Genomic DNA, 52631 nt, shown 5'->3' with positions numbered 1-52631 from the left:
TCCTTAAAACTCCTTCCTTTCTATCTGAAATAGGTGGTGCATATCCTTGTTTTCTGTTAATAAAATTTCAAACGAGAAACCAAAATTTATTTAATATTTTACCAGGAATACTGCGAGATCATTCTTGTGAACCTGAATCATCAAGTATATCTGACCTTTTGGTCAATAATATTTTACTAGGAATACTGCGACCCTTAAGCAACCTTAAAAATGGCATAAAAGAAAATTATTATTTGTTGATGAAGCAATAAATATGAGTAAGCAAGTGCATGAAGCAAAGATTTTATTAATATGTAATCCTAGCATTTGCTTTTACACTTAATATAATAAAAACCACCATAAATTTCCAAATCCACATAGGTAAGGTAATAAAGGTTATATAACATGACAAGGAAACTTTATTGCAGAGGAAATTTTTTCAATTTGACTTCTTAATAGTGAAAGAGAGATTTGCATAAAGAAAAACAACATTGCAACCCATGTTAGCATTGATCTTCAGCCAATTTACATTAAGAAAAACAACTCCGCAACCCATGTTAGCATTTAAGCTAATTTACATTAAGAAATCCAAGCTCAGCAATATTATTATTAATAAGCATGGGCAAACAAATTGTAACATTTTTGTTCCATAACCTTTATGAACTCCCTATGTTTAGTAACTGTCGTTTTTATTATTAGGAAAACCAAGCTAAAAGACAAGGAGTAACCCTTTTTGAAACCCTGTGATGCATATGATTCCTTAACAAGAATGCCATGATCAAATTACAACATAAACCAAAATATCATACATTTTTAGGGAAAAATAGATAAATACTATGATCTAAGCACAAAGATGAAAGGGTTATCTTCCAAAAGAAAGAGAAGCCAGGTTATGCCATTAAGTAGAACTTGTCAGATCTGGCTTTAATTCCCAAAAGATGTTTTCAATCTAAGTGCAAACCGTAACAAATTAAACCCAAAAAACCTAATTGAAATTTTTTGCGAAATTAAAATTTCCCCCTAAAGAGGAAAAAATTCTTCCACGGGAATTCAAAATCAAAACTGAAATTTGAAATATCAAAAGGTATTTCTCTAACTCCAATGAAAAAAGAACAATCCAAAATCAACATTGAGAAACGAGAAAGAAAGTAGAGGAAAAAAAAGCAATGGGAAATTGGAACGATTAGAAAGAGGTACCCTTGGACATTTTTAAGGGTTTGATTAAACCTGGAATCAATGCTTTCTTTGTTACGCGGATCTTCTTCGCCATGGCTGCTGCTGTTGTTCTTTCAAACCTCTCTTCATCTTGCTCACTCCAAACGTTCTATATAGGTATATTGGTTTAGGGTTTAACTTAAAGAGAATCATGAGGGTAAAGAGAAAGGAAGAAGAGAAAGTTTAAATAAAACAGAAAAATTTCATACTCACACGATAATCTTTGAGATTTGTTGAAAAAAAATCTCAGATGAGAGTTTAAAGAGGATGTGAGAAGAGTAAAAAAGGAAAGAAAAATAATTTTGTATATTACTAGAAGTGTTGAATAGCCATTCATTAGAGATGGTATTGAATTGCTATTCAGTGATTTGAGGAATCAGGCTGTAATGACTATTCAATTGAATAAGTTTTACAGCCAACCAAACCTCTAAATAGTTTTATTGTATTGAATAAGGGAGGAATGACTAAGCCATTCATGTGAACCAAATAAGGCCTAAGGGAAATTTATTTCGTTCTTTCTTCTTAAACGGTTGAGAATGGATGAAGATGACAACTATGTATAAGCCTATTCTCTTACCCTAACATATATATACACTTAAGTCCTTGGCTTATAATCAAACATATATATACACTTAAGTCCTTGGCTTATAATCATTTAAGGGGTTGCTAAAATTCTATTCTAACTTCTCTGGTTTAGATCATTTGCAAATTAGACATTATATTATAATTAATAACTTATCTAATTAATAATTTAATTTTTTTAAAAATCTCATTATAATTTTAATCATATTTACTTTTTGTAGACAATAATGAAAATACCTATCGACTTAAAAGATGTCTCGGCAATAATTTTATTTTCTAATTTCATATTCATTTTATAAACTCATTGATTTAAAATTTTTGAACTACCTCGAATTTTGAAAATTTGGAAATCGAATTTTTCCAGGAATCGAATCGTCACACCTTGTATCAAGTTCCCCCTCTCCCTGTTACAAATGTCATTCCTCTTTAACATAGCTTTTACAAATTGGTTCCTCAGAACTCAGAACTCTGAGTTCCCCAAATCCTACATCTCATTGTGTGTGTGTCTCTTTTCCCAGTTGTTTTCCCTCTCTTTTCTTTTATTTTTCCCAATCCATACACGCCCTCATTGTTATTCAATTAAGCCTGGGTTCTCATTCTTAATTCTGCCATATTAGACCTACATTAAAAAAAAAAAAAATTCGTACGATTTTGCTAGCTTTTCTCCTCTCTTTACTAGATAATTTCTATCTGGGTTCTTAGTTGTCTCCATATTTCTGATCTTTTTCTTGATCCAAACAAAAAGCATAAAAACTCAAATTCTCATGCTTTAATTCTGATAGAGCATACAAGTTTCTTTTTTTTTTTACATGGGTGTTTCGTTTAAGGTTTCAAAAACCGGTACTAGGTTCAAGCCGAAGCCTTGTCTTCAATTGGAGGCTTCGGTTGATGTTGTCCCTGATAATTCTGAAGAGAGCTCATGGCCAAGAAAGCTCCAGGTAAATTCTATAATAAACCATTTTCACAGGTAAATTGATGATAAAAAATACTGCTGTTAAATTAAAAAAATAAAGAGAAATTTTGGTTTTTGTTTCATTTAAGATATCCTGCCAGTTTCCTTTTTTAAATATCTATAATTTTATCTTAATTCTATTTAACTGGAATTTTAATTATTGGTTGCTGTTAGATGTTAGGGGAGATTGAAGTGTTGGATTTTTTAATGTTTTGTTTATTTTAAACATTTCCCAGTTAAGTCTTAAGCTAAAAATATAGGCTTTGATTTCATAAAACATTATCTTGCCCTTGTGTTAGCCTTTATGGTTTTGGTGTAATAGATACTGTAGTTATGGGGTTTTGTTTTAGTTTTGAGTTTGCAACCTTCATAAGAACTTGTAGAATTCTGTTTCTAGTACGAGTTTTCTCTCTATGATTCATAGTCCGTGGCTGAGAGAAGAAGGGATATCGAATAGAAATTAATATGTATTTATTTTCCTTTCTGTGATTTTGTCTGATTATTTGAATTGTTTGTTGATCTAGGGTAATGTCATTGAAGGCGTTGAGCATGTTCCTGAGGTGTCTCGACCACTTGTTTCTGATGAAGTGCTTTGTGTTCCTAAAGGTTAGAGTCAAGACTAGTATTGTGTTTTGTTTTTATTTTTCCCTCTCTAGATAATTGATAATGTTCGATTTGTGATTGCGTTGGTTATTTCTTGTTTTTGCAGATCATGAAATTTCCTTCACCTTGAATCTTTATCCAGATGGATATTGTATTGGAAAACCACCGGAGGTTTGTTTAACACAATATTAATGTTACATTATTCATTGTAAAAGGTTCACTAAAAAGACAGATTCTTTTGCTTCAATCAACTTACTTTAAAGTTAAAAGCAATTTTTGAATTTTCAGGATGCTTTGAATCAGGCTACTCTTCAGGGTGCTCCAAAGTTGCAACCATATGATAGGTCATCTGAAACTCTCTTCTTAGTAAGGATTTGATCAAGTATTTCTCTGATTGCTTTTTCTGACTATTCCTAATTATTCTTACCTTCTTTGTTATTCCTACAATGTTGTTATATAGGGTCTCTCATAATATCAAATATATCTTGGTTTTGGGTGCACATTTGGAAGTTCATTATTGAATGATAGAAAATAAAATCTCCAAATTAAATAGTTTAATTAGCAAAGGTTTGTCTCACTTTCATTGATCCTTGGTGAATTGTACAGTGGAGGGATAGCATGGTTTCTTGTATAGTCCATATTTTGCATCAATTGTCAACAAGCACTAGGTTGGCAAAGTGGTATTTTCTAGGTTCATATTTAGTGATAAAAGAAAGCAACATTCATAATATTTGACCATAGTTATAGTAAAGCACAATGTTGATATTATTATGTTATTTTATATATTAATTACTAGACACATGATAGACAATAAGAGCTTGATATTATTAGTATTATGTTTATTTATTAATTATTAGACATATGATAAATGGCTAGGACTAAAATTATTAGTCATCTTTAAGGTTTAAATCAAGGGCTAGGGTTAAAACTTTATTTGTAACCCTAGTATAAATAAGTTAGTAAAATATTTATGTGAAGTTGAGAGAGAAAGAAGAGGATAAAAGAGAAGAAATAAGGCTGCTGTTTCTGTTTCTGTTTCTGTTATGGTTGTTCAATCGTAAGGAAAAATAGAGAAAAGAGAGGAAAAATAGAGAAGAGGGAAATATTCTGAATTTATTTCTATATCAATATACACCCTAATACATATCCTATTTACACTAGCATCCGATTTGAGGTTTCCTGAGAGTCTAAGCAAAAACATCTGCTAACTAGTCGTTTGAATTAACAAAGCTAATAGCAGTGCATCCTTACTTAATCCTTTGTCTCACAAGATGACAAATAATCTTTATATGTTTAGTTGTCTCATGAAACACTGGATATGAAGCGATATTCAGTGCTGCTTGATTATCCCATTAACTTCATTGTGTTGATAGTTTCTTGTTTCAATTCTTGAAGCAATTGTTTTAATCAAATTAGCTCATAAGTAATTAGGGTCGTTACTCGATATTTTGTTTCTAGACTTGATATTGCTACAACACCCTGTTTCTTACTTTTCCATGATATTAAATTACACTCAAAGAGAACACAATATCCTGAAGTGGATCATCTATCTGAAGGAGATCCAGACCAATCGGTGTTTAAGTATCCTACAGTTTGTGTATTCCCATGATCTTCATATAATAGACTTTGTCTAGGAGCACTTTTGATGTAGCGAAAAATACGTATTACTGTATTCTAGTGACTTGCATGGATTTTGAAGGAATTGACTAACCACACTCATTGCGGAGGAGATGTCTAGTTGAGTGATGGTAAGGTAATTTAGGTTTTTGACCAACTTTCAATATTGGCTAGGACCTTTTAAAAGCTCTCCTTGGTCTGGAACAAGTTTGACATTAAGACTTATAAGTGTTTCCATAGGTTTACAGTCTAACATCCTTGTTTCCTCCAAAATAACCAAAGCATATTGTTTTGGGGAGATAGTGATACCTATTTTTGGTTGTGCCATTGAAGATTAGTCATTTGGAACATACTCTTATTTTGTACCTACAGGAAGATTGTTAGAAGGATGTATAGATGATTGTCACGGGGTTAGAATTTTAGTTTCGCAATCCATGTGGTCTTAAGCGATTTTTTTACTCCAAATTAGTCTAAGTCAGCCTAGCTCTTGAAAATGAGAATTCTCAAAGGAAAGGCACCGAAAAGAAAACGGAAAAACTAAAAGACAAAAGAGCTCGAATCGAATAGAAAAGTCATAAGAAAGCAGTAGTACACCAAGTTTGAGTAAATGCTCTCAAAAGTATTCTTTTACTTTGAATGAAATACAATGAGATTATTATAAATGAAGGGGAAGAACTTTATTTATAGTTGAGCTTTTTCAAATCCAATGGTACAGATCGAATTACATTAATGATTGAGATTATTGCTTATTTACAAAATGAAAGTCCTAAAAATTTTGAATTCTAGACATCTTTATTTTTTAAGTTTTACAATAACTATCTTGATAACTTTAGTTTTATTGGAATGTTTCACTGGGCCATCAAAGCTTTAGGTAGATGGATTTTTCTATATGTTCCATGAATCGGGCTTGTTTTAATGAGTTAAATGAGTCCCTTTTAGTTAGTTGACCTCCATGGGACGCTTTGTGTGCATTTGTCATAGGCTTTGATCCCCTACTCATGACAGGATCACCTGGAGTAAACTTGAAGGGGTTTTGAAAGAGGTGTTATATTAGGAACGAGAAAAATGGGAATTAGAAGGGTTTCTTCATCTTATTTTTTATCAAGAATTTGAGAGGATATAAGAAGAGGTTTCAAAGGATCTGACATTAGTAGAAACAATTTTTTTCTAACCTCAATGGTAAACTAGCTCAAAGTCTTTGGTTGTTTATGAAATGATAACCACAACATTAGAACAAAGGGAGGGTCAAAGGTGATTCAGAAATCTCTTGGATATATCAAAGGGCGCAATGTTCGATGATGATTTAGGAGTAAAAAAATTGGTCTAGTTTCTATAGTCAAATTTGATTTTGCTAAGACTAAACTCATCATTGAACTTAAGTAGGAAAACTTGAAGGTTCTAATGGTTTCAAGTGAAAGAGGTGGTTTTGGAATACTCTTTGGAAAAAGAGAGTCTTCATGAAAGAGGTACGAATGACAACTTTTTGTTAATAATTTGGCATGATTGTTTCCTTGGCATTCTTAGAACAATTACTTGTTTGAAGCTCTTGATGTGTTTGTTTATTCCTTAGGACATTTGTATGGTGAGTTTCCCACACTGAAATATTCTTTACGAAAGAACAAGAGAGAATTGTTGTGAAAACATGCTTTAGTGTTTGTTATGGAGTTACTCAAATTGTAACATCCATTACCTATTTCAGGCAATCACTACAAGTGGGAGGTGCCACTGAAGCATATATATGTAAGAAATTTTAGATTTATTTAAGAATTATAAGTTTAAAACACTTCTACAAAATAATTAAAACATGCTTCAGGCAAATTGAAAAATTTAAAAACAATTTAAAATCATTTAGAATTTATTCAAAGTTTGACCGGAACATAAGATAGACCCCGAAAGGTAAAAACAACTTGAAAAAATGCAAGGCTGTTACAGGGGCGCGACATCACGACATTACTCACTGAAACGAGGTTGTGATGAGGTGAAGTGCGAAGTTGTGATGTTGGCCTCTGTAGTCGTGATGTTGCAACTTCGTAGTCGCGACGTCACTCACTAAGTGTTCTCGAAGCACTTCAAAAATACTCTTAAAACATTCTTAAATACCATCAAACCATTTAATGATTCCAAAGTATTTAAAAACATTTCTAAATCATATTTAAATATAATTTCAAGTCATAAACATGTGCAAACCAATTTATAATTCAAAAACTTGTATTAACTTTTCAAAGAGGTTACAAACAATACTTGATTTTATAAATCCAAATGATTATAAACACTTATGATAGTTTAAGCCTTTATGTACATGCCAGTAACCCATACAAATAATCTTTAATAATTAAAGAATAACTTCAAAAACTTGATGAGTGATGCAATGCTCCCAAACAAAGCTTCAAGCTTCTTGTGTCACGGGTTGCGAATCAAAGCTCGTGATGAATACACAATGAGCATCCCATAGAGGGTAAGTGATTAAATGGGGCTCATTCGACCCACTTAAATTAGCCTATTTCGTGGAATATTTGAAGAAACCCATCTACTTTAAGTTTTGGTGACCTAGTGAAGCACTTAAAAGAAAATTAGAGTTGCCATGATAAATATGAAAATTAATTTTAGAAGATTTGATATTTTAGAAGATTTGATTTTGTAATTTCAAAAGATTGTAAATCCCTTAAGAATCTCAATTATAGATAGATTCTAATATTGATCGTCGATATAACTCAATCTGTACTGTTGGATTTGGAGAAGTTCAACTATAAATAGAAGTTTCCCCCCTTATTTGTAATCACTCAATTATAATTTTTTAAAGTAATAGATATACTTTAAGAGCATTTATTCAAACACTTTGTGTGTGTTGCTTTCTTATATTTTCTATTCTTTTGTTGATTTTATTTTTGAGTTGTTTCTACTTTTTTTTAGTGTCTTAGAAAACTTATATCGAGAATTCTTAATTTGCAAGAGTAAGGCTGATTTAGGTGGATTTGAACCCAAAAAATCGTCTAAAGCTGCACGAATTGCGAGACTAAAGTTTTAGTCATGTAATAGTTGGTATCTAAGTTTACAAGAATGATGTCCATAAGGAATGTGAACAATTTTTTGTAGGAAATGGAGCAATACTTTTATGTCAAAATTATTATAGATGATGCTACTAAGGCAAATGCTATTGCTATGTATTTCATTAATGTTGCACTTTTATATTGCTGTTGTAGGTCTGCAAATGAGAAATATGGTGAAATTGTAATTGGGACTTGAGAGGAGTTTTAAAAGGAATTTAAGGCGCAATTTTAGTCAAAATATGCCGAGGATGAGGCTCAAGCTAAGTTGTGTTGACTTATGTAACAAGGCACAATTAGGCGAGTCAAACTAAATTTGCGATTTAGTCCTTTCAGCATATTATCACCTCTAAAATTTTTTTTAATCAAATCTTATATGCAAAATCATTTTATCTTCATGAAAAAATTCTTTTATTTGACAAATTTTCAAAATTTCTCAACAATTCACTATATTTGCTACTAGAATAGTGTCGTGTCAATTTGGAAATTTGAGATGTTACACAAATGCTATGAAACTTGAAAGAGAAATATTTACTCAAATGTAGTGGGATATGGAGTTACTTTTGAAATAATATTTGTAGATGAAATTGAAATTAAAAAAAAAAACAAACTAGATGAAAAGGCACATGTTGAGTTAGTAAAGTTACTAATCATGCCTGCAAAGAGCTGGTCTGAAAATATTTGCTGAAGTGGTGAAACTTTTCATGTTGAAGTCAAATTTTCCAAGCCAAGGAGAATGATGTAGAAGGCTTATATTGTTATTATGTTATTTTATTTATTAATCATTAAACATGCGATAGATGGCTAGGGCTAGAATTATTAGTTATATTTAAGGTTTAACTCTAAGCCTATGATTAAAACTTTATTTGTAATGCTAGTATAAATAAGTTACAAAATGTTTATAGCCACAACTTTCTTATTATCGTCTTTGAATTAGTAGAGACAAACTAGAGGTTTTCTATAACCCTAACTTTTCTGGAGTACCAATTCCTTTCTACACGTTTTTCACTCCTACTTTTGCTAATTTACAACTATTTTCCCCCTAAACCACACCGTGTATGTTGCCTAGTAATATGAGTTAAAACCTCCTTTATTTGGGCTTGGAATTAGCTTATTCATAATTTTTCTTCAGAAAATAAGAGAACATTGACATTTGAAAAATGATTCTTGCTTGGTTGTTAATTTTGCTAGTTTTAGATGCTCATTGTTTATATAAAAGAAAAAAATGTTTTGAGAGATAAAAAAATAAAAAAAGGATTTTCATTGATATTTAACAACTTATTTCTTTGTTTAGAAGTAGTATGTTGGAATTTGATTTAAATTTTAGCTATTTCTTCTTTGTAAGGTGGTGTTGTCTTATATATGTTAAGTATTGGATATTCTATGGTTATATATTAAAGTTAGGCCCTTCCACCTATTACTAGTTGGTACATGCCTTCAAAATCTAGGTTCTATCATTGCGTTCTTCTTGGATAGCCCCATGTGTGGTTGACAACCCTTGGTCAGGTCGTCCATGTATATGCCCTGTGAGCTATAGGTGAAGGGAGTGTTAAATGGTGTTATTTAAGTATTAGGTTGGTCTTATATTAAAATCAGGCCCCTCCAACTATTGTTTATTGGTTTTAGGTTGGATGCTTATTATTGTATCAACCCGTAGGTTTTGTTATCTTGTTCTTCTTACCTAATACCATGTGAGGTTGCCCATGTGTAAGCCTTACAAGCTAGACATGAGAGGGAGTGTTAAATAGTGTTATTCCACATTAGTTAAGTGTTGTTTTCCTTTGCTCTTATATTAAAGTTGAGCCCCTCTGCATATTACAAATTGATTTTAGGTTGGGTGCTTGAATTAAATATTTAATTGACTATGGTTTTGCGTTTTACTATTTAAATTTTAGTATTATATAAAAATTGAGAGACAAAAAGAAAAGCAAGTAGCAAAAGTAAAACCAATTGAGCATTTTTTTATTTTGATTGGTTTGTTGGAGTTAATCCACTTGTGTCTTGAAACTTGTTTTGAGTAAAGAAATCATTTGGGTTTCAAGAAGAATTTGTCTCAATTTACTGGTTCTATTACTTCATATTACTTTGAAACAGCAGCTTAATTACTCTTGATATAACCTTTTTGTCTTAGCATAAGCTCTACTTCTAATTTTCTCCTCAATGTATGAATGTGCTTGAAGGCAATTGAAGTTGGCCGATTGCCAGGAGATATTTTAGATGATATACCATGCAAATATGTTGATGGGACACTCATATGTGAGGTGCGTTATAAAATTATCATACTTTATATCTTTTTATCCATTTATGTAATAATCGTGTGTAATTACAAGAACACCAAAATTCCATCCTTTCATTTTGCTACAAGTAACCTTTTGATATTTTTGTTGGTGTGTTTCAAAAAGAGCTTCGAAGGTAGAAATTTATACTTATTTTAGTGCTTGCTCCATAACTATTAAGATTATAAGAATGTGCTTTTAATGAACTCATATTTAGGACTTAAAATTCATGTTTTCCTTTTGAAGGTGCAAGATTATCGAAATGTTGCATCTCAACAGGGATCTATCACCCCCTCTTTGGATGGATCCCCTATCATCAATAAAGTGCGTCTTAAGATGTCTTTGGAGAATGTTGTAAAAGATATTCCCATGAGCTCAGATAATTCATGGACATATGGTGATTTAATGGTACATACAGACAACTACTTAACCTTTGCCAACTATTTTTTTGCATGTTGCTTAGCTGTTAAACATTTAATCCCTTTTGACTTCAGGAAGCAGAGTCTAGAATATTAAAAGCCTTGCAACCACAACTTTGTTTAGATCCTACTCCCAAACTGGACAGGCTCTATACAAATCCTGTTTCAACTAAGGTAATGAGTTCAGAATGTAAAAGTTTCTGCACTTCCGATTGTATTTATCTTAACCATGACCAATTTGCAGCTTGACCTTCCTTCTTCTAGCTTGCGGAAAAAGAGGTTGAGGCAGGCTCCAGAAGTTACAGTAACCTTTACTGGTAAGATCCATGGTAAGAAGGTTTGCATAGATGGAGTGCCTGAAAGCTCTAGTGGTAGGTTGGGAGAGGCAGGAATTATGTCAGGAAGTTCGATTTTTCAACAAGTTCAGGAAAATCTGACAACTCAAAATATTGGTCCAAGCAATGTATTAACACTAAAACCTAAAACTTTTGTGCAAGATTCCTCTGTTTCAGCACTACCGATGACATACCAGTCACCGAAGTATCAAATTGGGGCTGTGAATGCAAGAAGCATGCAGGACCAGGGGTCTAGCTCTATTTTCAATGCATCAGTTGCATCCCCTGCTGGCCAGGACATGACATTTACATATGCAGACAACATAAACTCCAGTGCTTCTCTTCTTGTGAAGAGGGAGAATCCTGGCGGTCCAGTGTCACCCTTAACTGGCCTTAATAAAAGAACTAGGCTCAATGCTGCTGGACCTGACAGTATTCTTCAGCAACAAATCAGTTCACATATGGATGGCCTCCATGGATCAGATATGAGCTGGAAGAATATGTTACTACCCCAGCAAGCAATGGCAAGAGGAATTCAATATGCAAATGCCAGCATGCAGAAGTATCCTCTGCAGGCTTTTGAAGGGGTTTTGAATCAGGAGGTTGGTACAATGCCATTTGCTGCTGGACAGTCAGCAGTGAGATATGGTGCCAAAGAAGAGCCATTTGATCCAGACAAGTTGGATGGTGCTGAACTCAATAGGGAAACTGATACAAACCATTTAGATCCACAGCAGAGACGGCTTCAACCAGGATTACCCCATGGATTTGTGAGGCCTGGTTTCCTTCAAACACCTTGGAACAGTATTAACCAGCTTGTTGAGAAAGATGTGAGAAATGAGGAACAATTCCTAAAAAAGAAACTAGTGCAAAGCCCACGTGTATCAGTTGGGGCTTTGCCACAATCTCCATTATCATCCAAATCTGGGGAATTTTCAAGTGGTTCCATAGGACAGCACTTTGGGGCCGTTGCAACAAGCACTGCACTTGGAGCATCTCTAAAGGAGAAGGCGGCCGTTAACTCAATTCCTGCTGTTGGTGGTACCCCGTCTTTGGCTTCAAGTGCAAATGACTCCATGCAGAGACAACACCAGACTCAAGTTTCTGGCAAGCGAAAATCAAATTCCCTCCCCAAGACCCCAGCAACAAATGTTGTTGGATCTCCTGCAAGTGTTAGCAATATTAGTGCTCCACTAAATGCAAGCAGTCCTTCTGTTGGAACCCCACCTGTGGGTGATCAAACAATGCTCGAAAGGTTCTCAAAGATTGAAATTGTGACTATGAGGTAGGATGTATTATGTGAATTGAATTACTACTACACAGGAGTTTTGTGGTTGACTTCTAGCCATTAGATAGATAATTTCATGTTTCAGTGCTGTATATAGTGTTAGTAACATCTTGGTTGAACTTTATAGAATGTAGTGCCACTTCCTTTTATGAAGCATAGTCTAGATGCTTGTTTGTCATTGTGAGATGCCAAAACATGATGTTAGTTAGGAGGATTTTTATATCTAGACTCCTGCTTGGTTATATTAGAAAAAAACTTCAGTTTCATATCAAGATGACTTTCTAGGATGCTAGTGCCCCTTCTTCTTGTGAATTATACCCTAGATGTTTGTTTCTGTCATCGTGAGATTCCAAAACATGATGTTATTTAGGAGGATTGTTATATAAAAGACACCTGCTTGGTTATATTAGAAAAAAATCATAGTGCTCAGGCAATAGCATTCATGTCTCACTTTTTCCTGTTAATAAGTTCAAATAGATGGCAATATTCATGTTATAGTTTTGATCCCAGGCATAAACTCAACATCAAAAACAAGGTTGATGAGTATCATGCCGGAAAACCCCGCACACATTCTCCTCAACTAGTATCAAGCTGTCTAGTCAGTCTTTCCAGTAATGAGGATTTTAAAGATGACTTGAATTCACTATCAAAGTCACTTGTTGGTGGAAGCATGAATACTTGCAAGACAAGAATCTTAAATTTTGTGCAGGGTGAACGTGTTGTTCACGGTCTGTTTTCTGTCATTTTTCAGTCTTTTCCCTTCAAATATTTAGTGTATCTCCCTTGCATTAACTTTCCTCTACTTTATCAGGGAATGTTGTTTCTTTAGTTCCTAGGGTACGAACTAGAATGGTAATGTCTGAGAAACAAACTGATGGGACTGTAGCAATGTTTTGTGGTGACATTGATGATGGTGACATTCTTGCTGCAGAGGATCGCATTCATTATCTTCCTACTCTTCCGAATACTGTAAGTTTGTTTACTTGTTAGATTTTCCGAGCTCTGAAAGAAAAATATGATAACTGCCTGGCTCCAGTGTTTTGGGTGGTAAAAGCAGATAGCCGCCATTACTTCATTTTAGATTTTTATTTCTCTTTATACATTTTTCTTGGGGAGAGTCCATGTGTCGAACAAAAAATGGCTCGTCAAAGAATAAAAATAACATTGGACACAATAAAAAAATAGTCAATAAACTGCAGGACGCAGAAATAAAGGATATCTTTTTGTTCTCTTATTGTAAAAAAATATCCTTTTATCGTCATGTCTTGCTGTATCCTTGTCCTATTTTTTTCAGAAACTCTCATATCGCTATGTGTCTGTTGTGTCACACCTATGTTACATGTTCATGCCTGTGCTTTCTAGCACTCATCTCTTAAATTTCATTGGTGAGCTTCCTAGGTAACTTACTAGTGTATCAGAATCATACTATATTTGGTGCTCGTTCAAATAATCTTACTTCACTTCTTTGTTTCCTTGCCATATTCTTTCCAAAACTTTTTTTTCTTTTGGACCCTACATTGTGCTGCCTAAGTTTTAGATCTCCGACATATAGAAGAGATTATAAAGATCGAGTCATTTGTATTTATTAACCTAGTTTCTCTTAGGCTGGTATTTTATGCCATCCTACCTAGGTTTCCTAATTAGGTTAAAAGAATATAGCGAACATCAAAATTTGTGCTTCACTGCAGTTTCAAGTTTCAATGATTGAACCTTGTATTTTCCGCTTTTCTTATCCATGCATGAATTACTCTGTTCTGACATCTTCACCTGATTAAATCCTATGACAGCACTTGGCGGATTTGCTTGCTGCACAGTTCTGTTCACTGGTAAGTCTGCTGAAAGTCTAGATATTCAGTATTAAAGACGTTAGATTAAAATTATTATTTCACATCAATTTTATTTTACCTTACTTTATACAGATGCTGCATGAAGGGCATCATCTTGTTGAAGATAATGTCCAGCCAAAACCTATTCGAATGCTTGTGGCCTCAAGCAGTCAACCAAGTTCTTCTGGAATCTTTCACAATAATCCTGCAGTCGAGATGCAGCAATGTGCTGAAGCTGTACCTATTCAGGCGACCAATGAAGTGGCGAAGCCGAATTGCAGTAATAGTATTTCTGTAAATCCGTCCCAGAGTATGCTAGGGAACACTAGGATGCTGCCTCCAGGAAACCCTCAGGCCTTACAGATGTCTCAAGGACTCATATCTGGGATATCAATTCCTGCAAGGCCACCGCAGCTAGATCCACAACAAGCTCAGCAGCAGCAAAGTCAGCAACATGTCTTGCTTCAACAACAGCATCAGCAGTTCCAGAGATCAACGATGATGCTTGCATCAAATCCTCTCTCACACTTGAATGCAACGGGGCAGAATTCAAACATGCAGTTGGGTAATCAAATGGTCAATAAACCTTCCCCTCTCCAACTTCAGATGATACAGCAGCAGCAGCAGCAGCAGCAACAACAACAACAGCATCCACAGCAGCAGCAACGGCAACAACAACAGCAGCAGGTACAAATGCAGAGGAAAATTATGATGGGACTAGGAACAGCTGTAGGTGTGGGAAACATGGGCAATAACATGGCCAGGCTTGGGGCTCTTGGCAATGCCTTGGGAATTGGAGGTGCAAGGAGAATTGCTGGAACAGGAATCTCAGCTCCAATGGCCCCTATTTCAGGCACGGGTAATATGAGCCAGAACCCAATTAATATTAACCCAGCTTCAAATATTACCAATGCAATAAGCCAGCAGCTTCAATCTGGACCACTAACATCCGCTCAGCAGGCTGCTTTCATTTCAAAATTAAGGCTGGGCCGAGCTAGCATGTTAGGTGGTCCTCAATCAAGCATAACTGGGATATCTGGAGCCAGGCAGATGCATCCAGGTTCTGCTAATCTTTCTATGCTAGGCCAAAGTATGAACCAGGCTAACATGAACCTGAAGCAGCCCGGTGCTGTGGGGCCAATGGGTCCTCCAAAGATGATGTCTGGAATGACCCAGCAACAGCAACATTTGCAACTGCAGCAGCAATTGCAATTGCAGCCGCAGCAGTTGCAGAATCAGCAACAGTTACAGCAGCTGCAGCTGCAGCAATTACAGGAACAGCAAGAAACTACCTTGCCACTACAGGCTGTTGTTTCACCCTCACAAGCAGTCTCTCCATCAACAGTCGGAATTTCACAATTGAACCAGCAACAGCAGCTGGTCCAGCAGCAGACTGCCATGACTCCTCAACAAATGAATCAAAGGACTCCTATGAGTCCACAACTGAGCTCAGGTGCTATCCATGCTCTGAGTGCTGCTAATCCGGATGCTTGTCCAGCTAGCCCTCAGTTGAGCTCCCAGACCCTTGGCTCAGTTAACAGCATCACAAATTCTCCTACGGAGCTAGGCGTGAACAAAAGCAACTCTGTTGGCAATACGTAGCATGTTTGGACCACTCTTTTCTTAAACTATAGTCGCGCAATATGTATATGGTGTAGAGTGTCTTTGAAGAATTAACTGTTCAATAAAAAATATAGTATCTAGTAACAGTTCAGTCATGTAAATGATTGCCCGTTATGTAACAATTTGTTTAATATCACTGTAAGCAATGGAAATGGTTTTCATAGATGAAACATTAAATTTCATGGGTAATTTAAATTTACTAATATTCTTCAGAATGCTTGAATAATACAGGGTCGCAGTTTCCTCTATTGCCTCAAATGAAAAGTAGTACAACCATTAATAGGAGCTGATTTATGAGTTTGTTTAATTAAATTATGACAGATTCAGGAATGATCTGAATACATTTATGAATACGATTCAACAATATTGAAGTAGTATTTTAAAGCATGGAGCGGGGTCTCTCATGCTTAGTTCTGACATGTTTTCTGGAAATATGGTTGAGAGTAGGGCATCCAGAGAGGGCCATGGTGAGCTCAAGTTCATCCCTTAGCATTTCAATAACGCTTTTCACCCCGTATTCTCCCTTTGCTGCAAGTCCGTAAACTGCTGGCCTTCCAATCTGCAACTCTTACATATCACTCTCCACATAAGTGTTTATTCAAGTTCCACACTTGCCAAGGACACAAAAACTCATTTTAATCATGTGTGTGTGTGTGTGTATACATATATATGAACTTTAAAGCGGTAAAGCTCATGAGATCTAGAAAGAACTTACAAGGACAGCTTGCGCACCAAGGGCTAACGCCTTGAAAACATCTGTTCCTCGTCTTATTCCTCCATCAAATAAAACAGGAACCTTTCCCTTAACTGCATCAACCACCTGCACAAGCCACGCTTAAAAACAACTCACATGCCTAACGCTAATGTTCTTTTAATGCATGTGCTACACAAGACATTTCTGGTTTAACACCATAACTGGTTTTCACTGTGATGCCTCTCCTCAACATTTGCATTTTAACAAGTTGCTTACTCCAACTTAGAATTAGTATCGGCTATGGGTAAAGTAGTATATTTGATATTTTTTTCAGTTTTTCTATATATTTAGAGGATTATACTCGTATACACATGTACAAATATGTGTTGGATAAAGTATTTCAGGGAAAATGACGATTCCGATACCATGCACCCTACTTTCTCGATCAGCTAGTCCTTGTAAAACTAATTTTATTCAAAACATTTCTTGTCTTCATTCCTACAGGTTGAGCATGGACTGCAATGCAACAGTCAACCATGATGCAGACCAACATAGCAGACCAGCATTCGAGCAGGACCAGAAGCAGCTCTTTTATTTTGTTTATTTTTGATTTTTTGTAAAGCTATCCAAGCTGATATGTAACTAGACTTTTAGAGTTAGTAGGATTTGAATGAGATGGATGTAATAGCTGATTTATTTCAGCTTTCTCTTGTATTATTTTTAATTTGCAACTTGCCAAAACTGATGGGAGCAGTTACAAGTTTAGGTAACTGTCATACTATTTTTGTAACATCTTATATTTGAAAGATTTCAATGAAAAATTTGAATGTCTTCATCGGTTACTTCCTGTTCTAAGTCTTTCATTTTTGTTTTCTTTGTTTGTACTTCGCTGTTTTATGAGCTTATGCTCTTGGCTGTTCTGTTTTGCTAAGTTGCTGCAGTCTTTGTTTTAACACTACATTCCAAAGGAAGTTCATTACGCATCTTTTGTACAAAGAATCAGCTAAAACACAAGCAGAGAAGTACAAGGACATCACAACTATGAAAAGCCAGAAAAACAAATTGAATAGAATAACAAAGAAGAGAAAAGGGGAGAGAAACAAAACAATTTTTTCATGGTCAGTCTGAGTGGTCATCAAAGGTGATCCGAAACCTATATCAGGTTCAGAAGCAACTGCTTTAGTTTTGGCAACATATGATCTGATTTTTGGTCACCATCAAACTACTAAATACTTTATAAAAGTTTATTTCTTTTACAAAAATTGGTAGACTAAAAGAGTTTTAATCCTATACATTTGAGTGTTTAGTAGAAAAATCTTTATAACTAACAAAATTATGATGAGCAGAAATAAAAGAAAAAAGATTAATTACCTAAATTAAAATTAAGGGCTTTGATGTGTAAATATCATAGATTAAAGGTTTATTTAACGAAGGGCTTGCTTAGACATAACATGGTAGCTTGAGGGGTTCTTCGATATATTAGCACGAATGTTTTAAGTAAATAACAAATATTAGGATAAATATCAAATTAATAATTAGTATTCCATATCACTTTTTGTTGAGAATCTTTTGATTATTTGATAGCATTAATTAGTATTTTAAGAGATTCCAACTAATTTTTAGAGATTCTAATTAAGACATTATTTTCTTAGGTTGGTTCAATCTTCATGTATATATAATTGTACATATTTCTAAGAGATACATACTTTTGAGTGAGTTTTTCCTTAATATATTAGAGTATTCATTTCTAATTTCATCATGATATCAATTTTTTTAATCGATATTTGGGATTTTTTTTTCTAATTTCTTTTTTTTTTCCAAAAACCCTAGAAACACAAAATTGGTACTTTCCACCCTAGCCTTATTTTTTTCTCCCATTCCTCCTACCATTGGAGTCAACATCCACTCGTCGACGAAACCCTAAGCTTCAATGACCAGAAGACCTGCACAAGGGCTTCACACGTTGTCGCAAGCTACTGCAGCTTTGTTTCATGCGCTGTGCGTGGGCTTCACCTCCTATTGTTGTGTTTTTCCGACGCCGACGCCGCCGCTGTGCTCTTTGCTCTTTTCTAGTTATTCTCCTCTCGGTGGTGGTGTTTTTTGGCTAGGTTTTTTTGTGGGATCTCTTTTGTGTTCTTTTATTAGGTGTTTCTTTCTCTAATTTTCCAAGTGGTTTTTTTTTTTGGGATTTTAGGTGTATTTTTCCAACATTATGTCTAAGGACAAGAAACTCATGATTCCAATCGATAATCTCTCGTTGCAAATTAGCCTTATGAAGTTTGATGGACATAATTACCTTGCTTGGTTAAGGTCTTGCTTGTTGTTTATTAAGGCTCGTTGCTCACAGGGATACATCAGCGATAAAACGATGAAACCTGAACTCACTGATTCAACTTTTAGTCAGTAAGATTCAACGAACTCTCTTTTTATGGCATGACTTATCAACTCTATGCAACACAATATTTCCAAAACTTATTTGATGTTTGGTACTGTGGACAAGATTTGGAAAGTTGCTGCTCTCACCTACTCTTATGTTGGGAATGATGCATAAATTTTTGAGATTCATAATAAGGTCTATGGTACAAAACAGAGAGAGCTAACGATTTTTCAATATTTTGTTGAATTAAATGGGTTGTGGGAGGAACTTAATTATTATCAAGATTTTCAGGCAACTTGTACCAATGATGCCGATAAATTTTAGAAGATGGTGGAAAATGACCGCATTTTTGATTTCTTGGCTGGGTTGAATGCTGAGTATGATCAGATTTAGGTTCAAGTTCTTGGCAAGACTCCGTTCCCTTCTCTCCATGAGACATACTTCTATGTACAACAAGAGTAGAGTCATCGTGTTGTTATGCTCTATAATCCTTCTCTTGAGAAAACTGGCCTCATTGGTAACTAGGATGGTCCATCAGGTTGTAAGTCTGATAAGGATCACTTGACGTGTGGCTACTGTGGTAAGCCTTGGCACACTAAAGATTCGTATTGCAAGTTGCATGGTCGCCCCACTCAAGGTTGTGGTGGAAAACGAAGGGGTAATTCTCAGTCTCAGACAAATTTGTCAGCCTCTGTGACAATAGATGTAACAGCCCGATTCTGGGTCTAGTCGGAACAGTGGTTTCGGGACCACAAATCCGACGAGGGAACATATTATTATCATTATATTTTTAAGGTCGATAATTTCATGAAAAAATTTCCTAAAAATTGCGTTTGAAAATTTTGACGTTTGGGCACTTAATTTAGTCAAAAGGACTAAATTGTAAAAAGTGCAAAAGTTGAGTTCTACATCTTAGAGGTGTCTAATTGTTATGAAATTTTAAACTGGAGGTCCTTATGTGGTAATTATACAATTAGTAAATTGATGGATAAATATAGACATAAGAAATGGGTGAAATAGATTTTTTTTAAATGGGTGCATTTTAGTCATTTGGTAATAAAAAGAATAAAAAGGGAAAAAGATGGCAAAAATCATCATCTTCTCCATAAGTTGCTACCAAAACTTGGAAGACACCATAGCTAGGGTTTCTTTGATTTTTCAAGCTCATAGTAAGTGCATCTTAGCCCCGTTTTTAATGTTCTTTGCATTTTTGAAATCCCCGTAGCTCAGTTTAGCTTATTCTATCAATAATTCATGTTAGGGTTAATATTTGGAAAAATACCCATAGGTGAAATGTGTTTATTTTTCTATTTTATGGTGGAATATGAAGCTAGAAATCATGTTAAACAACTTTTGCTAAGTGATTTTAAGTAAAAACAAGTAAATCGACAAAATCGGTAAAAATATTTATTGTTCATAAGTGTATGTTAGAGTGAGAATTTGATGTTGCCATAGAAGGGAAAAGTGTTCAGCATGTTATAAAACATAAGAATAAGGTGTGAAATTTAATTTTCGAGCTTGGGGATAAAGATGTAATTATGCAAAAGTTTAGGGACAAAATTGTAATTTTATAAAAGTTGAGTCGAAGCTTGTTTTAATAAATGTGAATATTAAACAAGCTCAATTTTCTATTATAGATCAAGAAAGACGAGAAATCAACCTTAATTAGGGAAAAGAGAAGATTGAAGATTAAATTGCAAAATCTTTACATTTTGTATCGAGGTAAGTTGTATGTAATTATTACATTGTTATAATTATTTTTGTTATGTTTCGTAACAATATACGTGAAAGGGTTAATATTATAATGTGTTTTGGACAAATTATAAATTTATTTGAGTAAAGATTTGAATAAGGTGTCGATGAACACGTGAGTAGTACTGTGTGGAGGCTACTACGTGTATCGATAAATAATGGTCACATGTGTAGTACTAAGTGAAGGCTACTATGTGTACCGATAAGCTTTGAGCACGTGTGTAGTACTGTGTGAATGCTACTATGTGTATCGGTAATCTACGGTTACATGTGTAGTACTAAGTGAAGGCTACAATGGGTACCGAAAAGCTTTGGTCACGTATGTAGTACTATGTGAAGGCTACTACGTGAGCCGTAAAGCTTTGGTCACGTGTGTAGTACTATGTGAAGGCTACTACATGAATTGTAAAACTGATCACGTGTGTAGTACTATGTGAAGGCTACTACGTGTATCGAATGATAAAAATAATATGAGTAGTACTGCGTGAAAACCTCCGAATATTTTTTTATACCATCATGATGATGAAATATGAGTATGTGATTGGAATGTAATAAGTTGTGAAAAGTGATTGAAGTGATGAAGTTTGTGTTGTGTTATAAAATAAATGGTTATAGTGCTATGTGAATATGGAATATTGGAATAGAACAGATTTGGACAGTGACGGTGATGTTAGTTTGAAAAATCACCAAAAACTATAGAAATTGAGTTAGAGGTTAAATAATATATGAAATTGAAGCTGAATGAGTCTATTTTCATAAGGAAGAAACAAAGTAAGCAAAGGAGTTGTATATTTGGGGATATTTAAACTTTATTGGGACAGGGTTGGATTGATTTCGAAATCCTCTGTTCGAAATTTGGAAAATCACCAAAATTTTTACAAAAATAGTTATGGCTTGAAATTTACATTATTGAATTCCTTAATGAGTCTATTTTTAAGAGAAAGAAACGAGAAAATTTTTTGAATTTTGTACAAAGAGTTAAATAAATTTTAGTGAAGAGAGGTAAGAAGTGCCAAACAATGAAATAGGGGAATATTTAGAGAATAAAATGTAATAATTGGCTGAACAAAAAATTCTGAAAATTTTATGGTAAGAAGGTAAATGAGTCTAGTTTCAGGGAAAATTTACGGATCTTAATTTGGAGTTCCATAGATCTGGATAAAAATAATTTAGCGACTGTAACGCAGAAAAATAGTTTGCTGGAAGTTGACTAAATGATAGATTTATGTGTGATGTAAATTATATAATATATGATATTATTCTAGAAATTTATTTATCAATTACATACATACTTACTAAGCTATGAGCTTACTCCTCTTTATTTTTCCTTTGTTTTATAGTGATATTAATCAGCTCGGGAATTGGACGGAGTCAGAACATCATCCTCACTATCATCATCAACTCTTGGGTATTTTGCAACCAATCCTTTTGAAAAATGACATGTATAGATGACTTAATGCAATGTAGTATAAACTTATATATAAATGTATAAAATGTGGTTTGGTTTAAAATGTTAGTATCCATAATTGATGAATTATTTCCCTAAATCTGTTGTCCATATAGTTTAGGATGTTATGAATGGACTAATCATGTCTGAATATATGATTGTATTTGGTTGAAATATTGATGTTGCTTGAGATTGTGTTTCGAAAATTTGCAGGAGGAATTGAATATTTATGAAAAGAAACTATGTCAAAATTTTTGTAAAAAAAATTTGATTGTTTGATAACACTTACCTTGTTTCAACGATGAATACGGGTACGAGGTGTTACAATAGAGGACAAGTCCACTTCTACTGAGAGTTTTACCTTGGACTAGATTCAACATCTCCAACTCCTCTTGTCTCAAATAGACTCTTCCTCGATTGCTAAGTTTAGTCATGCGAAATCAAGTACTGTCTTAAATGCTCCATCTACTTTTGAATCTTGAATTATTGATTCCGGTGCGAATAGACATATGATAGGGTCAAACAAAAGTTTATTTAACTATACTACTTGTCCATCTAAAGATAGTGTGCGAATAGCTAATGGCTCCCTTATCTCCGTCTCTGGAATAAGTTCTGTTGTTTGTACTCCCAATATCACTTTATCCTCTGTCCTCCACATCCTTAAATTTTTGGTTAACCTTTTATCTGTTAGTACTATCATAAAGTCTTAAATTGTAAACTTGAATTATTTCCCGATCATTGTGTCTTTCAGGACCTCCAAACAGGGAAGACGATTGCCAGTGGTAGATTGTGTGATGACTTATATATTCTGGATCAATCGTCCAATATGTCTCAAGCCTTATTTGGAGACAATAAAGATGTCAATCGGGAGATAATTCAATGGCATAGGCAATTAGGACATCTATCATTAACTGTTTTTTGCTTTATTTTCAAGAATATTAGACTCTTTAGTTTGTGATGCCTGTGAGTTTGCTAAGTGTACAAGAAACAATTATCCTTTATGTAATAATAGAAATATTGTTCCTTTTGGGATTATTCATTCGGATGTTTGGGGTTTTACTCGCCTTACTTCTTTATCTGGTAATCGTTGGTTTGTTACATTTATTAATTGTTGCCTTCAGATGACATGAATATTTTTATTAAAGCCCAAAAATGATGTTTTCTCGTGTTTCCTTTTTTTTTTCATAAATTGATTACTATTCAATTTAATGCTAAGGTTAAGATTTTGCTAATTGATAATGAAATCAAGTATAACTTTAATGATTATTTAGATTCATATGGAATTTTGCATCAAACTAGTTATCAAGGTATAAGTGCTCAAAATGATGTTGTCAAAAGAAAAAATCGACATCTTTTGGAGGTTGCTAGATCACTTATTTTCACTATGAACCTCCTAAAGCCTTATTGGAGGAATGCGATCTTGGTTGCTACTTATCTCATTAATCGGATGCCTCTTCGGGTCCTTGATTTTAAATGTCCATAGAAACCTTAAAGGGCAAGACGAATTACCCAGTTTCACCGAAGGTCTTTGATTGTGTTTGCTTCGTTCATTTTCGACATGGGAGTAAACTGGATCCTCGATCAATCAAATGTGTTTTTATTGGATACTCCCCCACAGAGAAGGGTTACAAATGTTATCATCTGCAATCTAGAAAGTATTATGTAAGTATGGATGTAACATTTCGTGAGGATGAACCGTACTTTTTTTCATCACAACCATCTCTTCAGGGGGACGTTATTGAAAATGAAGAGATGACACATTGTTCTGTTACTCTTCCGATAGAGAATTTAGTTCCAGCAGAGAGTTTGGTTTAAGAGAAGACTAGTGGACGGTTGTTGGATAAGCCTAATTTAAGGACATACACTAGAAAAGACAAGAAAGAAATGTCATCATACAATCTACTTTATACCCTGACTCTTCATTGTCAGGTGAGTTTTCTTTACGTAAGTTTGATACTGAATTAGAATTACCAATAGCCCAACAAAAAGATGTTAGAACTTGTACTTTACATCTTATCTCTGACTTTATCTCTTATGATTCCTTATCCCCATCCTATAGAGCTTTTGCTTTGTCTTTGTTCTATACGTCTGTTCCATAGGATTGGAGAGATGCTATCATTGATCCAAGATGGAAGAAGGCTATAATTGAAGAAATGAGGGCTTTAGCAAAAAATGACACGTGAGAACTAGTTAATCCTCTTGAGGGGTAGAAAATGTTTGGCTACAAATGGGTATTTACTATCAAGTATAAGACTGATGATTCAATTGAAAGACTCAAAGTCAGATTAATAGCGCAAGGATTCACTTAGACATATGGAGTGGATTATTAAGAAACATTTTCTCCAGTTGCTAAATTGAACATGATTAAGATCTTCTTATCATGTGCAGCAAATCTCGACTAGGACTTACAGCAGCTTGATGTAAAGAATTCCTTCTTATATGGAGACCTGGAAGAAGAAGTGTATATGAGAGTTTCTCTAGGATTCGAGGATAAAGATACTCAAGGGAAGATATGTAGACTGGAAAAGGCCCTATATGGGCTAAAGCAAACTCTCAGAGCCTAGTTTGACATATTTAGTAAGGCCATGGTGTCGTTTGACTATCGACAAAAGTAATGCTGATCATACCCTCTTTATAAAACATCACAAGGGTAAGATTACTCTCCTTATAGTTTATGTCGATGACATAATTATGACAAGAGATGACAAGTAAGAAATGACCCGACTTAAGAAACAATTGGCTCAGGAATTTAAGATCAAAGACTTAGGAAAGTTACAATATTTCCTTGGAATAGAAGTGGCCAGATCGAAAGAGGGAATCTTTATTTCCCAAAGAAAGTATGTCTTAGATCTTCTAACAGAGATTGGCATCTTAGGTTGCAAACCAGTAAAATCACCTATTGAGAGTAATCACAAGTTACAATAAGGGATTGGTGAAATGGTGGATAAAGGGATATATCAAAGATTCGTCAGAAGATTGATTTATCTCGCACATACTCGACCTGATATAACCTATGCGGTTAGTTTGGTAAGCTAGTTTTTGCATGATCCTCACAAAACTTATGTGCAGGCAGTATTGCGAATTTTGTGCTATTTGAAGTCTGCACCGGGCAAAGGTATTCTCCTCCAAAAAGAGTCATCTCAAGATCGAAGTATTTACAGAAGTAAATTGGACTGGCTCTCTTGATGACAGAAGGTCTACAACAGGTTATTGTACTCTTGTGGGAGGAAAATTATTCACTTCGAGGAGAAAGAAACAAAGTGTTGTGGCTTGATAAAGTGCAGAGGTTGAATATAGGGCCATGACTCAAGGTGTTTGTGAGTTTTTATGGCTGCAAAAGATATTGGAAGAGCTAAAGTTGTTGAACGAAAATGGATCAACCTTGTACTGTGACAACAAAGTGGCTATCAGAATAACTCAAAATCCAGTGCAACACGATAGAACCGAGCAAATCAAAATAGATCGTCATTTTATCAAGGAAAAAGTAGCCAGTGATGCCTTAAGTCTATCTTATCTAGCATCCGAAAAATAGGTGGTGGATGTTTTTACTAAAGGGCTCAACTGTAAGACTTATCACAATCTTCTTTGCAAGTTAGGCATGCGAGACATCTATGCACCAACTTGAGGGGGAGTGTTAAGAATCTTTTGATTATTTGATAGCATTAATTAGTCTCTTTAGAGATTACAACTGATTTTTAGAGATTCTAATTAAGAGATATTTTTTCTTAAGTTGATCCAACCTTCATGTATATATAGTTGTATATATTTCTAAGAATTACATACTTTTGAGTAAGTTTTTTCTCAATACATTAGAGTATTCATCTCTAATTTCAACACTTTTCCTCATGCACATCACAGAAAAAAAAATTATGATTTTCATGCATTAACCACTTCCAATAATATCTGAATCATGTTGAAAAATCTAAAAGTTGTGACGAGCAAGCAGGGCCAACAGCGAGTATGAGAGGTTTTACCTCTTCTAGAACAGAAATAGAGGGTGGAACATAGTCTAGCTGGCGAGCTCCATGATTTGAGACAACAATCCCATCAACCCCTACTTCAACAGCCTTTATTGCTGCCAATGTTGTTGATATATCAAATTCAAGCGACTCTTTTTATATCAAGGACACAAGCTGACTTTAAATAATAAGCCCCTAGCAATTGTTCTAAGAACATTTCTAATTCAGAAAGTTGAAATGTCCATTTCATCATTTACGATATAGCTAGAAACTATAATGCAACTAATTTGATGAGCCTCTTCTTACCATCTTCATGGGTAAGTACTCCCTTGAGCAGAACTGGCAAGTTTGTAATAGATCTTAACCATCCTATATCCTGCAAATGTTGCGATTAAAGGCTTCAAGTTATCAGGACTGAAAAAAAAAGGGAGCTTAAATGCCAAGTGACTAAATGACAGTAAAAATATACATATAGGAGCTTCCTTAAGAGCCTTCTATCAAACTTTTAAGCTGATGGTAATTAAACAATATAACTATTTAGGTTAGTCCTGTACATTCACAAGTTACTTCTAATATAAGAATGGGAAAATATGAATTCCAAAAAGCATGTGACAAGTCAATTTATCCTGTTTGTTGGTTTATACCTTCCAAGACAAAGAGGCATCAAATGCAGTGTTGGCATCAAATGCTTCTATGTTTGAACCGTCATCCTGTAAAAGTTCAATATACTAGATGAATACGACATGCTTTAATGAATCTCAGCTTTGAATAGAACTTCCAAGGTAAGATATATTCTCAGAAATGAACAACATAAACATGAATATCATCAGTGAACCCCAAAAGCTGAGCCTTCCAGCTTGGAGATACCACACTGCCCTATCCAAGGGTGATTTGCCTTCATACTGTAAGCCAGATAGCAGAAAGTAAAAACTATACTTTCTTTTTTCTTCTGAACATGGACATAAGCATCAATGCATATTCCTTTCCATTAATATAGCAGTGGTCAGACATTGCATACTGGTATATTTAGCAATAATTGGGAAAAATAAAGTATCACTTACAGTGGAAACTTGAGTCGATACAAGACCTTCAAAGTTCTTCAATTGAGGGTTAACCATTCTACAAAAGTATTAAAAATTTTAAATGAAAGGCATAATTTCAACCTCAAGTCGAATATGTTGATATAGGGAATAAAATTTCAGCCCTATCCATAGCATATAAAGAATTTATAAAAATTTGCTAAAATGAAACAAAATGAATGAATAATGAATAAGTATGTGACTTGTTCTTTATGTCTTTCTCCCTTCGACCAAGCCTAGGGCTATCAACCGTTAGGACAATGGCCTTGTATCCACATCTTTCAGCTCTCTGTACTAAATTAGCAGATATATCTCGCCTCTTGTATACCTATTCAGTAAAGGATAAATTATCAATCTCTGATAAATTCAGTTCCTTTTTGGGATTTGAAATCTGAAACAAAAAATGAAGATTCACTGGAATAGTTGGAGCAGCACAATACATAACACTGGAAGAACCGAACAGCATTGCAGCTTGAAGCGACCTCCTCAATAGTACAGGTAGACCTGTAGGATAAAATCTGCATTCATAACACAATTCAGTACTCACATTTAGGCAAGCCAATGAACCTAAAACTAGCTATATTATTTTTGTACCATTATTGTATCACATGCAGCAGCTGCTCTGGCTGTGGCAACCTCACCTGTTGAAACACACAACGAAAATAGTAAAATTGGTACTTGAAATAGTAAAAGAAGTAAAGGACAGCCTAAGAAGATTCAAACCTTCAGGGTGTGCCCACTTATGCTTAGCACTTGGAGCAATCAAAATGGGCGCTGAGATTTTGTAGCCGAGAACAGTTGTTGACAAATCGATTCTGCTGATATCAACAAGTATTCTTGGCCGGATCCTGAGAATGGAAGTAAAGAAATGGGTAGAATTTTCACCTTGCTACCTACATTACTTTCATTACCACGTTTAACAGCTTACGTAATTCCTTGAAATGCTTCCACATTTTGTTTTAGTGTGTACTCATCCTCAGCTCCACCACTATAATAGTCATAGTATATTTTGGGAAGGGCTTGCCTAGCCAATTCTTGGAACTCATTAACATTAACTGGTTCACCTTCCATGTATTCTGGAACTAAAGATGCAAATACAGCAAAAAGAAAAGGTATTATCAATGCTCCAGATCCTTTACATTTCTATATTTTATTTTATGTCAAAATTAAATCTCTTTTGAAGAACAATCTAAAATGATATTGCTCCTATGCAGAGAATCTTAAAAGATTCACATTTTATCATGAAAGGACCTTGATTTGAGATATATATATATACTTACCAGGACATAGACTAGACTAGTTTGAGAAAAGCTAAGGTTCATAAGCAGCTAAGCAGGTTTTATTCAGAATATAGTTCATAATAGGAAAATTAGGCACAAACAAAATTTAATAAAAAAATTACAGTAACAAACAAAGTTCATGGAGAATAAAGTTGAACACTAACATTTAATTTTTCCCAGAAACCAAGTCGATAGCTTATGCTAAAGGCCTATAACTCGCTCTAGGAATGTCATCATAAATGATTAAAGATTAAAAGGAAACTGAAATTTGATCCAACTGAAGTTCTCACTATGTTTACAACATACCTTTGAAGATTGAACTATATCAACTTGACCCTGCAAAATCACAGTGATACGAAAATTGCAATTTAAATCCATGCAACAGCACGTATATGTAGACAAATGAATATGATTAATGAGTTCCCTTTCTGCTCTCACGGTTTGTCGTTGTTGGTGGTGGGGTTTTTCTTTAAATACATATTTAATATTGACAGGCTCTACTACCTTTTTGCAGAGGATAGAGATCTTATGGTCACGAATCCAGTTACAAGAACCAAGAAAAATAGGGAGTGGGCAGAATTAAACTGAAAATTTTGGAGTGGGGCCGAAACAAATGTTTCTTACCATTTATTGACTAAAATTTATCAAAAATTAAAGGCCTGCCAACCCCTTTGATGCTGACCTTGGACAGCTTTCATTACTTGAATCAGCTTTCCTCACCAATTGGTGATTACTGAGAGTAAAAACAATCAGCTTTCATTAAGGAAGTACCTGGTAGGAGGAACATCTCTCGTTTAAAATAGCAGATGCAATAAATAATCAGCTAAAATAAGTTTGTGCGAACTCGAGATAAATACTTACAGATTTAGAGAGAACTCGTGTTGCATGTAACTTAAAAAATTCATGGGTGACAACTGGGCGACACCAAATCATGACCAACCCATAGAAAAGTTATTATTACAAGGTCCTTGTTATGTATTTTTTTTACATACCTATTAAAAGTAAGAATATTCTAGGAGAAAAAGAAAAAAGAAAAAATAATATTTGAATGGGTGCAATCGTTCTCTTTAGCGGCACTAGATATATCTTTAAAAAAAAAAGCATTTCAATTGGAAAATGTGTCAGAAAAAATTCTATATATTTTTTTGTTGTCATCGATCTCATTGGCGGCACCCGTGTCCAAATTTTTTTTATATTTTGGTGCCATCAAGCTGTGTGGTAGCTAAAAAGATTATATATGTCCATACCCGATGGAAGATCAATATATGTTGAAGTAGTTGGTTTTTTTTAAGAAAAGGGAGAAGTTTTTGTGATCAGTCGTAGGGGAGAGAACATGAAAAAAAAATTAAGTGTTGAAAAAAGGGGAGAAAATAAATTTTTTTTTGTTTTTGATTTTGTGTTTGTGTTTTAGTTAGAAATTTTGATAGCTTGAAGGTATGTTTTATTTAACGGTGATTCGGTAGAGCTCAGACACTGATGTATTTCATTTTTCATTTGGGGAGTGCATATCACCTTCAGATTTTATTTCCTAATTGATAATTATGCGTTCACGATTTCAAGTAACAATAGTGCTCTCAGTTGACAATGGTTATATAGTCATAGGTTCTAATTGGTTATGTTGTCAAGGGAACCCTTTAGGGGAAGAGGTGCCAATTACGATGGGCACAAGTTGATGGTTGTCATGGTGCGACAACGATTCTAGTTATTAAGGTGGTGCATTAGATGAAGGTCGATCGAACCTTTTCTCACTAAAAGCATCCTTGGGTCACGAAATTGTTGATGGACTCAAATAAAGCAAGGTTGAATATCATGGGATTTTCGATGGACCTGATTCAAACTGGAAAAAAAAAGACAAATAAAACAAATTAGAAAAAAATTGAAAAAAAAGATGAATAAAAAAAATCAGAAAAAAGGCTTGAGTTGGTTGGCATCGGCCTACCATCTATTGTCGATTTGAGCTCACGGTTACGCGCAAGTCAAGCTTTTTTTTCTTCTTCTCCCTACTCTCCCTATATAAGCCCCAATGCTACCCCCTCCCCACTAGCTGAAATTTGGGGAAAAAAAAGAGAGAAATTGAAAATTTTTTATTTTTTTGTGTTATTTGAAGTTTTGAGATTGTTGTGTTGGCATTTTGGGAGGAAATTTTAATATATTTAATGTATGTGATTTTTTAATTGTAACAATTGGTATATTATAATTTAATGTTTAATTGTATTTAGTTTTTTGTAATGGTGATTAATTTTTTTATTAATTATGCAGATATCACAATGAGTCTCTTCTCCAAGCATCCGATCACACTGCACTAGTGATTAAAGAGTTGATAAAATATTTTGATATTTATTATTCACAAATATATTTATAGAGTTGCGGTTTAATTTATATTTACTTAGTCAATTTAACAAATGTGATTATACGATATGGACAGGATGAGTACCGGGTGTTAATGTCTCGAGTCCATATTCCAAGGTACTGCTCGGACGAACAAATTATACCATAATTGGATGCCGCTAGATTTGGAATAGTGGCATTGGTCTAGATGTTTGACTTGAGGGTAGACTTAATATTTGCCTTGGTTGAATGGTGGCGCCCAGAGACCCACACTTTTTATCGATTGTGTGGGGAGTGGACCATCACCCTGGAAGACGTCACAATGCAACTTGGGCTCTAAATTGATGATGATGCAATCACGGGTCCAAGTAAAGTGGCCGAACCTTTAGCCCTCCGGTACCAATTGCTTGGACCTTCACTTTAGTAATAGGGAAACTAGATTTACTAGTTTGAAGTTTTCTTAGTTGAATGAAAATTTTCAAACCTTATCGAGCAGTGCCACTAAGTCAGAGCTGATATGCGCTACTCGAGCCTATATATTGCAACTGATAGAGGGTACTTATGCCGAACCCAAATAATAATAAGTTCCACATTATGTACTTGCCTCTATTGGTAGATTTGTACTAGGCTCATTCCTACAGTTGGGGCTCTACGATATTGGTGACGTTATATCATAAGCTTTGTCGGGCGACAAAGAATAACACACAATATATATATGTGGATGTCTGGTACTGCTACAATCTTGGGCTCTGTACAGGATGCCATTTTTGGCATCAGGGAGTCACCAACCACATGTGTAGCCACTTACAAATAGGTAAAATAATTGTAAAATTGAATCAAGACTATTTTTTTTTTGGAATCTATGCTAATAAGTTTGCTTTGTTTTTAGATGGTATACGTGTTCGAGTATTAGGAAGTCCAAGACACTCGTTGTCTACTGCCAGATGATAAAGGCATACGTCGGGGACAAAGTAATATATATTTTTAACTAAGTTATATTAATTTTATTTAATTACTTTGATCATGTCATTTGACTCATGTAACTATCATCATGTTAAATATTGTGCAGTTCATGTGGATGTCATATTTCGCACTAGACGTTATGGTTGGCATTCCACAATGGGTTCATTACTTGAATTAGCCTAACTCTCTCGAATGAGAAAATGATCTGTCTTGTGTTATCTAAACTATGGTGAAGCCCAAGCCCCAACCTCCGAAGTCATATTCACAATCGGAGGGTACTTCTTACCATCTGGAGTTGCAGGTTGATAGCTTTGGTATAGGGTCCCAAAGCTACGCATATCAGACAAAAATTCCCTATTGTAATTCTAATTATCAGTAGCCGTAATCATCAATTATAATCGATATGTTTTGCTTGACACCCCTGTATTCATGTAACATCCTAGTTTTGGTGGATTCAAGTTTGTGACGTGTAGTTTCAAAATAGTTTGTGTGGTGAAGTTGTAACACCCAGTTTTGGCGGGTCTCGAGTTGGCGAGTAAACGGGAATAATCTGTGTGACGAGATCCCATTCACCCAATTATTGCTTTTTACGGATAGCTCGGGCGCATTGTTCTCGGAATGTATAGATTTGTATAGAAGAATGGATTGGTAAGTGTATCAAGGATTCTTGGGTAATGAGGGTATCACCAAAGGTAAGGTGCGCCAAGTTAGCCTAGTTACTGTGCAAGTTACATTCTAATGAGATGGTAAGGACTAAAAGAAGGGATAACTCAAGGATACGTAAAGATTTTTGGATCATTGTATATGTTTTTCTACAACTGTAAGTCACTAGTAAGGGCAATCTTGAGAGTTAGTGACACGTGTCAAGTTCTACTATGAGAGTATGAGTTTTATATATTATGATGTGAGCTTTAGAAGAAAATGGATTTATCTTCTTCTTTCTTTTTGAAAACACCATTGCTAACTTGCTTTGAAGTTGATCAAGGATCTTTCTTGCTAAGTTAAAACTAAGGATCGGAGTTCATATAGAAGGTTGTTTCATATCCTTGGCAAGTATTATAGACTTGCATGTTGACTTTTGAAAGTGTAAGTCTATTTTATGTGCGTAAATAGTACGATAAGGGAATAAGGTCTTACATGAAAGTTATCAAGGTTTCAGATGATGATAAAAGTTATATAAAAGAGTTTTAATGGTATCCTTATGTCTTTTAAGTAATGATTGTTGGGTTTTCATGTTGGATGTTTGGGATCTGGAGATCAAACTGCTATTCTTGGGTGTCAGGTAAGTCCCTAAGTCGACTCATGTATGTCGTATGTTGTTTATTCTAGATACTTTTGCGAAAGATTGTATGATGAATATACTGATATATGAATGTTGGATAAGATTTGCATGTATAGTTTGTATAAATTTGAGAAGTATAAAGCATATGATGAGAAATCTAGAGTCGAAAGTATGACTATAAGAGAATTTTTGATATGTATGTTAAGTTTGGTGCAAATACATGAAAGGTTTGTTAAGTGAGTTTGTGTTTGTTCACCATGGTCGAGTCTAAAAGAGGCCTCGTTGGGACTTTAAAAATGATCTCTAAAAGGAAAGCCCATGGCCATGGCACTATATCATGTAAGACCATAACTGGTGGGTCATGGCAAACCTCACGAAATGTGAGTCTAGGAGAATCCCTATCGTGAACACGCCAGGAAATGGAAGCCTTTGTGGCAATCTATGAAATGGAAACCTTTGTAGCAACCTATTAAATGGAAGCCTTTGTGGCGATCTACAAACTGAAAGCCTTTATGGCGATCTATAAACTAGAAGCCTTTGTGGTGATCTAAGGAAAGGAAAACCCTTGTGGCAAATGAAAATAGGAACGCTTTTGTAGCTCATATAAAAGAATGGCCCTTGTGGCAACCATTTGAAGGAAACGCCTGTGTCAGACTATGAAAGAAAGAAATGGTGTTCTCGAATAATTCTAAAGGTATAGTATGCGTGGCAAACACTGAAGGAATAGTATGTGTGGCGAACACTAAAGGGATACTATGTATGGTGAACTCTGAAGGAACTGTAAGTATAATAAACCTTGAAGGAAAAGCCTTTGTGGCGTATCATGTTACACTTTTGATAAGATAATCTAATGAGTTTTCGTGGTGAGATCTATATGAATTGTTAGGGCAGATCCTGCATGGTTTTAAGATAAGAATAAAGAAACTGGAATGTGCCAGGGCATATGGCGAATTCGAAGTATGAGTTAGGTAGACTTGAAGAACAAATCTGGGTAAAGGTCACGTCTGGTAAATTGAAGAATGATATCTGTTTGTAATTATTAGAAGAAAAGTAGTATTCTCTAGGAAGAATCAAATCATATAATTAAAGAACGTATCTTCTATCTATGTATGAAATCATTCATGGATTTTGAAGAAATGATATCTTAGAGTATGTATGTAAGAATAACATTATTTTGTCTATATGGGCCTTTGGAATGGGTATGGTTAAGGAATCACGAAAGTGAAAAGTGAAGAACGTGAATACTGTTTAAAGATAAGGAAAGTAATACATGATTTCAGAGTCAAGGGTGACATCTACGATACGAAGAATGACATTCTAGGAAGGTATTCACTAGAGACAAGTTGAGAAACAAAGAACAACGATATGGCTAATTGAATTGCTAGGTGCAAAATACAAAAAAAAAATGATTCAGGTAAATGGATGTTTATCTCATTAAGTTCTCATGAACTTACCTATGTGCTTTATGTTATAGGTATGTTGATTTGGGTCTACACCAGGAGGGACGACGCCAAGGCTTCACTAAAGAAGTGGCAGGGCCAACTATTATGCATACAGAGTGAGTTAGTAACATAAATATAATCAGTAGCATTACTTAAGATCTACACTTTAAGATAATGTAATTAAGGTTTGAGGTTCGCCTGGAAGTCTTTGTAATAGAAATTCTTGTACGATATTGGTAATTGTCCAATGCATATTCAATTGAAATTTTAGTTGAGAGATTATTTTAAATTAAGTTGTAATAATTATGAAACTCAAGTATGAATATTTAAGTATAAGTTAATATTGTGTTGTAACAGTTAAGATCCAGATCTGGTGAATCGAATCGGGTTAAGGGCGTTACAGAAGTAGTATCTGCCTAAATATTTCTTTTGGCGTATAGGATGAGCGTATTCCAATCATTGTGTAAGTTAATGATAGTTCTTTGCCATATTACCATGTTAATTGGAAAATGATTACATCAAAGTAAAAAGGTAGTTATGGTATGAGTTCATGCCAAAGGTATAGTGTGCCTGTATGTCTGAATTACCGTTCAAGTTATGATACAAGGTAATCTAGTTAGGAGTCAACTAGATTGTATAACTGAGTATTTAAAATATTTGATTTTCATTTATTTCATTTTTAGATTCTGTAGGCCATTTTGAAAGACGAGCTCAGAATTTAGGTGACACGTGTTGAGCTCTTGTAAGTGAAATTGGACTATCTATATATGTGTATGGGCTTAGAGATATAGGGTTGTTCTTCTTCTTCCTTCTTCTAAAACACCGCTATCTAATTCTTTCTAGAACCAAAAGCATTTCTATCTTTTTTAAGTTAGAAGCTGTAATTCTAGATCTCATCAGTAATTACTACCGGTCTAGGTAAGTAATATGATTTTACAGGTTCAATTAAAAAGAGTAGTCTGTAAAGAATATTTGAGTATTAGAATGAAATTATGAAACTTTGCTTGGAGATTGTCAGTGTTTGAGATGCAAAAAATTATTTTTGAATGAGTCTTTGACGATGTTCCTATGTTTTATTAGCAGTGGTTGGTACAATTTCTTAATGGGTGTTGAGTCTAGAGTTCAAGCTATTATATGTGGGTGTTAGGTGAGTTCAATGCTGACTCTTGCATGTATACTATTCATATCGAGAAAATACCTATAAGAAATTGTTATAACTATGAATCTAAAACTATGAAAAGTATAATATGTATATGGGTAGTGAATCTGACAAACTCAAGTATGCGATGATTAATGTATAAGTACTGGAATACTGAAGTATGGTTGTATATGTATGTCTGGAATGTATGCCATGGGATGTATGTTCTGTTGGCTGTATATTAGAGAATGAAAATGTTGGGATTAGATTTTGTCAGTGCATGAAGAGTCTATAAAGTGAGTCTGTGTCTAGTCACCGCGGTGGTGCTTAATGGAGTCTATTAGGACAGAAACATGAACTTTGTACGAAGCTCTAAAGGAAAAGTCCATGGTCATGGCAATCGCTAAAAAAGGAATTAAGGATGGCATATGTTGGCAGAGGTTCACTGTGTGTCTCAAAACGGTGATGGACAAATCTCACACGATATGAGTTTAAGAAAATCCATATCGCAAACACGGCAATCTTGAAATGTCTAGGTAGAATTTTGTAAGCCTTTTTGGCGAACTTTGAAAGAATAGTCATTGTGGCGAACTCTAAAAAAAATTCTTTGTGGTGAACTCTGAAAAATAGTCATTATGGAAAACTCTAAAAGAATAGCCTTTGTGAAAAACTCTGAAAGAATAGCCTTTAAGGCAAACACTAAAAGAATAGCCTTTGCGGTGAACTCTGAGTGGACTACCGTTGTGGCATACCCTAATTTGGAAGCTTTATGGCATGTTTTATATGAATATTTAAATTATAAAGTAAACATAGTATGATATAAGAGATCTATTAGTTACATGGTAAGTACTATATAAGGATAGATTTGACTAAAGTTAGTGAATTGAAAAGATATAGAGAAGAAATGATATAATATTGAAAAGATGATTCTGATTAAAGGTTTGTATCTATATGTTTGAAGATTGTATCCGCCAACTATGTATGTGCTCATTCATGATAGGTGATTGTGCATTGGTACTAGGTTGAGTATGCATATGTAATGATATTTTGAATTGTAGGGATATTTGAAGAGGAAATTGGTTAGGATATAAGAATGTTTAGATTGAAAGATATATGTAAAGAATCAAAGTCATCGATGGGAAAAAAATGAATTCAGAGTAAGTATGGTTACTAGTGTGTTTAAAGGATAAAAAATAGAGGAAGTATTCACCAGAAGTAAAGTTAAAAGTTGAGAATGACTTGTGCAAGTATCACTAAGGTAAATGATGTTTTTCTCACTAGGTTCTTATGAACTTATCTGCGTGTGTTATGTTTCAGGTTGGATGATGTAAGTTGTGATAGAAGGGATGATGCTGGGACTACGCTAATGGAGTGGCATATCGGGTTATTATGCATACAAAGCATGCTTAGTGGCATTTAAGACTTAGTAGTACTATGTAGAAGTCTATACTTAAGATAAAAGTAATAAGTTATGATATTAGATAATAATTTTTGTAATTAAATTGCTCTACTTATCTTTGTATATGTTATTGTTTATGTGATCAATTGAAATTGTAAATAATTGTCGTATGTAATGATAGTCTAAATTTGTGTTTGTATTTGTGGGTTAATGGAAAGACGAAAATGTGCAAGTGTACACAATCGCAACAAGTAATAAAGTGACAAGTAAATGTCGAGTTATCGTATTCACAGGGACTGTAAAAAGGAATATTTATGAAATTAATATTAAAACACTTTGGTGATAGAAAATATTTTGGTTTAAAGATGATTAAAAACTAAGGGTTAAAAAATAAATAAAAAAATTTAAAAATAAAAAGGTTCTAATGCACGATTTCAAATAAGGTTTAATCAAGATAATATAATTGTGTTGGATTAATTACATTCCTTTAACTTAGAATTATTAAACTTATGTTTATACTGCTACGAACAAATTCACGGCAACTCGGTAATTTGCTAACTACTGCTCATTCATACTTATTAAATTAATCAATCTCTTGAACATTTTTCAATGTCAATCCAAGCGATTAATCAATCTTCACAAGCATATAAAATATCAAGTGAGGTAACAGAGTATTTCTACCTTGAAACAGTTTAATCATAATAATCTTGCAAGTTATGCAAGGCATATGTATCACCAAATACAATGCTAAATTAACTTCAGCTACCTTAAAAGAATAAACATGCACTGATTAATTATTGTGTCGAGTATTTACAATTTCAATACGATTTAATAATTAATTCATTAGTTATCTAACAATTAATATTGCAAGAATAACATAGGCATGATTTTACTTAATCAAGCATCTTACCGAGGCCTATAACAACCCAAACACAATTTCAATAATTCAAGAAGGCAAAATATAATCAACCCAACACAGATTAAATTCGAGCTAGATTGATTAAATTAACCATTTCAATAGCATAAATATTCATAAACATTTTTTTTCAAAACAACAAAAAAATTTAAAAAGATAGGGAACAAGAAGCAAATCCAGTGTTTCTCCGTGGGTTGACTGATTTCTCCGTTCTTCATTCTCAGTTGTCCTCGGCTATCAAGGTGACTTATCAACACTTTAATTTCTGCTCAACAATGGCTGATGAGGACCTTTTTCCCAAGAGAAGAAATTTGCACTTGAACAAAAGGGAAAATGGGAAGGAAAAGTTGAGAGAAAGTGAGAGACGAGAAGAGAGAATGAGAGTGTCAAGGATGAGTTGAATGATTAGCAAGGGGTGGCTTTTATAGCTGATTGTGGCTGCAAAAAATAACAAATTCCATCATCCAAAGAGACCTCCCTTGGTTGGCCACACACATGGCAAAGTTGAGAGATTCAACTTTGCTAAAAATAGCCTGGGGCAAATCCATAAAGCCACATTTTTTGGAGGGGTTTGAATGCAAGGTTGAAAGTTCTTCAAGGGCTTCTTCGCAAGCTTATTTAGTCAGCTAAAATGCTGATTTGGGTCAGCATATGGACGGTTCTTGGCAGCCCAATTGGTGGCTGGTTCGACTCACTAGATCCGGTTCAACCAATGCGGTTCAACTTGACCCTTTTTTCCATAATTAATTAATAATAATTTATTTGGCCCAAATTAAATTTGGAATAAATTAAAATTAATTATATTATGAATTAACACACATTTTTGGACCATCTTAGGCTGGAAATAAATTTGCCTCGATGCTTCAAATTGCTTCTCGGTTTTATTCTTCAAGCATTGTCTACCGAGCCAATTTTCGCCCTTTGTGCGAATCTGTCGAAAATAGTCAAAATTAATCAAAATTAACTATAAAATTAATTAAAATTCATCATGTTGATATTTTTAACATAATTTAATTATCTTATAATATTTAATTATTTTTCGACAATAATTTAACCGAAATAGCATGATTTTAAGTTAAAAAGGGCATGTAAAAACACATAAATTTTCGTGTTTCCAGTTAACACCGAGACTTGAATCTGGTGAATCAAATTGAGTTGAGGGTGTTACAATTCGTAATATTCCATCCCTTGGGAAAAGCTTTGATCCTACATGAAATTTTTCGAGTATGTTGAATACACCAAAAGGATCGTCAATGGATGATAAACATGTCAGTTCGGGTGAGGAGGATATGGACTGCAACTATCAACCCCGACACCAATGGAGGGCGCCACAACGTTACACCCCGCAAAAAACTCCAGGTCCTAACATTTTTTATACTTGTAAATTTGATAATTTATACCATATTTGTAATTACAAAATTGTATATATTCGAATAATAAATTTATAATAAATTTATATTTCCACAGTCATGCAATTTCTCTTTATTTTTCAGAACATCGAACCTCAAAACTGTATCGATACATTGGTATAAATGCAATCGGTACACAGGATTATTTTCTCAACCTTTCAAAACATTGAAGCCTAAATTGGTATCGATATCGGCTATAGGTGTCAATACTTATGATTTTTTATCTCAGTTTTTCAAAATATTGAACTTGAAATTGGTATCTTATCTACCGCAATTCGTTGTAGCAAATTAAACTAGTTTCATACTTAGAGGAGCTGAAATATGAGAATTTTATTATATTTTATTTAGTTTTTCTATTTCAGTTTCAATTTAATAAAAACTGTGATTTGAGCCGATTTTATGAACTTAGCGGCAGAAGTAGGCCTAAGGGAAGACTAATGTATTTGGTGAGTGTTCAAGACACCATTCGAGGGCATGAGAACTTAAGGTTGGTTGCCATGTTGGAACACGAAAGTTCAACGTCACAACACCGTGAGTAGAATGCCAAAATAGCCATACAACCTTTGGTGTCATGACATAGCTAGACGATGTCGCAACACACCTCTGAAGTTGATCCTAAGTCAAGCAAATTACATTCAGTGTCACGACATAGGCAATGGATGTTGCGACATTGGCCCTATACGTGAAGCATTAACAAGCTGAGAGTGTTTGGGTGCACACAATGTATTTTAACGTAAAAATGCCAGTCAAACTAGGGCTAAGGATGATGACCAACCCTAATATTATAAATAGGCTCATTAAACACTTGAAAGTTCTTATCTCTATAATAGGATTTATTTTCAGTTTGTTCTTCGGAGAATCTGGCTTGTGGATATAAAGTAACTCTTCGTGGAATTATACACTTTATTCAAATATAATTCAGGATTCTTCTTAAACTTTTACTCTTGATTCATTCTTTATGTTTATTTTCTTCGTCAAACTTATATTGTTTATGGGATCTATGAGGAACTAATCCTATAATGGGGAATTAGTGAGTAGACATGTGATTCATTAATTTCGATGTAGGGTTTCTTATCGGATCAGTTGTTTGGGATAGGTAGACCTTAAACACTAAGCCCGGTAACCCTAGAAAGTCATTTAGGTGGGAATTAACCCAAAATTGGCATTGCCTATTCGTGAACCCCTTACCCCAATCCAGTCTGTATTGTGAGGTTGAGATATAGATAGTTCTTATCGAATAATTAGTTTAGTAGAAGATCGAGAGATCCTATTAGGTTAGTGACTAGTTGCTTGAGTAGAACCCGAAATAGGAATTAGTTATGACCACCGAAGCAAGCTAATCACCCATGTTTAGATTTGATTGAGTTAGCATATAAGTTCTTCAGTTTTATTATGTTTTGCATGTTTATTTAGTTTTTTATAAAACCAATTCTTTTTCCTTTATGTTTCATTGTACTATAATTTATTTAAATTACTAATTAAATCTATTTATAATTAAGTTAATATTAATTTAGTACTCGCCTCCCTTGGGTAGGATCCTCAGAGTACTTACCAACTCTATTGGGTCGAAACCATTTTTTTGAAAAACAAAATTTTTAGGTTGTCGACTTTAAAAAAACAAAATAAATGGGAGTCGCCACCAATCTTTTATTGAGGTGTGATTGGATCACCTAAAAAAACGGCTTTGGTCTACGAGTTTTAGAAAAATGGATCCGGGAGTCAGTTATGTACGAGGAAGGATTAGCACCCTCGTAACGCCCAAAATTGGTACCTAGTTAATTAATTAGTGTCTTAAGGTCGAGAATTTGGAAAAAACGTAATCCTTAGCAAAACTTAAAAGGTTACGTATTAAGACCCTTATTATTTCAGAGAAAGAAGATACCACACCCAATGCGTTAGGGCACAACATTCTAATTTTCCCCAAAATGAATTGGGCCAAAATACTTGTACAATAAAACTTTAAAAGAATATCCAATTATCCAAGATTTAAGAAATCACACCCAATACGTTAGGGCACAATTCCTTTAGAATCCCAAACTCGGAATATTTCATTTACTTTAAAAGAACATCCACTTATCCAAGATTTAAGAAATCACACCCAATACGTTAGGGCACAATTCCTTTAAAATCCCAAACTCAGAATATTTCCTTTATTATTTTTAAAAAAATCTTCATTTCGAGAAATCAATGCGTCACATCCAATATGTTAGGACACAACGTGTTGAATTCCCAATAATGAGTTTTTATTTTTTTGATTGAAGAGGAATGCTCGATTGTCGGATTTAACGAAGAAAAATCGGAACCCAATATGTTAGGGCTCAATTCCCTTGAAAATCCTAAATACAAACATTATCTAAATTTTAAAAAAATTTCTATCTTTAAATTTGAGTAAAAAATGATGTAATGTGATTTTATACATACAAATGCTATAATAATAATAGCAATAATAAATACATCATCGGCATAAAAATAATATAAGCAAATGAATAAAAAAAGGTAATCTATGACATGCAAAATATTAAATGTAAACACAATTATACAATGGATGGGATAGCAAACAAATAAATAAGGATCAAAAGATGTACATATGGAAATTATGAAGATTAAAAATATACATATAATTTACAAATAAAATTTTAGGTTATAGAATTTATATATAAATACAACACATAATATACTTATGAAAATAAAGAAAAAATAATTATACATACATATATAAAATAATAAAAATAAGTATATTTTAAAAAAGGAAAAAAGGTGAGTAATTTAATCACTTAAAAACGTAAATATATACATATATATATATAAAAATATTCATTAAAAAAATAGGTAAATATTCGTTTTTAAAAAATATATATATGTGTGTACATATAAAAGGAATATATATAGATAAAAAATTAGAATAAAAATAATAATTACACTATTAATTAATAAAATAAATAAAAAGAACATAAAAAAACTAAATTGAATTGCAATTACAATATCTGGGGTAAATCCGCAAATAAATAAAAGTAAAAGGACTAATTTGAACGCGCGAGTTACATAGAGGGGTTGGAAGGGAAATTTTTCCTTCTCCTCTAAAACGATGTCTTTCAAAAGGATTAAATTGGAATTTAAAATAAATAAAAGGGTAAATTAAAAAAAATAAAGAAAACTTAATTACAAAAACATTTAAAGGCGGAGGGGCTAAATAAAAAATAAATAAAATTCGCAGTGGTATCACCTTCTCCCTTTTTTAAAATCGTAAATAAGTAAAAAAATAATCGAAAGAAAAAAAAGTAAGCCACCTTTAAAAAACTGCCAATCGTTCTTTTTTTATTCCTCCTCCTCTTTTCTTTTTGCAATGAAGGGAGAGGCCTCTATTTATAGTTGAGCCTCCCCAAATCCAACGGTACAGATCAACGGCTGAGATTAAAGGGTATCTAAAAATTAAATCTCTAAGATAACAAAATCATATCTTCTAAGATTACATATCATATATAAGATTGCATATATCATATCTAAGATTGCATATCATATCTAGGATTGCATATCACATCTAAGATTGCATATCCTCAAAAATTATGTTTCCATATGTGAGCCCGGGCTAAAATTGGGTATTACACTTACCAACTCCATTGTAAAACTATATTACAACTTGACCCGTATACTTGCGGACACTGCCTCGATTCCTTATTTTTTTTAGCAATATTCATACTCTTGATGTTGATACGTTAGGAGGCGGTCAAGTTGTTGGCACCGTTGCCGAGGAGGCAATGCTACTGAATTAATTTTAATTTTTGTGTCTTATAGAATAATTGCGAAAATTTTAAATTATAGATATGATTTTTATTTAATTTTTACTAACGTTTTTATTTTCTTTGTTGTTTCAGTGTATGACTCAAAGTAGGGGCATACCTATAGAGTCACCCACTAATCCAGAAAAACTAATTCGTAGGAACCGTCAATAGCAGCAAAAGCAACAACGTAAATAATTTTTTACAATTATTTAAAGATAAATTGGCCATGATCTAGATGATCTAAAACAATCTGCAATTTAGAGGAACCTTGATAGAGGACCCAAACCAACACTTAAAACATTTTCTCCAACTTTGTGAGACATTTCAATTCAACAGGGTCATCGATGACACTATTCATTTTCGACTGTTCCCCTTCTTCTTAATCGATAACTCTTTTTCTTGGTTAGACTCGCAAACACCAAGATCTATCACAATTTCTTTTCTATCAACAAAACGATCCAACTATGGAGGGAGATCGCTACATTTAAGCAATTAGAAAGAGAAAGCTTTCACAAAGCTTGAGAACATTTTAAGATGTTGATCCAAAGATGTCCACGTCATGGTTTACTCGAATCGTTGAGGTCGCAAATGTTTTATAATGGGTTGGATGACACTGTAACCCCCAAAACCCGACCTAGACGTTATGGCCGAATCTCAAAGATAACATTGGCCATGTTAATGTCCCAGAAAATCATTTAACTATTTTCTAATGGACATCTTTAATTTTAAAATCTCATCTTGATTTTCTTTAAAAGAGGCCATATATTGTCTATAATTTTTCTTTTGAAAGAGTTCGTCGAAATCGTCTATCTTTTTGAAAAATTCAAGTATTGATAGTTTTCAGAAAACATAGTTTTTCAATTTAAAACATCGTAGTGGACAATTTATACATTTAAAAACTTGTTTATCATTTTGAAATATAGGTATATTATAACTTGTAAACCATTAGTTTCGTGAGCAAGTGCTGTTGAGTTTTGAAAACATAATATCGAGTTTGAAAACATTATCGTTGAGTTGGATTAATCATATTATGAAAAATTCATCATTTAATTGTTATTTGATAAAAACCTTTTAAGTACTAGTTTAAAAACATTCGTCATGCAAAACCATCCAAAAACCATAATAAATCCAAAGTCCAAAAAAAAAGTCCAAGTTCACAACCAAAGTCCAAAGCAATTAAACACATTCCAAAATAAGGAATACCATAATATAGTTTCCTGAAAAATGACTAAGAAAACCTTCGTAGCCAAGCCCATCGTAACCTCGACTATTATATGAAAATTTAGAATAAATAGGGGTGAGCTTTAAAAATTCCAGTGTGGGTTACAAATCATAATAAATGAATTTAACACATAATAGCAACAATGTAAGCAGGTCATAAACATAAATAACATTCAATCGCAAAATTACATTTATTAGAATGCATAGTGACGGTGTCAATGTAACACTTTTTCAGAAATCAATGTAGATTTGTAGAAAATATAACATACCCATATCTGCTACGCACCATAATGAGTTCCCCAAAACTTGTCCATCCAATAACACACCAATATTGTGGACAATCCACTAGATAGTGCAGTCGAGCTGCCAAAAATAGAATATTGTGGTCAAGCTACCAGATAATGCAGATATTCTGCAAATATAGAATATTGTGGGTATACCACTAGCTAAGTCATCTTGGGTTTCCCTGCAACGATGACCCACCAGCCCAGGTTGCCTGGCAGCAATGGCTTACTCATATCAATATGCAGTTAAACTGCTAGATACTTCCTCCATAGACATTATCCCTACCCCATGCATATGATATGGCATACGGAAAAAAAATTTATAGTAGGCATGCTTTACATGCGAACCAGATTTATTTTCAGTTTAACACATTGGCATTCTTGACATGCAAATGAAAATAAAAAATAATGGCATGCTTAACTTGCGAGTCAAAATCAGTTGAATAGCATGCTTAACATGCGAATGAGAATATCAGAATATTAACATGTTTAGCATGTGAATTAGAACATCAATAATTCAATATCACGTTTATTATACATACATATTCAAATCACCATATATCAAATATCGTGAGTGTAAGGAAATCACACATCAACATTTTTAACAGAAATCACACAATCGCATATTTCATCAAAGACTTGAAATCCTCCTTTAATGGTTTTTTTTTCTAACCCATACGAATAATTTATGTAATCGCCAAATAACACTTCTTAGATACTTAATTAAACAATAAGAAAATATTTCTCAAATATAGATATTTTATGTTGATTAAATAATATTAATTATTTTTATCAAATAAATCCCCACACCTTTGCAAATCTGATCGCAAAGATTCCGATCCAACTTCTAACAGAGGAGATTGCTTCTTGAACCTTTATGGATTAACCATTCATATGTATTAGAACGGGTTACTCAAATAAATAATCCTTCAATATTATTTTATGGAGAAATACTTACGTAATAGATTGCCTAATCGCACTCTAACACAAGTTGTGTATGGATTCTGGGACTTGAATAGCACTTCAATAAAATTGTTAAACCAAATTAATTTATGTTGTCTTACCCGAATATGTATGTATAATATATATAAGAGTGAACCAAGAATAGAGGATTGACTACACTTGCGTAGTAATAGAGGAAAGAGGGCTCAATAAATTCCCACGATATGTTGAGTAGAGAGGAGGATTCGATACTATTAAAAAATAATATGATGTGAAATAAAAGTTAGAAAATAGAATGGGAGGTAACCCTTTAATGAACAAAAATAAGAATTGAAGGATTACAGAGATGAATTTCAAAAATAGGAGAAAAGAAGAAATTCAAAAAATTTTGGATAGTGGTCGACAACAGTGACGATGACATGACGGCGATGGCGTAGGAGAGGTGGTGGTGAGGTGGAGGTGCAGCGACATTATGTGGCAGTGGAGTGGACGAGAAAGAAGAAGAAAAGATGATTTAGGTGGTGAAATGGAAGAAAAAAAAAGAAAAGAGAGAGAAGCAAGGTAGAGGACAGCAAAAAGAAAGGATGGGAGAAAAATGAAAAAAGAATAAAAAGTGAAAAGAATATGTCTAGGTGCACGACCGACCAAGATAAGGTAAGAGAGGAGTTTTTGTGAGTTGAGGGGACAATGGCACCAAAAGTGGATCATGGAAGTGAAAAAGGGAGAACTTTGGAAATGTTTACCTTAGTTAAAGTTGTCAAAAATTTACCTGGTCTAAACAAATAAGTGTAGTGGCGATGCATTGATTCCTTGGGTTACCAAGTGGCTTCGCTAACACCATGATTCCATAAGACTTTCACAAAAATAATATACTTTTTCCTCAATCTCTTTACCTCGTAGTTCAAAATATGTACTGGCTCTTCTTCATAAGTTATCGGGTTTCACCTCGACCACATCAATTGGAGTCACATAGGATGGATCAGAATGATATCTCCTCAACATAGAAACATGGAACATGTCATGAATATGGTCTAGTTCCATAGATAACTTTAACTGATAAGCCACTGATTTAACCCTCTTAAGAACTCTATATTGTCCAATGAAACTCAGGCTCAGCTTGCCTTTGCGTCCAGATCTCAATACTTTCTTCCATGGTGAAACCTTAAGGAAGATTTGATCCCCAACACTGAACTCAATATCTCTCCGCCTCAAATTGGCATAAGACTTTTGTCGGTTAAATGCTACTTTGAATCGATCCTGAATCAGTTTTACTACATTCCTGGTTTCTTACACCAAGTCTTGACCCAATACATTATTTTCTTCCAACTCGGTCAAACATAAAAGTGTACGACACTTATGACCATACAGTATATTCATAAGAAACCATCTGGATACTCGACTGAAAACTATTATTGTACGCAAACTTGGTTAACTGCAAGTGCTCCTCCCAACTGCCACTGAAATCAATCACACAACCCCTCAATATGTCTTCCAAAATCTGTATAACTTTCTCGGATTGACCATCAGACTGGGGTGAAAAGCTGTACTAAATTTCAATCGAGTTCCCAAAGCCTCGTGCAAAATTTTCCAAAACCAATATGTAAACTAAGGGTCCCGATCGAAAATGATGGAGAACGGTACACTATGCTGTCTCAAAATCTCAAAAATGTACAATCTTGCCAACTTATGCAACAAATAATCGGTAAGGATAGGAAAAAAATGTGCTGACTTGGTCCGTCGGTCCATAATAACCCAGAATAAATCTTTCTTTGTAGGTGTCAAAGGCCATCCACTAACAAAATCCATGGTCACACGCTCTCATTTCACTGAGGGGTCTGAATAGGTTGTAACAAACCCAAGGGAAACTAATGCTCAACTTGAACTTGCTGACACGTCAAACACTTACTCACATACTCGGTTACGTCACGCTTAAGCCCTAGCCACAAATACAATTCTCTCAAGTCTCGATTCATATTATTTTTTCTTGAATGCATGGCGTATGGGCTACTATGCACTTCTCGAACCATAGACTTCCTAAACTCTCGATCATCGGGCATATAGTATCTTCTACGGAAGCACAAAACTCTAACAAAATTAAGGCTAAATTCGATAATCTTACCTTCCTCAACCTATCTAAAATGAGGTGTGAGAGACTCATCAGCAGATTGCTTCGATCGAATCTCATCCACTAAGGTAGGCCTCACTTGTAATTCCACAAGTAAACCTCCACCATCAGTCAAACTCAAGTTCACAAACATCACCCATAGATCAGTCATCAATTTCCTACTCAGTTGCGATAATCCCCTAAGTATAGCGACTCAGTCTGAAGAATTCAGCCTCTTATTCGACCATAGATCTATCCCTTTGCTTAAGCTCAATGAACTCCAGTCTACGATCCTCGACATATCGAGTACCCACATATTTATTCTAGAAAACATGTAGAAAATATTCCCATGTCAGCCTCTCAGTTTGAATAGCTCACATGATGGCTTGCCACCAACGGTAAGCCTCATCTATAAACAGTGATACAATACCCCTTAATTTTTATTTGGGGTACACTCCAAGTTATCTAAAATTATCTATGATCTCTAACCAATATTTAACTATGGTAGGGATCATCCTAGTAACGCCCTTAAACAATTCAGCTCGGTTAGATTAGAGCCTCTCTACAATAGTCCCACAATTTCTTGATGCACCTTGGGCTCCAGTAACACACTATAGTGTCCTAAGCATGGCCTGTGACACAACATCTCCAGCAGGCTCCTAATGATCCTCCTTAATAGTATGAGTAGTTTCAACCTGGTTAACCACTGGTTCAAGTTCAGTCACAAGCTCAGGTGTGCGCACTCATGATGCAGATGAATCTATTTGGGTTCCCAGACCTTGATCTCTACGAGCACTCATACTCATAGTACGAATGCCTTGTGGACTCATCTTTTTATCAGATTCTTAAGTTTTATGAAGGTTTTATCTGACAATTAGAAATAAGCTTTCATTATTAATTCAGAATTTTTCAGTTTTAAACTTTTGTTCTTATAGTATCAATATCTATAGTTTTCAAATCTAAGCTTCACAGTATAGTTTTCAGAATCTAAGGTTTCGTAATCTATAATATTTTACATTCTCACAATAAAATTTAATAAGGCAGAAGTACTTATCTGGGCTAGTTTTGGAGTCTCAAATTCTCAAAATGGAAATAAAAAAATTTAACTAAGCAATGATTTTTCCCCATAAGCCCTTTTTCAAAAGTATGCATGTATTATTTTTTTCAAAAGACCACAGTCTAAGGTTTTGAATCGAGCTCTGATACCACTAAATGTAACTCCCTAAATCTAACCTAAACGTTATGGCTGAATCTCGAAGATCACATTGGCCATGTTAATGACGATGAAAATCATTTAACTATTTTCCAATGACCATCTTTAATATTAAAACCTCATCTTGATTTTCTTTAAAAAAATGCCATATATTGTCTATAATTTTCCTTTCGAAAGAGTTTGTCAAAATCGTCCATCTTTTAAAATTCAAGTATTGATAGTTTTTAGAAAACGTAGTTTTTTCAATTGAAAACATCGTAGCGCAAAATTTATACATTTAAAAACTTGTTCGTCATTTTGAAAAGGTAGGTATAATATAACTTGTAAACATTAGTTCCGTGAGGAAGTGGTCTTGAGTTTTGAAAACAAAATATCGAGTTTGAAAACACTATCGTTGAGTTGGATTAATAATATTGTGAAAAATTTGTCATTTAATTATTATTTGATAATAAATATTAAGTACTAGTTTAAAAACATTCTTCATGAAAAACCATCCAAAAACCACAATAAATCCAAAGTTTAAAAAAAAGTCAAAGTTCAAACAAATTCCAAAACAATTAAACAGATCCCAAAATAACGAATAAAAAATATAGTTTTCTGAAAAATGACCGAGAGCACCTCTGTAGCTGAGCCCATCCTAACCTCAATTATTATCTTAAAAATCAGAATAAATAGGGGTGCGCTTTAAATAGCCCAGTGTAGGCTACAAATCATAATAACAGAATTTAACACATAACATCAACAGTGTAAGCAAATCATAAAAATAAAGAACATTCAATCACAAAATTACATTTAACAGAATGCATAGTGATGGTGTCAATGTAACACTTTTTTAGATATTAACACAGATTTTCAGAAAACAGATCCTACCCATCTCTACTACACACCGGAATGATTTCCCCAGAACTCGTCCATCCAATAAACCACCAATATTGTGGACAATCCACCAGATAGTGCAGTCGAGCTGCCGGAAACATAATATTGTGGTCGAGCCACTAGATAATGCAGATATATTCCCAAATATAGAATATTGTATGTATACGGCTAGTTAAGTCATCTCGGGTTTAACACAGTAGGCATGCTTTACATGTGAATCAAATTTATTTTTGATTTAACAGAGTGACATGCTTAACATGCGAATCATAATAAGAAATAATGGCATGCTTAACATACGAATCAAAATAAAAAAAAGGCATGCTTAACATGCGAGTCAAAGTCAGCTTAATAGCATGCTTAACATGCGAATAAGAATATCAAAATATTAACATGTTTAACATGTGAATTAGAACGTTAATAATTCAATATTATTTTTATCGTACATACATATTCAAATCACCATATATCACATATCATGAGTGTAAGGAAATCACACATCAACAATTTTAATTGAACACTTACTTGAAATCCTCTTTTGACGGTTCTTTTCTATTCCATACGAATAATATATGTAATCACCAAATAACACTTCTCAGTACTTAATTAAACAATAACAAAATATTTCTCAAATATAGATATTTTATATCGATTAAATAATATTAATTATTTTTATCAAGTAAATCCCCACACCTTTGCAAATCTGATCGCAAGGATTCTGATCCAACTTCTAACAAAGAAGATCGTTGCTTGAACCTTTATGGATTAACCATTCATACGTATTAGGATGGGTTACTCAAATAAATAATCCTTCTATATTATTTTATGGAGAAATACTTACGTAATCGATCACCTAATCGCACTCTAACACAAGCGGTGTATGGATTTTGAGACTTGAATAACACTTCAACAAAATCATTAAACCGAATTAATCCATGTTGTTTTAGTCAAATATGTATGTATAAAATATACAAGAGTGAATCAAGAACAGAAGATCGACTATGCTAACGTAGTATTGGAGGAAAGACGACTCAACAACTTCCCACGATATGTTGATTAGAGAGGAGGATTCAACACTATCAGAAAATAATATGATGTGAAATAAAAGTTAAAAAATAGAATGGGAGGTAACCCTTTAATGAACAAAAATTAGAATTGAGGGATTACAGAGATGAATTTCGAAAAGAGTAAGAGAAAAGAAGAGAATCGAGAAATTTTAGGTGGTGGTCAACGACGGCGGTGACAGCAGCAACAGAGGTTGTGGTGAGGTGAAGGTGCAGTGACCTTATGTGGTGGTGGAGTGGAGGAGAAATAAGAAGAAAGGATGATTTAGGTAGTGAAATGGAAGAAAAGAAAAAAGAGAGGGGAGGAGAGAAAAATGAAAAAATAAATAAAAAGTGAAATGAATATATCTAGGTGCATGGCCGGCCAATGTAAGGTAAGAAAGGAGTTTTGGCATGTAACACCTCAAACACGGCCTAGACGTTATTGCCGAATCTGACGTGTCACATTAAAGTGTTTTTTGAAAACCATGTTTTCATTAAAAACCCTTCTTGAAATTTCAAACTTCTTGTCATTTAAGAATTGCATAAAACCTCAATTTGCATTTGTTTATTTTCAATCGAGTTTTATTAAAGAATAGCTATTACCTTCAAAATCTTATTGTTGCGAAAGCTAAAGTGAAAACAAATGATTTACGAAAACGTGACATTTAAAAGTTAAGGTGCGGAAACGTAGTGTTAAAAAACAGTTACTGTTTTGTAAACCATGTTCTACTCCTAGCAGATATAAATCCTAATCACATAAAATCCTAAATTTAAAATCCAAAGATTATTTAGGCCTTATTACAACCCAAATCAAAACCAAATTGCTTAAAACAGAATAAATCATGTGCAGTTGTGTGGCTCTCTCCGAGTCCCTCACAGCTCCAAACCGTCTAACGTAGGGGATTATCGGAAAGGTTAATAACGGGGTGAGTTTATGAAAACTCAGTGTGTAATCCCTTCATTAAAGAAATAGTCAGTACAACACAGTCTAAGCCTTAACCCTTTAACAGTAACAGTACAGTGTGGGTCTTAGCCCAATATAGTAATGGTGACGATTGGGCCTTAGCCCCCATCAGCCTTTGTTGGGCCTGAGCCCATATCAAATGGCACATATCACATATATCTAGGCCTAAGCCAATCTGAATATCAGAATCAGTATATGCAATGCATAAATATCCATACCAACCCTGCACTCCGTCTCCTGTCCAACCCTACACTCCTGTGTGGATTAAATCGACCCACCTATCCCTACACTCCTTATGTAGCACTGGTTGCGACACTAACCAGTATCGCAACAAAGGTGCCAGTAACCAGGATGGCTAAGAGCCGAAAACAGGATAGCTATAAGCTATAAACAGAATGGCTACAAGCCATAAGTACAATAATATGATTGGCACAAAGCCATCAGTAGTAGTAATATGATCGGTACACAGCCATCAGTAATAGTAGTATGATTGACACAAAGCCATTAGTAGTAGTAATATGATCGGCACATAGCCATCAGTAATGGTAATATGATCGGCACACACCCATCAATAATGGTAATATGATTGGCACAAAGCCATCAATAGCATCACAGCAAAGTTGCAGTAGCAATTTAAGTGGCCAAGCCACCAGTAACAGTGATTGTGGCAGAGCCACTAGTATAGTACTTCCTCCATAACAGAATCCCCACCCCATGCAGTATGTCATGTATGCAGAATGCCATGCACGGAATCACTCATACAAATCACAGACAAATCAATCATTTAAATGACAGAAAAATTAGTCATTTAAATCACTGACAAATCAGTCTTTTACATCTTAGACAAATCATTCATTTACATCATAGGTAAATCAATCATTTAACCCTAAAGGGTAAAATAGTCATTTTACCCTACAGGGGCATTACGATCATTTTACCTTACGGGGGCATTAAGGTTATTTTACCCTACAGGGGCATTAA

At 34.1% G+C, this 52631-nt stretch overlaps 2 protein-coding genes across 5 annotated transcripts; one reads left to right on the top strand and one right to left on the bottom strand.

The window, feature by feature from the left end:
• The first annotated feature begins 2059 nt into the window (after positions 1-2059).
• Positions 2060-15936, top strand: LOC107900599 (protein PHYTOCHROME-DEPENDENT LATE-FLOWERING). Its single transcript, XM_041095528.1, has 12 exons — positions 2060-2714; positions 3253-3334; positions 3438-3502; positions 3620-3697; positions 10173-10253; positions 10515-10676; positions 10763-10861; positions 10932-12307; positions 12821-13038; positions 13122-13279; positions 14098-14136; positions 14230-15936. Exons 1-12 carry the CDS (start codon positions 2586-2588, stop codon positions 15736-15738), a joined length of 3996 nt encoding a protein of 1331 aa, XP_040951462.1. The 5' UTR covers positions 2060-2585; the 3' UTR covers positions 15739-15936.
• LOC107900597 (peroxisomal (S)-2-hydroxy-acid oxidase GLO4) lies at positions 15937-28919 on the bottom strand. Of its 4 annotated transcripts, none has more exons than XM_016826259.2 (12): positions 28654-28919; positions 27996-28149; positions 27791-27915; positions 27662-27708; positions 27508-27585; positions 27271-27395; positions 27050-27107; positions 26633-26698; positions 26295-26364; positions 26004-26104; positions 16475-16579; positions 15937-16326 (listed from the first exon to the last, which is right to left on the bottom strand). In XM_016826259.2, the coding sequence occupies exons 2-12, from the start codon at positions 28136-28138 to the stop codon at positions 16267-16269; spliced, it is 978 nt and encodes a 325-aa protein (XP_016681748.2). In that variant the 5' UTR covers positions 28139-28149; positions 28654-28919; the 3' UTR covers positions 15937-16266. The 4 variants fall into 4 exon arrangements, with proteins under 4 accessions (XP_016681748.2, XP_016681745.2, XP_040951463.1 ...); XM_016826256.2 differs by having other exon boundaries at positions 15937-16318; XM_041095529.1 differs by having other exon boundaries at positions 28512-28779.
• Between the last annotated feature and the right edge of the window lie 23712 nt (positions 28920-52631).

The sequence above is a fragment of the Gossypium hirsutum genome, chromosome D06 (genome assembly GCF_007990345.1).
Source record: "Gossypium hirsutum isolate 1008001.06 chromosome D06, Gossypium_hirsutum_v2.1, whole genome shotgun sequence".
Classification (NCBI taxonomy): Eukaryota; Viridiplantae; Streptophyta; class Magnoliopsida; order Malvales; family Malvaceae; genus Gossypium; species Gossypium hirsutum.
The sequence above is the reverse complement of the archived record's forward strand: the minus strand, read 5'-3'. Positions and strand labels throughout refer to the sequence as shown.

Excerpts from the sequence above, each read along its gene's own strand:
- LOC107900599 (XM_041095528.1), top strand. The coding sequence starts at position 2,586 with ATGGGTGTTTCGTTTAAGGTTTCAAAAACCGGTACTAGGTTCAAGCCG. Across the intron at positions 3,503-3,619 it reads GTATTGGAAAACCACCGGAG|GATGCTTTGAATCAGGCTAC; the intron begins GTTTGTTTAACA and ends TTGAATTTTCAG. Across the intron at positions 10,677-10,762 it reads GGACATATGGTGATTTAATG|GAAGCAGAGTCTAGAATATT; the intron begins GTACATACAGAC and ends TTTTGACTTCAG.
- LOC107900597 (XM_016826256.2), bottom strand. The coding sequence starts at position 28,138 with ATGGAAGGTGAACCAGTTAATGTTAATGAGTTCCAAGAATTGGCTAGG. Across the intron at positions 27,709-27,790 it reads TAAGTGGGCACACCCTGAAG|GTGAGGTTGCCACAGCCAGA; the intron begins GTTTGAATCTTC and ends GTGTTTCAACAG. Across the intron at positions 26,105-26,294 it reads AGTACTTACCCATGAAGATG|CAATAAAGGCTGTTGAAGTA; the intron begins GTAAGAAGAGGC and ends CAACATTGGCAG.